This window comes from Sus scrofa, chromosome 6 (assembly GCF_000003025.6).
Source record: "Sus scrofa isolate TJ Tabasco breed Duroc chromosome 6, Sscrofa11.1, whole genome shotgun sequence".
Classification (NCBI taxonomy): Eukaryota; Metazoa; Chordata; class Mammalia; order Artiodactyla; family Suidae; genus Sus; species Sus scrofa.
The window spans coordinates 63,061,233-63,112,666 of NC_010448.4; the positions used below are offsets into that span (position 1 = coordinate 63,061,233).

At 59.8% G+C, this 51,434-nt stretch overlaps 6 protein-coding genes across 14 annotated transcripts in view; 2 read left to right on the plus strand and 4 right to left on the minus strand.

Moving 5' to 3' along the window:
- ZNF446 (zinc finger protein 446) overlaps nucleotides 1-4,898 on the plus strand; it is a 16,730-nt gene extending 11,832 nt beyond the window's left edge. The window contains exon 6 of one of the 2 annotated variants that reach the window (XR_002345402.1): nucleotides 4,391-4,890. Coding sequence is in view for 1 of the 2 variants with exons in the window: in XM_021097395.1 (XP_020953054.1) it covers nucleotides 4,391-4,720 (330 nt within the window). In the remaining variant the exon portion in view is untranslated. Of the gene's footprint in view, nucleotides 1-4,390 lie in introns of both variants that reach the window. The other variant, XM_021097395.1, reaches the window with a different exon arrangement.
- SLC27A5 (solute carrier family 27 member 5) lies at nucleotides 7,648-14,014 on the minus strand. 3 transcript variants are annotated; one of them, XM_021097370.1, is made up of 11 exons: nucleotides 13,255-14,014; nucleotides 12,705-12,914; nucleotides 12,232-12,390; nucleotides 10,558-10,682; nucleotides 9,901-10,011; nucleotides 9,572-9,766; nucleotides 9,401-9,491; nucleotides 8,678-8,876; nucleotides 8,375-8,472; nucleotides 8,085-8,215; nucleotides 7,648-7,994 (listed from the first exon to the last, which is right to left on the minus strand). In XM_021097370.1, exons 1-11 carry the CDS (start codon nucleotides 13,940-13,942, stop codon nucleotides 7,818-7,820), a joined length of 2,184 nt encoding a protein of 727 aa, XP_020953029.1. In that variant the 5' UTR covers nucleotides 13,943-14,014; the 3' UTR covers nucleotides 7,648-7,817. The 3 variants fall into 3 exon arrangements, with proteins under 3 accessions (XP_020953029.1, XP_020953030.1, XP_020953031.1); XM_021097371.1 differs by having other exon boundaries at nucleotides 9,952-10,011; nucleotides 13,255-14,013; XM_021097372.1 differs by lacking the exon at nucleotides 9,901-10,011 and having other exon boundaries at nucleotides 13,255-14,011.
- ZBTB45 (zinc finger and BTB domain containing 45) lies at nucleotides 15,314-21,717 on the minus strand. Of its 3 annotated transcripts, none has more exons than XM_021097384.1 (3): nucleotides 20,278-21,717; nucleotides 16,728-18,012; nucleotides 15,314-16,129 (listed from the first exon to the last, which is right to left on the minus strand). In XM_021097384.1, exons 2-3 carry the CDS (start codon nucleotides 18,010-18,012, stop codon nucleotides 15,873-15,875), a joined length of 1,542 nt encoding a protein of 513 aa, XP_020953043.1. In that variant the 5' UTR covers nucleotides 20,278-21,717; the 3' UTR covers nucleotides 15,314-15,872. The 3 variants fall into 3 exon arrangements, with proteins under 3 accessions (XP_020953043.1, XP_020953045.1, XP_020953044.1); XM_021097386.1 differs by lacking the exon at nucleotides 20,278-21,717 and adding an exon at nucleotides 20,105-20,271; XM_021097385.1 differs by lacking the exon at nucleotides 20,278-21,717 and adding an exon at nucleotides 20,054-20,271.
- TRIM28 (tripartite motif containing 28) lies at nucleotides 33,150-40,300 on the plus strand. Of its 3 annotated transcripts, none has more exons than XM_021097345.1 (17): nucleotides 33,150-33,776; nucleotides 34,101-34,213; nucleotides 34,434-34,566; nucleotides 37,055-37,190; nucleotides 37,267-37,383; nucleotides 37,467-37,581; nucleotides 37,713-37,859; nucleotides 37,949-38,063; nucleotides 38,158-38,264; nucleotides 38,351-38,387; nucleotides 38,465-38,513; nucleotides 38,595-38,847; nucleotides 38,937-39,256; nucleotides 39,335-39,458; nucleotides 39,542-39,628; nucleotides 39,711-39,848; nucleotides 39,948-40,300. In XM_021097345.1, the coding sequence occupies exons 1-17, from the start codon at nucleotides 33,434-33,436 to the stop codon at nucleotides 40,122-40,124; spliced, it is 2,511 nt and encodes an 836-aa protein (XP_020953004.1). In that variant the 5' UTR covers nucleotides 33,150-33,433; the 3' UTR covers nucleotides 40,125-40,300. The 3 variants fall into 3 exon arrangements, with proteins under 3 accessions (XP_020953004.1, XP_020953005.1, XP_020953003.1); XM_021097346.1 differs by having other exon boundaries at nucleotides 38,468-38,513; XM_021097344.1 differs by having other exon boundaries at nucleotides 38,468-38,513; nucleotides 38,937-39,458.
- On the minus strand, nucleotides 40,923-43,800 carry CHMP2A (charged multivesicular body protein 2A). 2 transcript variants are annotated; one of them, XM_021097415.1, is made up of 6 exons: nucleotides 43,533-43,800; nucleotides 42,610-42,816; nucleotides 41,609-41,788; nucleotides 41,404-41,534; nucleotides 41,257-41,318; nucleotides 40,923-41,133 (listed from the first exon to the last, which is right to left on the minus strand). In XM_021097415.1, exons 2-6 carry the CDS (start codon nucleotides 42,775-42,777, stop codon nucleotides 41,006-41,008), a joined length of 669 nt encoding a protein of 222 aa, XP_020953074.1. In that variant the 5' UTR covers nucleotides 42,778-42,816; nucleotides 43,533-43,800; the 3' UTR covers nucleotides 40,923-41,005. The 2 variants fall into 2 exon arrangements, with proteins under 2 accessions (XP_020953074.1, XP_020953075.1); XM_021097416.1 differs by having other exon boundaries at nucleotides 42,610-42,859; nucleotides 43,533-43,669.
- Nucleotides 44,300-47,383, minus strand: UBE2M (ubiquitin conjugating enzyme E2 M). The gene is made up of 6 exons (XM_021097419.1): nucleotides 46,839-47,383; nucleotides 45,622-45,716; nucleotides 45,475-45,513; nucleotides 45,259-45,362; nucleotides 44,902-44,965; nucleotides 44,300-44,817 (listed from the first exon to the last, which is right to left on the minus strand). Exons 1-6 carry the CDS (start codon nucleotides 46,945-46,947, stop codon nucleotides 44,677-44,679), a joined length of 552 nt encoding a protein of 183 aa, XP_020953078.1. The 5' UTR covers nucleotides 46,948-47,383; the 3' UTR covers nucleotides 44,300-44,676.

Below are 51,434 nucleotides of genomic sequence, written 5' to 3' on the forward strand. Positions count from 1 at the left end.
TATAGGCCAGCAGTTGCAGCTCTGATTGGACCACTAGCCTGGGAACCTCTGTATGCCACAGACATGGCCCTAAAAAGCAAAAACAAACAAACAAACAACCAAACAGATGCAAACTGAAACAATATGATGAATTGCTCAATCTGCAAAACAGCTGTCACTTTAAAAAAAAATGCACAACCTGAAGGTTGAGAGTTAAGTTTTATTTGGGGCAAAATTAGGACTTAAGCCTGGAAGACAGCATCTCAGTAGCCCTGAGAAACTGCGCCGAGGAAGGGAGAGGGGAGCTGGCGACAGAGGCAGAGACAAAAGTTTACAGAAAACTGATGCTGGAAAGATGTCACCGGAATCTGGGTTCTCGTTCACGGCAGTCGAAGAATCAACTCTGCGAACACACAGGCCAGAAGCACGGGAAGAATCAACCCCTCTCTCCACTGTCCGTAGGGGCTTTGATCCCGTAAAGATGTGGGAGTTCCAATGTGGGGTCCAGAAAGATGTGGGTTTCTCCCACTGGCCTTACGCAGTTACCTGCATCAGTCCTTGGCCAGTATGGGTTTAGGGGTGGAAACGTCCAGAAGTTTCATGTTTCCTCTGTCCTCCTCTTCCCCTGGGTCGTCCCCCTTCCTCTCGTTCCTTTTCCGTCAGTTGAGGAGGGGGCGGGAGGCGCGTCTCCCACAGGAAGCGAGGCCTGTGCAGAGTGGCTCTCTGGGGCCCTCAAGGCGCACGTGTTCCCCCAGTGGCCATCACTGAGAGGGCGTCGCAGCCCAGGCGCCCCCGACTACCTGAGTGTCAGAACCCGGTATCTCAAGTCAAAGAATTCAGCGTGTCGCTCTGGGAAGAGGCAGAGGTCTGGGCGCATGAGACTCACTCCTTTGACCGGCAGCGCAGCCGGGGGCCTGTCTCCTCGGTTCCCTCCTGAGTTCCCTCAGGGCTTCCCAGCTCACCCTTGGGACCGGCTGTTCTCACAGGTGACCGTGACATCTTTTTTGCTTCTTTTTAAAAGAACAGCCCAGGTAGGATCCATGAGGATGTGGGTTCGATCCCTGGCCTCACTCAGTGGGTTAAGGATCTGGCATTGCCATGAGCTATGGTGTAGGTCGCAGACACAGCTTGGATCTGGTGTGGCTGTGGCTCTGGTGTAGGCCGGCAGCTGTAGCTCCGATTAGACCCCTAGCCTGGGAGCCTCCATGTGCCGTGGGTGCGGCCCTAAGAAGAGCTCCCCCTGTTCTGAATCGCGTGCACTCCTGCAGAGCACCGTGCGCCTCTGCCTCTGGGTTGGCCACTGCAGGGCAAACCCACCAGCAGCAAAGCGGACACACAAACCGAGGAGGGGGGTGCCGTGCAGCTCTGAGTGCACAGCAAGGGACCGCCACGTGCCCCAGCACCGCGGAATCTCAGTGCCCACGCCGTGTTCACGTGAAGGTCACATGGTCAGAGTCATGTTTCCCTGTGGGGGTGCTGGGGGGGGCAGGGCACCTGGTCGAGGGCTGGGAGTGGGCTCTGTGCAGTTCAGGGCTGGGACCAGGGCGATGAGGTGGGGCTGCTGGGACGGGTGATGGCAGGAGGCGGCTGCTGGGATGGGAGGTATTGGGGGTGTGGACAGCCGTTGGGGAGACACCATCCTGGCCCAAAGGGAGGGCAGACTCTGAGTCTGAGTTTGCTTCCATCTCTGTCTCTTTCTTTTTGTCTTTTTGCCTTTTTGCCATTTCTTGGGCCGCTCCCTTGGCACATGGAAGTTCCCAGGCTAGGGGTTGAATCAGAGCTGTAGCCGCCGGCCTACACCACAGCCACAGCAACGCAGGATCCGAGCTGCGTCTGCAACCTACACCACAGCTCATGGCAACGCCAGATCCCCTACCCCTATCCCCTACCCAGGATTCGAACCCGCAACCTCACGGTTCCTAGTCGGATTCATTAACTCTTGCACCACAACGGGAACTCCCTCCATCTCTGCCTCTTGATTGCGCTTGGAACAGGCGAGCCTGCCCTTTGTACGTTTATTTCTGGTAAACTAGACCCGATCCGCCCGGGGTCAGTGTACCGTGAGCCCCAGGCACGCGGCCCACACACGTGCTGGTTTTCTGGTTGTATGGCAGCTCTCTCTACTTTCCCCTCTGCCTTTGCCTTGTGTTGCGCTTCCTACTCTGTGTCTGGATTTCCCCCGTGGTAATCTGGAAGAGTCCCCGGGCTCTCAGATGGGGAGTGGATGCTGAGGTCAGCGGGTCCCCCTGTGCCTCCAAGGCCACGCTCAGGCTGCACGGTTTGCTGGAAGGGGTCACAGGACTCAAAAGCTCTGAGACTCCGAGATAGGGTTTATCACCAACACGAGGCGTACATCGGGTCAGCAGAGGGAGCGGCGTTTGGACGAGCTCTCCCCTCTGAGGGAGTCCTGCCGAGAGCCCTGGGTCCCCCAGCCCTGGAGTATGACGACCACCACGTGCTGCCAGCCGGGGAAGATGCCCGAGCCTGTTCCAGGCTCTGTCGGTGCTTGGAGCCCCACATGGCCGACCCTGGCTACTGGGTTCCAGCTCCTGTGCCCAAGAGGCCAAACCGAGGCAGCCCAAGGCCTCGGGCGCAGAAGCACTCTTAGTGGGTCACCCAGGAGAGTGGTCAGGAGGCAGGTGGGGGGGACAGCACCTGCAAAGGGTCAGAGGCAGGTGGTGGTGCTTCAATCCTGGAGCCTGGGGCGCGTGCCCCAGGGTGGCCAGGTCAGTGTAGCACTTCTGTCCTTCATCCTGGGCACCCAGGAGCCCACAGAGCCCCCTGACCTGCAGGGCCAGCTGCTCAGGCCCCTCCTGGTTGGGAGATCAGGGAACAGGTGGCCTCTGCACCATCGGGTACAGAGTCTCCCCGAAGGCCTGTCAGGGAGAGGCCGCACGGACACTCACAGGAGCGGATGCTTGACCCGAGCCAGAGGCGGCCCTGCAGCCCCTGAGGGGGCAGGGACTTTCCACCACGAAAGGGGTCCCCCACACACAACTGGGACTCCAGCCTCATGCCACCACCCTGCAGATCTGGCGGCAAAGGCAAAGCGAGGCGGCCCTTGTGTGGAGCCCGGGGCACTGCCTGCCTTCATGAATTCAGAAAAGGAGTTTTCCTGAACAGATGGGACATGAAGCAAAAAGGGAAGGCCGACTCGAGGTAGGATCCGTCCATCAGCTTTTCTGCAAAGAGCGGGGAGAAGAGGCCAGCGCCCAGCACCCAAAATAAACTGTAATTTCTACCAACCACAAGTAAAGCAGGCCCTTGAAGGAACACTCGCAGTCACTAAAGTGAGCAGACACACACCTCGTGTGGTTGCACAGCAAACTCAACAAATGAGGCTGAACAAACAGGGAAGGTGGAGAACAAAGCGCAGTGTTTATGCAAAGTTCAGAAAGAAGTAGACATGACCTACGTGATTTCTATTGCATTTCTTTCTTTTTTTTGTCTTTTTGCCTTTTCTGGGGCTGCTTCCCGTGGCACATGGAGGGTCCCAGGCTAGGGGTCGAATTGGACTATAGCTGCTGGCCTATACCACAGCTACAGCAGCACGGGATCCGAGCCGCGTCTGCAACCTACACTACAGCTCACGGCAATGCTGGATCCTCAACCCACTGAGCGAGGCCAGGGATTGAACCAGCAACCTCATGGTTCCTAGTCGGACTCATTAACCACTGCGCCGCAGCAGGAACTCCAAGGAGAATATCACTTCTGTGTGTCTGTGAGGGTGTCTCAGATGGGAGTAGTGTTTGAACTGGTGGTGTCAGCTGTGGAGCAAACTGGTGCGAGTGGCGCCATCCAGTCCATGAGGCCAAATAGAACACGTCCTGGCGGGGAAGCAGTGCCTTTTTCTTCCTGCCTCACTGCTGGAGCTGGCACGCCTCACTTCTTGGCCTTGGACCTGACTGCCACGGATGGCTCCCCTGGTTGTCAGGCTTTCAGGCTGGGACTGAGTTGAGCCCTTGGCGTCCAGGGCCTCCAGCTGGCCGACGGGAGGCAGGGGCACTTGTCCGCCTCCACGGTCTCATGAGCAGATCGCTCAGCATAATCTCCCTTTGTACGTCCCCTGGCCGCACTGGGAAACATCACAAGGACCTGCCGGCGCGATTCATTCCTGAGGCCAACCCCAGGCGTCATCGGTGGGGCCGCGGGTCCCCCGCAAGGAGCATCCCCACTCTCTGCCAGGATCCCTGCCCCAGCCACCTGCCCCGCAGGGACAGCGCAGGCACGCCTCCTCCTGACCCCCTGACACACCGCTAGAGCTTTGGTCTCAATGGTCGTGCCCCACCCCCACTCACATCCCCTGTGTGGTGTCTGGCGATGGGCCTTTGGGAGGCCACTAGGTCTGAGGGCCTCCCGGTGAGACCGGTGGTCTTGGCGGAGGCCTGAGAGCGCCCTTTGTCTTCTCTAGCCCCCAGGGAAGGACCCAGTGCGAAGACGGCCGGCCGCCTGTGAGCCTGGACGTGGGCTGTCCCTGGACAGCACATCGGCCCGCACCTCCGTCTTGGAATCCACAGGCTCCAGAGCGGTGAGAAATAGGTTTCTGTCATTCATAAGCCACCCGGTGGATGGTACTGGGTTAGAGGAGCCCGAACAGAAGCCAGGTGAGGATGTTTTGAAACACAAGAGGAGGAATTCTTTATCAGATATTAAAACTTATTATGGGGCAGTGCTCATTAGAGGAGTGGAGAACAAGAAAAAGCAGAAAGATCAACTGCATGAAATAAGACAATACCTGTGATGTATTGAATAAATAATAATTCACCTAATTTCTAGTCCGGGGGATAATAAAAGTAAACAATTATGGTTTTGGTAGTTCCCTCTGTGGTGGCATCTTGGGGCACTGGGGCGCAGGTTCGGTCCCTGGCCCGGGCCAGTGGGTTGAGGATCCGGCCTCGCAGCTGCAGCTCAGATCTGATACCTGGGCTGGGGACTCCATGTGCCTCTGGGCAGCCAAAAAAAAAAATACCCCAAAACAATGTGGGTTGTTTTTTTTTTTTTTTGGCCATTGACCTGTGGCATGTGGGGTTCCCAGTCCAGGGATCAGATCTGAGCTGCAGCTTTGGCAATGCTGGATCCTTAACCTGCCAAGCAAGGGATTGAACCCTCATCCTCATGGATACTGGTCAGATTCTTTTTTTTTTTTTGCTTTTTTAGGGCCAACACCTGTAGCATATGGAGGTTCCCAGGCTAGGGGTCAAATTGGAGCTACAGCTGCCTGCCTATACCACAGCCACAGCAACTTGGTATCTGAGCCGCGTCTGTGAACTATACCACAGCTCATGGCAACACTGGATCCCAGACCCACTGAGTGAGACCAGGGATCGAACCTGCAACCCCATGGTTCCTAGTCGGATTCGTTTCCACTGTGCCACGACAGGAACACCCCTAGTCAGATTCTTAACCTGCTGAGCCATGATGGGAACTCCTAAACAATTGTTTTAATCCTCACAAAATTATTATTTTTTGTCTTCTGTCTTTTTAGAGCCACACCCGAGGCATAGGGAGGTTCCCAGGCTGGGGGTCTAATCAGAGCTGCAGCTGCCGGCCTACACCCCAGCCACAGCAACACCAGATCCGAGCCGCGTCTGCAACCTACACCACAGCTCATGGCAACACTGGATCCCAGACCCACTGAGTGAGGCCAGGGACTGAACCTGCAACCCCATGGTTCCTAGTCGGATTCATTTCTGCTGCACCACGCCGGGAACTCCAAATCCTCACAAGATTATAGCCAAGTGTGTGCCTGCCCGAAGCCGGCTGGGGCTTGGGGCAGGTGGAGGTGAAAACCTTTGGAGCCGCAGCGAGGTCTTTCTTCATAACATCCCCGCAGTGAGGATGCACTTGCCACCCGCGCCGACGGGGCTGGTTGAATAGCTGGGGGTCGGCACACCCCTCTCAGCCGGGCTCCTCGACTGTGAAGGGGAAACATTCCTGCCCACGCTGTGCCGGGAGTGGGGGTGAGAGACTCCAGTGAGACACGCTGGCATCGCCAGGGCTTCCGGGGAGCCCTCGAGGGTCCTGAGGTAGCGTTTCATTCCTGCCGTTGCTCACCCCGGTCCCTCCCGATGCCCCTGCTGGTGACAGCCGAGCCAGGATGCCAGCCTCAGGGACAGCAGGTCCCTGCGCTTTCACCCTTTTGAACGCCCACAAACGTCTTCCAGGGTCATCATCGTCTCCGCGGTCATCAGTCCCATTTTACAATGAAGGGAACCGGTGTGCGGGGAGCATGTGGTTCTCGGGTTGCCTGGCCACACAGCCTGCACGTGGCCTGCGCTGGGACCCACAGACCCTGGCTCGTGTCCAGCGTGTGTCCCTGGGGCCCTCTCTCCGTGCCTCCCCGCACTCGATACTGTGTTGGTCGAGCGCATCTCCTTGCCTGCAGCCCGGCTGGCAGCCCTTCCTGTTAAGGAAAGTGCAGCGACACAGCCTCACAGGTCGGGGCCCCCTGAGCTGGGCGCAGAAATGCAGTGTTCCTGGTCAGGGGGATGGCACCGCCTGAGCCCCCACCACATGGTTCACAGAGAAGTGGCTATATTGGCTACAGCTGGCACCAGGCACTGTGCAGCTTGGCACAGGAGCCCAGGGAAGCCTGGAGAGCGGGGCCTGCAGGTCTTAAGGTCTGGTCACAAGACATGGCAGGATCACTGGGTCCTAGTGGCTGTCTGTCCATATACCCCAGGCTCCCTTCCAGGCAGTTTCTGGTCCCAGAGAACACACAGGCCTTGGAGTAATGGGGCAGGAGGATGGGCCTCAAGGGGTCCCAGCCCAGCCTCTGCTACTGGGTCCCAGCTGTCAAATGGTACTAGACGTCCTTTGGGCACCAGGACGAAGTAGGCCTGGGACAAAGCAGGGGCAGCCAGCCTGGGCCTCTCCTGCTATGTTCACACAGTGCCAGCTTCCTTCCTACCCAGGTAGTCCCTGGAGGGACCAGGCCTGAAAAATGAACCTGACAACCTACTGTGCAGGGAGGCAGGCTGCACCTGAGTCCAGCTGTGGGCACCAGTGCCTGGAGGGGCTCTGTTTCTGTGGGGGGCACATGGGGTTTCCTCGGCCCCAAAGGGCAGAGAAAACAGTCCATGCCAGTGGGCACAGCCACATCCTGGAAGATAGCCACAGCGCCTGCCTGCTGCGCTCAGGCTGCACACAGGGCCTGGCCGCCACCACCAAAGAGAAGATTCTCTTAGTGGACCCCCCCCGGAATCCCCAGGGAGCATGGGCCGTGATACTGCCACACCTGCTGCTCACACCTCCCTGTCTACTGCTCCCACAATGCCCTGGAGGTCATTTCTGGCCCCTAGGACACTGAGGACACCACCGTCCAGAAGCTTCTGCATCTGCTCCCCCAGACCCACTCCTCTCGCAGTCATGCTCACCCTTCTTGCCTCCGTCCAGCGCCCCCTGGCCCTTGGCCGACTGCCCACCATGGCGCTTCTCCCCACATCCTGCAGAGCACACTCGCATCCGTGGGCTGGGCCTGGCCCCCACCCCACGAGAGGCCACAGATGACCCCCATATAGAATCAGCGGTCATCTGTCCTGCAGTGGCTGCAGGGTTGCCAGCTTCGCCCCCACCCCGGCCTTGGCCAGTCAGCACCATTCCTCAAAGTAAGGTGTCTGCAGCAGACTGGCTCTGCCCTCCTTGCTTGTGTCCCCATCCATGCGAACATCCGTGTGCACATCCGAGTTTATTCTCCATCTGCCAAGGGCTCAGGGTTGGCTCACACTGAGCAGCTGGGGATAAGGCCAGGCCGGGGCTCCTGGGGACCATACACGTGGGGGATGGTCCTGCCGCCTTGGGCCCAGCGCCTCTGGATGTCCTGCGGGCTGACTAGACTGTCAGAGTCGCCAGGTGCCCTCACACACCGCCTGGTATATGTCTGGTGTCAGGGGCTGGAAGGCGCGGGCCTGGTGGTCCAGCACGAACAGGGGGTCGGCAACAACGCCCACGTTGAAGCCTTCGCGCACCAGCCGGGACTTCACCAGTTTGAACGTGCTTGTGGTCTCCAAGGTGTCCTGCAGGGACAGTGACCATAGCCCCGACTGTGACTGCCCCCCCGAGGTCGCCCACCTACCCACCCACTACTGCAGCAATCCTGGGCTCACCTGGATACGAATGAAATGGGGGGCAGCATAGGCAGGGAGCCAGTTGCGCACGTGCTCGTATAGCCTCCGCCCGTCGAAGGTCTGGCCGGGGGCCAGCTGCACGGCAGCCATGCCCACCTTACCCTCACACCCTGCGGGGCAGAGCCATCACTGGGCGACCCCCCCCCCCCACAACGGTGTCCGCGGCTGGCCGTCTCGCGTGAGTCCCAGCAGCTCCCTCACCGGTAAGGAAGCTCCGCCACCTCCCACAGCGCTGCTGCTGGCGGTTTAGAATGAAGCGAACCCCGCACCTGGCACAGCCACACCGTAGACGTTCACCTCCTGCAGGAAGTCCACGAGTGACAGCACGCCCTCCACCTCTCGCGTGGACACGTTCTCTCCCTTCCACCTGCGGGGTGGGAGGCGGTGCTGGGACCCCCACGGGGGAAAGGACCCCCGCCCACCCCGCCCCAGCCCTTGACCAAGCCCCGCCTCCTGCCACAAGCCTCGCCCATCGCATCCAAGCCACGCCCCGGAGGGCAGAGGCCCCGCCTCCCGCCCAGCAAGCCCCGCCCGGATGTCCCCAAATCCTGCCCCGAGACACCCCGCGGGACCGGAAGGTGTCGCCCAGGCGGTCGCGGAAGTAGAGGAAGCCTTCGCGGTCCATGGCCAGCACGTCCCCGGTGTTGTAGTAAACGTCGTTTGGGCGCCGCACGTTGTACACCAACTTCTTTTCCGTCTGCTCGCGGGGCCCGCGGTAGCCCACGAAAGGCTGGCGGGCCAGCACCTGGGTCAGCAGGAGCCCCGGCTCCCCTGGGGGTAGAAGGGGGCCTTAGCCGTGGATAGAACCTCCGGGACTCTCGAGAGAAGAGCCAGACACGGATCCAGAGACAGACAAAAAAGGAGAGGCCAGAGAGAGCAGGTGGCACCAGGGAGCCCACCAGAGATAGGAAGAGGCTGACAAGGATGGCGGAGGTAGAGACAGACAGTGGTGGGGAGAGAGAGATTCGGCCGGAACCTTGCAACGCCCCAGGAGAGAAGACCCGAGAAGTTCAGGACAAGAGAGTGAGGCTCAGGAGGATGGGACTTCCACCGAAAGCACGAGCGAGCAACTCAGACGGACACCCAGAGGCCCAGCCAAAGAGCTGGACGGAGCTGAGGGGCAGAGGGTCCCAGACTGTGGTCAGACAGGCCTGGGAATCGGGGCCTGGGGAAGGGCTGCAGACACCAGCCCCTGGGCACCAACCTCGAGGCTTTGGGTGGCTTGTTCCAGCCATGGAGGAGGCAGAGGGTCTCCAGCCTCCCCACACCCGGGAAAGGTTCCCCCACCTCCATACCTGGCCCCACAGGGATGCAGAAGCCCTGCTTGTCCCTCACAGGCTCCTCCGTCTCCATGCTGAACTGCACGAGCTCGAAGGGGGACATCATCTGAGGAGAGGACGGGAGGTGTCGGCAGAGGTCCTGAGAGCTCAGCCTCAGTCAGGGCCACCGTGACCCGAAGCACTCACTCGGAGGAAGCAGTTCGACTTGCCCTGGGCCCCACAGCGCCCTGGGTAGTTGACAAAGCCGACATTGCCTTCTGTGGCGCCGTAGGCTTCCCAGATCTGAATGGGGCCGAAGCGCTGCTGGAAGGTCTCCCACACTTCTGCCCGGAGCCCACTTCCAATAGCCAGGCGGACTGAATGTGACCGGTCCTCAGGCCGCTGCAGGGACATCCCGTGAAGGGGAGGGGGAGGTGCGGTGAGCATGCCCAGAAACCCTTCCCTGGGAGGGATCTTGCACCCTTTCCTGAGGAGCTGCCTGGGGGTCTCCCGAGTGCTTCCTTTAGAGTCCTTACCGGGAGTTTGTACCCGGAGAGGTACTTGTAAGGGTTGCCTGCAGAGGTTACCTGGGACCTGTCCCTGAAGCGACACGGAGGGGTGGCTGGAGGCCTCATCTGGCGACTTACCTAAGGAAAGACCTGGGGTCTTACATAGGGGTAGTTACCTGAAACGTACCTGGAACGGGGTGGTTACCTGGAGGCCTCAGCAGGACGAGTTACTTGGGGGCCTTTACCTGAAGGTAACTTGGGACAGTTATCCGGGGCCTTGCTTCAGGGTAGTGACCTGGAGACTCCTTGGGAGGATGTCTGGGGACTTTGGCTCAGAGGCACTTGCCTGAGGTCCGTACCTCACTGATCCTCAAGGCTGAGGCTGCCTCGCGCTTCTGAGATGCCCCTGAGCCAACTCTGTGCCAGGCACTTTACATGTTGACGTCTCACGTACCCCCTTAAGGTGTTATCCCCATTTTCCAAGGGAGGACACTGAGGCTGAGGGACCGGAGGTCATGGGCCCAAGACAACACAGCTGATCAGCAGAGGAGCCAGGCCTGGCAATCTCGTGTGTGACTCATGACCACAGCTCTTGCCTGGGGGGTTTACCTGGGGGACCGTGCTTGAGTCCTCTACCTGGGACAACTGCGGGTTCACCTTGGAGCCCCAATCTTAGCACCTCACCTGGGGAGTGTTGCACAGGTACCGCAGGACCTCGCCCACGTACTGGATCACAGTCACGCCATGCTGCCGGCAGTCGTCCCAGAAGCGGGAGGCAGAGAACTTGGGGGCCAGGACACAGGTCACGCCTGGGAGGGCGGAGAGGAAGCGGTTCTGGGTGGTGCTGCCCAGCCACTGGGAGAAACCGCCTTCATCAGCGGACCATGGCCCGGAGGCCCAGCACGACATCAGCCTCATCTCGGATAGCTGGCCGGGCCAGGACTGCTCCCACGAGAGGAGCACAGCCAGGCCTGGCTTCGAATCTCGCCTGCAGCGTGTGTGGAAAGCCAGATGCCCGGTACAAGATGGACCCTGCCAAGTAAGGCAGCGAGCGGGAACCACGCGATTGGGACTAAGGCCTTAGGCGTGTCTGGTGGGGAGATGTCTCCGTGGGGGGTGAGGCGGCGGAAGGATGGGTGGCGACGGATGGGTGGGTTGGTGGATGGACACGGGACGTTTGAAGGGAGGACCCATGGGTCAGCCCCTTTCAGGGGCCACTGCCTTCACGCCAGGAAACGACGCCCCCCTTTTCTGATAACCTCCGCAGCCGCCTCTGGTCGGCGCTCTCCCAACCTCAGCCTCGATCCCCCACAAACCCTGCAAGCGAAACATCGAAGGCCAAGGGACCACTGCCCTGTGCTTGTGGAGGTGGCGGGCGTGTGTCATCTTTTTTTTTTTTAAAGGCTGCAGGTGGAGCAGAAACGAATCCGACTAAGAACCATGAGGTTTTGGGTTCGATCCCTGGCCTCGCTCAGTGGGTTAAGGATCCGGTGTTGTGTTGAGCTGAGGTGTAGGTCGCAGATGTGGCTCGGATCTGGTGTGGCTGTGGTGTAGGCGGGCAGCTGCAGCTCTGATTTGACCCCAGCCTGCGCACTTCCATATGCCACAGGTGCGACTCTAAAAAGCAAAAATAAATGAATAAATAAAATGTGAGCGTAAAGAAGAGGGTGGGTAATGGGAAAGTGATAAACAGAACACAGACGACAAGCTACCGATGGTGGCTGAGGCTGGGTGCTGAGTACCTGAGCATTCACACAGAAAATTTAGTTTTTGTTGTTTTTGTTCATTTCTTTTTTTGGTCACCCTATGGCAGATGGAGTTTCCAGACCAGGGATCAGATTCAAGCTGCACTTGTGACTTGCACTAAAGCGACAGCAGCACCAGATCCTTTAACCCACTGTGCCAGGCCGGGGATCGAACCCACATCCTGGTGCCGCAGCGATGCTGCTGATCCCATTGAGCCACAGCGCAATCTCCCAAAAAGTTTAGTTTTTATATTTCACTATTTTCCATGTTAAAATTTTAGGGGAGAAAACAGACAAGAGAGATCCCAATCTGAATTCATGGTCAGGTGTCCAGGGAGACAAGCCGATGCATGGCTCTGGGTGGGTTTCCCCACTGGCTTCGCCTGGGATGAGAGCTGCTATATACACTCAGCTCTTGTCACCTGATGCCCACAGCACAGCCATTAGGGACTACGGGGTGTCCACACCTCCATCCAGGGAGCCCTGGCGCTCCCTGCTCTGCGTTCCTCGTCAAAGGTAAGAACCTGAGGTGCTGGGTAACCTGTGGGGCCTTGTCGCCCTGACCTCCAGGCTGGCAGTCCTGTGGATGGGGGGTCCTTGGAGAAGGGCTTACCCAGTTCCAAGCAGCTGAGGACCCCAAGGACGAGCCCCATTGTGTGGTACAGAGGCAGGACCGAGTAGACCACGTCATCAGCCGTGACCCCGCACAGGGTCAGCATCCCACTTATCTGCAGCACCCGCTCGTACGTGAGGATGGCTGGCTTCGGGAGCCCTGGGGACAGAGCAGTGGGAAGAGTCGGGAGGTGCCGTGGTGGGGTCTGCACAGCCCGGGCTCTGAGGCTCTCGGAGGCAGCCAAGTTTGGGGCCCGTGGGAGGGGGTGCGGAGGACAAGCTGATTGGGATTCGGAGGCTGAACTCCAAAGCTCAGGGTTTCGGTGGCTGTTTACTGGGCTCGGCGCTCAGGCCAGTGTCACAATCAAAGGGCGAGGCGGGTCTCAGGGGTCAGGTGTGAGGCCCAGGTCAGGCTGGGGGTCGGGTCCGCAGCAGAGTTCAGAGGTTGGGGTTAGGACTGCTGGGCGCCCTCACCCGTGGTCCCTGAGGTGTAGATGAACAGGGCGGGGCTCCGCAGCTTGATCTCAGCACGCAGGTCAGCGGGCACGGGGTCTGAGGGCGCAGCATCCAGGGCGGCTCCCAGAGCCCCCACCCCCGGGGTGGGGGAGGAGTGGCCCAGGTAGAAGCAGCGGATGTTCTCTGCCTGCAGCTTGGGAAGGATCTCCTCCAGGTTCTCCCGGAGGCCTGCAGGGATGGGGCAGAGGCGGAGGTCACGGGAGGCCCACCTTGGAGGTGGGGGAGGGAGCCCCCCACCAGCCACAGAGGAAGCCTCGGCAGAGAAGGGTGTCTGCCTCATCCGTAGAGAACCCTGCCATTAGCATTTGGGGCGAAAGATTGAAATAGCCATGGTGAAGAAAAAACAACACGCACCCCTGGAGCCCTCAGAATTGCTTTCTGGCAACTGAGTTCTGGCTCTAATTGCCCACAAGGGTGAGTAGGGTGCATGAGGCTCTTGCCCAGCCCCTACCAGGACCCTGCCCCTGTCCCCACCCGCTCCAGCCTCACTGGACTCTGAGGTCCTCACCTGGGTCCACCACCAGCACCCGAGCCCCCGAGCTCAGCACCGCGTGCACCAGGGGTGCCCCCCGGCCGTGCGGATTGATCCAGGCAACCGGACAGCCCAGCTTGGCCAGCCCCAGCCACAGGCCCAGGGCAGGAACGGTCTGCGAGGGCAGCATCAGCAGGGCAGTGGGCTCCCTCTCGTGCGGGCCCAGGGCGTCTCCCAGCTCGGCCTTCATGACCCAAGCTGCCCGGCAGGCCCTGGCGTCCAGCTCCCCGAAGGTGACCGTCTGGCTCCCCGGCCCGGTCCACACCAAGATCTGGCGCCCCGGCTGCGCTCGTGCTCGCCGCTCAAAGGAATCGATGAAGGTGTCAGGCGGCCGGCGCCTCAAGCGTGCCTGGATGTTCAGGCCCAGGCGCAGGGTCCCGAAGAGGTAGCCCAGGTCAGCGGGCAGCCAGCGCAGCCCTGGGGGTGGCCGCGCAGGCAGCAGAGCCAGCGTGAGGGCCGCAGCTGCCAAACTCAGCCAGTGGGGCATCCAGGGGCCCAGCCAAGGCCACGCCAGCACAGCCAGGCCCAGCAGCACACAGCAGGCGGAGTCTCCCAGGAGCCAGCGCAGTGCCAGGGCCACTGCCGCAGGCCACGCGGGCCACCCCAGGCCTCGCAGCAGCAACAGCAGCAGCACCAAAAAGGCCAGTCGCCCCTGGATGCCCATGGCACCTGCTCCTGCCTCAGCGAAGTGTCCAGGAGCGCGCTCCTCTGCCCCGGCTGAGAGCCCGTCAGCCCCACCCCCTGGCGGCCACCCAGGCACTGTTGACCAGGGTGCTGGCTTCAGGACTCTGCCCCCAGGCCTTCTTAACCCCACCTGTTTGCTTCCTTCTGCCAGGTCTTCTGCTTGGCTCCAGACCCCCTGCCTGGGGTAAGAGGCAGGAAAATCCCTGCTCTCAGGGAACTAAACCTCCAGTCCGGCCAAATGCAGAATCGGCAGGACAGCAAGGCAACTCTGGCTGCACACACTGCCTATCCACCCGCAAACCTCACCGAGAGTGTCTCCTGTGGCACCAACTTAATCTGAATCCGTGGGGAGAAGGGACCGGGCCTGGATGAGCCCCCAGCCTCTTGCCAGGTACCCAGCAGGTGCTCAGTAAGCACTTGAACAAGCCCAGCTCTGATCTCCAAACCATGTGCTCCACTCTCTGCCACATCCTCGGCATCAGCGGGGACCATGCTCAGGGGTCAGGAGGCTGAACTCTGCCTGTAATGTGGGTCTGGTGGTCTGTGCACGGCTGGACCAGGAAAGCCGTAGCCCCTCAGCTCTGGGAGGAAGTCACTGGGGTAGCACAGAGAAATGTTACTGTTGGCCCCGGCACAGCAAGCTGGGCAAGGCGCTGCGGCAGCCGCCCCCTCACCGGCTCCAAATACCAGAGGGCCGGGGCCACAGGTGGACTCTGTGATGGAAGCAGGAAAGAGAGCCTGAAACTGACATCGCCTGGCCATCTTCAGCAGCCCAGTGGGCAACCCGAGGGCCCTGGCTGCCGCTTTCTGCCCAGCCTCCCAGCCCCAGCCATGCCTGCCATTCCAGAACTTTCCAGCTAGGGCAGGTATCCTGGAACTGAGATTCCCTAATGGCAACCTGACCGCAGAGACCCTCTGGACACCCCCCCCCGCCCTACTCCAAAGGGAGGCGCTCAACCCTCACGCCCGTCAGGATGGGGACAGAAAGTCCGAAGGCCAGAGGTCTGGTTGCCATATCTGGGGGACGGGGCCTCCCACCCCGCATCTTGGGCGGCAGCAGCTGGGACCGAGGGCAGGGACTTCCCACAGTGGCCTCCCTCTCGGAGACCCACCTCAGGCAGGTCGGCCTGTACCCCTCCCACAGGACCCAGGGCTCTGGGAGTCAAAGGCGAGTTATATGTGTGCCCCACTCCCGCTCAGAGAACAGCGGCCCGAGATGACACAGCCCACTGTCCTGGCCCAGCCCACAGGGGCGCAGGGAGTCGCAGGGGTGCTGTCCAGGGACAGGGAAATGCCCCGCAGCAACGCCACAGACAGCCTGTGAGGGCAAGGAACACGCGGGTCCGAGAGCTCACGCTTCCGGGTTTGGGCCCCACGGCCCCCCGTTCTTTATTACCAAGCAGGGCTCCCAAGACCAGGCCTCCCAAGACCAGGCCTCCGTCCATGATGCGCGTCTAGACGCCCTAGACGCCAGAGCAGGGAGGGGTAGCTCGGGTGGGGGCCGGGGCTCCTCGGGCAGCCTGACACGGGGGCAGAGGAGCGGCCCTAGACCCCACCCCACTCAAGGGGGGGCAGGGGCGTGAACGGGAGACGGAGCCGGGGGTCCTGGGCCCCACACCAAGGGTGAGCCCAGGTCAGGCTGGATGGAGATGATCCAGTTCTCAGAGGTGGTCGGGGCCACACTCATCCCCAGCCCGCCGCCACCTGGAGGGCCGGGTATGTGGGAGGAGGGGACGAAAGCGGCTGGAGAAAAGGGTGGAGACGGGAGGAGGGCCTTTGCTCCGGAAAGAGCGTCGTCTGGAGGCGGGAACTGGGCGAAGGCGACGCTGCAGCAGTGACCTTGGAGCCGGCTGGGGCGGGAGGGAGCCAGAGCACGGCCACCACGGGCGTGGCCAGGCCCCAGGCCCGGCTCAGGGCGCAGGGTGCGCGGCCAGGTGGCGCTCCAGCAGCGCGCGGTGCGAGAAGACCTTGCCGCAGGCCGGGCAGGGCGCGCGCTCGGGCCGGTGGGTGCGCATGTGCACATTGAGCGAGCTCTTCTGCGTGAAGCGCTTGGCGCAGACGGCGCACTGGAAGGCGCGCACGCCCGTGTGCGTGACCATGTGCTTGAGCAGGTAGTCGCGCAGCGAGAAAGAGCGCCAGCACACGGCGCACTGGTGGGGCTTCTCCCCTGCGGGCGACAGGGAGGGCAGCACACGCAAGTCAGCTGAGAAGCCGCCCCGCGGCGCCCTTGCCGGGCAGGGACACTCCGCCCCACCTGGAGCAACCCTCAACCCGGAACCCCCCAGCCCGGCCCGGACGCCGCTCGCCCAGACCCTGAGGGTCATACCGCGATGTCGCTGCCTGTCAGCACCCACAACCCCGACAGGCAGCCTCCCAGCAGGGAATCCCGCAGGTCAGACTCCAGTTGCCCAAGGATAGACAAACCCCTCACTTGCAGGGCCCTCCTTGCCCCCAAGCCGCACCGCGCCTGGCACAGGGCCGGGCTTCCCCTCCCCCCCCGCCACGCCCCTAGAGCATTCCGGGCCCTGGTCGCGGGCCACGGCTCTGGGGGCTGTCTGGCAAGGCCCAGCACCTTCAGTCCAGGAGAGACCCAGGCATACCTGCCCCCTCCCTCCTGGCTGCTCTCATGCACTGGGGTGACAGAGTAGGCTGCCCCCTCGCCCTGAATCAGAGAAGGGAAAGCAAGCCGTGTAGACCTCCAGAATCCTAAGTTCTAACACTCCATCTCCAAGGATCGGGGGACTCCGAGACCAACCCCGGCTCACCCGAGTGGATGAACATGTGCTTGGTGTAGTTTTTCCGAGAGCTGAACGTCTTGTGGCAGTGACTGCACTCGTAGGCCGGCGGGTCGGCCCCCGGGGCGCGCGCAGGAGTGGTCGAGGAGGCTGCTGTGGGAGCGGCCGGTGGGGCCGGGGCCTCCCCTAGAGGCGCGCTAGGCGCTGCATCGGGCGGGAGCCCAGGGTAGAAGGCGGGCGGGGGCGCAGGGGCGGGCCCGGAGGGAGCAGGAGGGGGTTGCGCCGGCGGCCCCGGGGCGCCTAGATGAAAGGGAAAGAGCGCGACCGGTGGCCCCGGGGTCTTCACGCCAGGTGGGCGGGGTCCGGGCAGGACGCAGTCGGGCGGGGCGGCGGTCTCGGCGGGACAGCCTTCGGGGGCAGAGTGATCTCCGTCTTGCCAAGCGGAGACGTAGCTGTCGGGGAACACGTCCTCTGCGGCCGAGGTCCCCCGGAGGAAGTCCCTCCCGGCGCCGCCGTAATCAGAGAGGCCGGCGGGCGCAGGCGGCTCCTCGCGCGCGCTATCGGCGGCCGCGGGGAGGAAGCCGGCGGCGCAGTCGGGGAAAGAAGGGGGCGCCTGGCCCTCGCCCGGGCCGCCGCCTTCTCCATCCTCGCCGTCGGTCTCGTCGTCGGTCTCGTCGTCGTCGTCGTCACCGCCGTCGTCTGGGGCCGCGGTCAGGGCCGGGTCGGCATCCGACCCCTCCGCCTTGGCCGGCGCGGGGGGCGCCGGCAGCTGCAGGCGCGCGGGCTGGCGCTGCTTGCGGCTGTGCGCCGCACCGGGGTGGCTCGGGGGGCGCGCGGCCAGCAAGTGGCGCAGGCGGTGGCGCAGCTGCGCGGGCGCGAGCGGCGGGGGCACGGGCGTGGGCAGGGGCGCGGGCGCGGGGGTGCCCGGGGCAGGCGCGCGCGCGCGGGCGATGATCTGTGTGCACTCGTCTATGACCGTCTGGATGCGCAGCACGGACGCGGCTGTGAGCACCTGCAGCGCTTCGCCCTGCGCCACCACCAGCGAGCCGCTGTAGAGGAACTCGACCAGCTGGCGCACCGTTTGCGCGGGCACCACGGGGGGCACGCGGATCTCCGAGTGGCCGAGCAGCAACTTGTCCTGGAAGAAGGGCGAGCCGGCGGCCAACACGCAGCGGTGTGCGCGCAGTGAAGCCTCGCGGATGCGCACAGTCACGTCACAGAAGTGCCCACCCAGCCGCTGCCCGTTGAGGGTCTCAAGCAGAGAGCGGGAGAAGTTCTGCAGGTGAATGTGGTGCACTGCCTCCGCCGCCGCCATCTGCACCAGACGAGGGGGCGTGAGTGAGGGAAAGTCAGCTCGCGGACCCACCCACCCGCAGCGTGCCCATCCCTTCAGGGGGACAGGGCCCAAGGGTGAACCAAACTGCTAGGCTTTATGAACCCTCTCCAACGCCTCTGTCCCTCCAAGACCTGGTGCGCAACATACACAACACAGTAGGACTACCTGCCCCTGCTCGAGGACTCCTGAAGCCCCCAGCACACGGATGGCAGAGGGTTGGGGACACCAAAATTTTGCCCCCCTCCTGGCTTGCTTACTGCCAGGGTGGGGAGGTCCAGGGCTTGCTTCCCCTACCTTGCCCCACCCACCCTTCCTAACTCCAATATCCAAAACAATTCCCCTCCTAAGGGGCAGTGCTGTGGAAGAGTCCGGGAACCCCTGTCTAGAGCAGGCTGCTCAGTCTCACCTATGCCCCACCTTGCTGGCTGTGGCTTCCCGCACTAGCAGCTTCTTTTGGATTTCCCCTTGCCACGGCTCCCACCCTCAGAGCATCAACGGTGCTGCGCTGCCTCAGAACTGGTGACACTGACTAGTGTATACAGAGGCCTTCGCAGGGGGCGACTGGCATGCCTGCCTCTGGGACTAGGCGATTTAGGGTGTGCACAGGGTGTGCATAGAGTAGGTTGGGCATTAGCCTGACAGGCGCCCTACTGGAGGAAACGACGTGGTCTCTGGCAGACTTCAGCACAGCGGCAGGAGATGCCTCCTGTAGCATGCATAAGTTCCCAGGCCGAGGATCGAACCCTCATGACAGAGGCGACTGAGCCATTGCAGTGACAATGCTGGATCCTTAACCCAAGGAACCACATGCGAACTTCACTTCCTGGAATCTTGCTGGGGTTTGTGGACTGCACAGGGGTGTGTAATTGGTTGGGTGCAAGTGGAGCAGCAGAGGCCTCAAGATCAACATGGCTGAGCAATTTTTTTGTGTGTGGCTTTTTAGGGCTGCACCCTTGGCATATGGAAGTTCCCAGCTAGGGGTCGAATCAGAGCTGTAACTGCTGCTCTACACCATGGCTCATGGCAACGCCGGATCCTTAACCCACTGAGCAAGGCCAGGGATGGAACCCAAATCCTTGTGGATATTAGTTGGGTTCGTTACCACTGAGCTACAACAGGAACTCCTGGCAGAGCAATTTGGATACTTCTTGTCAAACTGTGGCCTCAAAATCCCAGCATTACCCACCCTCAGGCACTGCAAGAGGAGGGGACCCCCCCCCCCGATAATTCTGGGAATCCGAGAACCTCTGCTACTTCACCATGCTTTCTTGGCCTCAGTTTCTCCTGTCACACTAGGATGAGATACTTGGCTTACCCGAATCCAGGCCACACACACTTCCAGTCTAGGGGAGACGGGTCAGTGGGACACAGGATACACCCTGGGACCCGCCCACTCTGCGCCAGCCTGGCCCCAGAGTCAGGCCTCTCGTCACCCTCCGGGTCTACCAGGGTCTCGAACTCATCCCTTCTGGTTCTTTGTGCCCAAACAGCTTTCCTCTGCTGGGGGCATGCATGCTCCACAGTGACCCCTCAGACCAGCCTGCACACCTCCATTGCCCCAGTAACTGCCTTACGACCCCCCACTCCAGGTCTATTCCCCACACCACAGCCAGAGGGAACCTGTTCGGACCTAACAGGTCAGGACCCTCCTTAGCTCAGAGCTTTCCATGGCAATTCCTTAAACAAGCCTATCTTTGCCCAGGCCTCTGCCACAAGCACCCTTCACCGTCTTTATTCACCTGGCATCTAAAGACTTCAAATTTGTGCCTGGACGAGGGGGTCAGAAACCTGTGCCTCAGTCCGAAGGGACTGGACCCTTCCTCTTTCGACCCACCCCTGCCCTTCTCTTTGGAAGGGTCCGATTACAGTGCAGGTGCAGCAGAATCTTTTGGGCGCCTCGGAACAAAGGCCCACCTTGACGCGCCGCACCCAGGCATCCTGGCCACCATGCCTTGACCCATGCCATGCACTTTGCTCCGAGCACCCTGTCCTGTTCTCTGCGCCACTGCTCGCGCCTCACCCTGAGCCCAGCATCCCATCTCTGATCTGCTCTGGCTGCACCCGCTCCAACCTGGGCGGACCCGGGTTTCCCGCCTCCGCGCTCCTGCCGGCCCGGTGCCCCCGTCCTGCAGCGCCCCCTCACGTTTGCGAGGCGATCTTCAAGCTTAACGCGGGCGCCCCTCCCCTGACACGCCCCGACCTCCCCGCCGGCCCTGCGGCAGGGGGATGCCCGCCTGACCCCACCTCCGGCTCCTCCTCAGGCACCAGGCCGGGCGGTGGCCGCCTCAAGCTCAGCACCTCCAAGGCCGCACTTCCGGGCCGCAACGCCGGCGGAACCAAAGTCCGCAGCCGCTGCGGCGCGTGGAGACGCTAGGTCACAGCACGTTTCCGGCGTTTCCATGGAGATCAGCCGCCGCCGCCAGGACGCACTTCCGGCCCTCCTCCGAGTCGGAACCGACGTCGCGGGAGCTGGGGCAACCGGGCAACGTCGCCTCAGAAACGGGATGGGGGCGGAGCCATCAATCTGCGAGCCACGCCCCTGCACGTGTGCTGCGGGGTCGGAGCGAGGGTGGGTGAGTGGTCTGCCCCAAGTTTCGGGCAGGTCCAGGCAGGCTTGAAGCCCAGTGCACCCCGGCTCTGTACCCATGGCAGCAGCAGTAGGACTCGTCTCTGGTGTCAATCTCCAGCCTCTCGTGGGCCGTGGAGGCTGCGAGTGGGATTTGGGCGCTGACGCCACGCCCATTTGGCCCAGAGCCTGGGTCCCGGGTAGAAGGTGAAGGTGCCCTGCACACCAGGTCCACTTGCCCCTGGGCGAGTAGGGAACAAGTCAATGTTCACCGGATGCTTTCTGCATGCCACACTCTGGGCCGCGACTCAGAAAAGAAAGGGAGTGCGGGGATGAGATGAGTGGTACCTCTGCCAGGAGCGTGTGGAGCAGCCAGACTCCCCAAACCGTAAGGGAACAAAACTTTAGGGAACAAAATCTGGGAAGAGCTCCCTGGGCAGAGGAACGGCCTGGGTGCCAGGGCCTTGAGATGGGGTGGCTGTCCAAGACAACCAAGAACCAGCCCCGTTAGACGGTGAGGTTGCACGGGTGGGTTGACTGGGTCTTATGCCCTGCTCATGGGGACTAAAGCGGGGGCAGCACGGAACCTCAGCGGACCCTATTTTTTGTGCAGCAGGGGCGGAATCCAGCGTCGAGCCAGTATAGGGACAAGGTCACAGTGCCTGTGTCTCGCGTCAGGCAGCTGCTGAACAGCTGTATTGTAGATGTGCTGAAGGGAGGGGACATGCCAGGAGGGAAAACACTGTCCCCAGCAGCACCCTTGCCCTGAGGTACCTCATTAAAATCTGGGTCTCATGGCCTCGTTGTCCTTGTACAGAAAGCAACTCCCTCGGGATGGCCTACCCAGGTCATTGTTTCTCCTCCATCCACCTCTCCTGCTCATTCCTCTCTGGCTTCACAGACTCCTTGCTGTGCCCACCTCCGCTGTGAGGCCAGAGGTTCATCTGTGTCCTTCACCTTAACAGACAGCTGCTGCCAGTATAACCCACACAGGTGTATAGGTTCCAAAGCTGCTTTACTCTGCCCTGGGCCCAATTCTCTATGATTGTGGGCATTAAGTGACAGTCCTAAAAATGGCCCAAGATTCCGTGTCCAGCTCCCCAGAACCTGAATAGTATATATATACATATGCGTGTGTGTGTGTGTGTGTGTGTGTGTGTATTTTAAGGCCCGCAGGTGCAGCATTCGGAAGTTCCCAGGCTAGGGGTCGAATCGAATCAAATCGGCGCTACGGCTGCCGGCCTGCACCACAGCCACAGTAACACCGGATCCAAACCGTGCCTGTGACCTACACCACAGTTTACGGAAACACTGGATCCTTAACCCACTGAGAGAGGCCAGGGATCGAACCTACCTCCTCATGGATGCGGGTTGGGTTCCTTACCACTGAGCCACAATGGGAACTCCCATAGTAGACATAATTAAGGTTATTACTAATCAACTGAGTTTAAATAAGGAGAAGGCCCTGGATTGTGTGGATGGGCCCAAGGGAATCACTAGGGTCCTTAAAGGCAGAAGCAGAAAAGGACTTGAAGTAGGAGAAGGGACTCCAGGGCTTGGAAGGTGGGGGGGCCACGTGACAAGGAATATGGGGCTGGTGGTGGGGTCTAGGGTCTGAGAAGAGCCGTGGAGCTAGCCAGCAAGAAAATAAGGACCTCAGTCCTACAAGTGCATGGCACTGGGTTCTGCTAACAGACTAACTGAGCTGGGAGGAGACACTTCCCCAGAGCTCCCAGATAGGAGCCCAGCCCTGCCCACGGCTTGATGGTGGCCTTTGTGAGACCCAAGCAGAGGATGCTACCTGGGCTTCTAATCTACAGAACAGTGAGCTAATGAATGATGTTTTAAGCCACTGGGTTTGTAGTAATATGTTAAGCAACAGCAACGCAAATACAACTGCCAGAGACTCAGGGCCTCCACACGGGGAGTGTCTGATAAACACCACTGTCTTTCCATCTAATGAAGACTTTCCCATTGCCTGTCTCTTGCTAAATATTTTATTTCTGCCTTACCAGCGTTTATTAGGTAGGTCTCATCCACCCATCCCACCAGCAGAGGGACTTGGTGGGCAGGGAGGGGTGAGAGGGGGAACCAACCACCCAGACACATGACGGGAACAACACTAGGGCAGGTGGAAGGGCATGTGTGAGGTCTCTGAGGAGGGAGGGTGGCCCTCCCTTGGGTGAGGTGGGTGAGACCCACTGTCGGGGGTGGGGGTAGGGGAGAGGGAGGACCACACTCCCATCTGCCTGTCTAAAGGACCCTGGGGAGGACAGTGGACTAGAGGGGCAGCAGACACTGCCAGGAGGAGACAGATTTAGAAAGGAGAGGACAAGGGTGGCTTCAGGAAAGCTCTTAGCAGATGAGGGTGAGATGACGACCTGGCCAGAAGGAACGCGGAAGGCAGGAGGAGAAACCACACTCCACCCCTCGGGTGGCCAAGGAGGTAGGAGCTGTGGCCTCCTGCGACACAGCCTGGAGAAAATATCTATTTTGCTTTTCTCTCCAAAGACTCTCCAGAGGTTGTGGGGGCATCTCGAGGAATAAATAGCATGACTGAGGACCCAGGTTGGATAAGCCAGGGAGGGCCCTCCACCCTGGCTGACCGTCAGGGGAAGGGGCCGAGCCCACAGCGACCACAGGCACATGAAAGGGGCAGGAGGAACTGAGCCAAGGCAGGGAAGGCCCCCAACACACACAGCTTCTGGCAGGAGTCAGACTCAGCCCTCACACCCAGCTCAACCAGGGTCCCTGGCCTCCCTCCAGCCTCCTCTGTGGCAGGCACTGTGTGAGGGTGAAGCCTGGCGCTGTCCTAGTGGGTCTGGGCTGTGCCAGGTGTGGGATGCAGGTCCCAGGCCTCAGGCACACACCTCAGTCTGCTGGGAGCGTCCCCCGGCCCGGGGGATAGACATTAAACGTATGCCCAGAAGAATGCCTTCCGGGCCCGGCCGACACGGTGGGACGGAGGGAGGTCCCTGGCAAGGCAGAGACCAGCATGGAGGGGTCAGTGCTCCAGATGGTTCTGAGAGGAAGTGGGGAGCCCTTTGAGGTGGGGGAGGGGTAATGGCAGGACCTCTAATACCCAGAAAGGCCCCGGAGGGAGGGGGCTGGGGGGGAGCCGGGACCCAGGCCCCGCTGGAGTTCAGGGAGGCAGCAGGGACAACGAGTGGGACCAAGCAAGGTGCCTTCGGGACTTACCTGGACAGAAACATCCAGACAAGCTTCAAAGACGGTCATTGAGGGGGTTGGGGTGGCACGAGGAATAATTGCGATTTTGAGTTGCTTTCGCATATAAAAGACAAAGAACCTCCTGCCAGCCTTGCTGGAGGAAACTGTGGGGAGGAGGAGGGACCTGAAGTTAACGAATCATCCTAACGATACAACTGCCTCTGCCTCGGCTCCGGGGTCCCTGCATTAATTTGCAAAACTTAAAAAACTTAAAAAACCGGAGTTCCCGTCGTGGCGCAGTGGTTAACGAATCCGACTAGGAACCATGAGGTTGCGGGTTCAGTCCCTGCCCTTGCTCAGTGGGTTAAGGATCCGGCGTTGCCGTGAGCTGTGGTGTAGGTTGCAGACGCAGCTCGGATCCCGCATTGCTGTGGCTCTGGCATAGGCCGGTGGCTACAGCTCCGATTGGACCCCTGGCCTGGGAACCTCCATATGCCGTGGGAGCGGCCCAAAAAAATAGCAAAAAGACAAAAAAAAAAAAAAAAAAAAAAAAAAAAAACTTAAAAAACCCAAGAAACACTGAAGACAGTATAGCATACACTGAAGCACTCACATTCCCAAGCAGCAAATATTCTTTTTTGGGGGTCCTGTTTTTAGTACACTTAAAAAATTATGGGGGAAAAAACTGTAACTGCAATGTATACATCTAAGGATGACCTGACCCCCTTGCTATACAGTGGGAAAATAATAAAAAAAAAAAAAATTAAGGGAGTTCCTGGCATGCTCAGTGGGTTCAGACCCCGACTAGGATCCATGAGGATGTGAGTTGGATCCCTGACCTCGCTCAGTGGGGTAAGGATCCGGCGTTGCCTTGAGCTATGGTACAGATCGCGGATGCGGCTTGGATCTGGCGTGGCTGTGGCTGTGGTGTCGGCTGAGAGCTGTAGCTCTGATTCGACCCCTAGGCCAGGAACTTCCATATGCCACACGTGCAGCCCTCAAAAGCCCCCCAAAAAGGTAAAGCTTGTAGGTGAAGGGGAGAGCCCTTGGGGTGGCACGCCGGGCAGTTCTGTCCTTACAGCCTCTTCTTCCCTCCCCACCTTGATGCGCTGGAGCCAGATTAACCTGTGTTTTCATCCAAGGTCCTCAATCCTTTGCTCCTGGGTGCCTCGGGGCAGGTGTTCCTGGCACCCTGGTGCAGGGCCCACTGCAGCCTTCCCTCCCTCTGACCGCCAGCTCTCTCCTGGAATTCTCTAGCTCAAGGGCACATGTGAGCCAATCATTTGTAGTGAGTTAACCATTTAGGGCCACACCCGAACCTGCGGCCTATGGAAGTTCCCAGGCTACACCACAGTTCATGGCAATGACGAATCCTTAACCCTTTGACTGGGGCCGGGGATTGAACTGTGTCCTCATGGATACTAGTGGGGTTTGTAACCTGGCAAGCCACACCGGGAACTCCAAGGCCAACGTCTTCAAACCTCTCTTTGTTCCAGTGGGATCAGCGGTTCCTCACAGCCACTGGGACTCAGGTTCGATCCCTGGCCTGGCACAGTGGGTTATAGATCCAGTGTTGCCACAGCTATGGGTGGCATAGGTCCCAACTCTGGCTGGGATTTGATCCCTGGTCCTGGACCTCCACATGCTGAGGGGTGGCCAAAAAAGGGAAAAAGAAACCCCTCTCACCAGCCAAAAACAAGTCTTTGGAAGCTTCCTTACTCCCTAGCGTGTCTATTTCACATCCCCAAGTCCCAGCTGTCCACAGACAGGCCCTGCTGGCTGGTTTGTGTGCCCCGGTTTCACTCAGGATTGCTCAGGGCCTTTGCTTCCAGTTGATCACTTCTCCTTTTAATTCAGGTGATTCAAATAATACATAAATCAACCATTTTAGGAGTTCCCTGGAGGCCTGGCAGTTAAGGATCCAGCGTTGTCACTGCAGTGGCTCAGGTTTGATCCCTGGCCTGGGAACTTCTGTAGACCTCGGGCAAGGCAAAAAAAAAAGGGGAGTTCCCATCATGGTGAGGCCGACTAGGAACCATGAGGTTGTAGGTTCGATCTCTGGCCTCGATCAGTGGGTTAAGGATCTGGCGTTGCCATGAGCTGTGGTGTAGGTTACAGACGTGGCTCGGATCCCGAGTTGCTGTGGCTGTGGTGTAGGTCGGCAGCCGTAGCTCCGATTGGACCCCCCAACCCGGGAACCTCCGTATGCCGTGGGTGCGGCCCTAAAAAGAAAAAACGGAATAAGGAAAAATTAACCATTTTAAAATGAACAATTCAGGGGACATTAGTATGGTCGCAATGTTGTGAAACCACCACCTTTATTTAGTCCCAAAACCTTTTCCTCACTCCCGTAACTCATCTTCCCCTCCCTGCAGCCCCTAGCGACAGCTAATCTCTATGTCTTTCTGAATTTGCATATTCAATATTTCATATAAGTGGAATGATACAATATCTGGTCTTTTTGTATCTGATTTTTTTCACTTGCATAATTTTGTGGGTTTTTTTGGTCTTTTTGTCTTTCTTATGGCCACACCTGAGGCACATGGAGGTTCCCAGGCTAGGGGCTGAATCCAAGCTGCAGCTGCTGGCCTACACCAGAGCCACAGCATCGCGGAATATGTGCCTGCTGAGTCTGTGACCTACACCACAGGTCATGGCAATGCTGGATCCTTAACCCACTGAGCAAGGCCAGGGATTGAACCCGAGTCCTCGTGGATGCTAGTTGGGTTCGCCAACCGCGGAGCCAAGAATTCTGACTTGCATACTGTTTTTAAGATTCATGTATGTGATAGCAAATACTAGTGGTTTGTTCCTTTTTATGGCTAAGACTGAACTGTATGGAAATATCACATGGTTTTAGCCATTCATCGATTGGTGGACATTTGGGTTGTTTCTGCCTTTGGCTGTTGTGAATAGTGTTGCTGCGAACAGTCCCGTACAAGGATCTGGCTGAACACCTTTTTTGGTTCTTTTCAGTATACACCCAGGAGTGAATTGCTGGATCAAAGAGTTAAATCTATGTTCAGCCATTTGAGCAGCTGCCAAGCTTTTTTCCCGAGTGGCTGCACTGGTTTCCATTCTCACCAGCAATGTAGGAGGTTCCCATGTCTCTGTGTCCCTGCCAACACTTCTTATTCTCATTTTTAAAAAAAGCCGTCCTAGGTGTTCCCGCTGTGATGCAGCAGGTTGGCTCCAACATGGTCTCTGGGTTCAGTCCCCTGCCATCACAGCGGTGGCTCCAATTCGATCCCTGGCCCAGGAACTTCCATATGCCATGGGTGCCGTCAGAAAAAAAAAAAAAAAAAAAAAAAAAAAAAAAAAAAAAAAAAAGCCGTCCTGGGCAGATGTGAAGCAGTATTTCGCAGTGGCTTGGTTCTCGTTTCCCTAGTGACTGACAACGCGGGCTGTCTGTTGATGTGCTTGTTGTCCATTCGTTTGCCTTCGTCAGCCCGCTCCTCCTCTTCCAACAGTTAAATTGCACTATAATGAGCAGTATAATGCATTTTCCTTTTTTTTTTTCAACGGCCCCCTCAGTGAGGCCTGGTGGAGGACAGGGGCCCTGGTTTCTAGCAGGACGTGCCCGCTCCAGATGGACACATGCCGGCTGCTTCTCTCCTTCCCTCCAATGCCCCTTGAGTTCTCATGGGTGGAGAATTCCTTCTAAAGACTTGTGCTTCAGGCCCGATCTCGTCGGCTTGAAGCCCTCACAGGGGGTGTTCGGCACCATTGCCTCCCATGCAGGACCTCCCAGGGGGGCAGGGACTGCCTGGCTCTGCCCACTCCCAGGTGGCTCCTCTGATCCCCCGTCCATCACTGCAGAGTGTGTACAACAGAATCCTGACCTGCTCAGGAATCTTAGGACAGCTTGGGAAATGTTTTCCGAACTCCAGCATTTAATTATCTCAGCAAAGACCGGGACCATGTGTTCCCCTGAAACACGGTTCCCTTTGGGAAGGCAGACTCAGTGCTGCGGTCTCTGGGTGAGGGGCTGCCTGAAAAGCGGCATCATATGGTGACAGATGGGCTTATTTTTCGGATTCTGTTCTTTTTTGAGAACACAGCTCATGGACAGGGTGGATTCACTGCGTGTCAGTCAGTGACAATCACTGTGTTTTCTGATGTACCATTGGGTTTGGCTTCTGCATCCTGTTAACACTTTTTCGGTCAGGCTTTGGGTCCTGACTCTGGGCGGAAGCAGGTGTTCCAGGCTCACCTGGGGCTTTTCCTACGTGGTTCTGGAATCCTTTCTCCTGAGACCCTTGGTTCCCATCTGCAGGGCAAGGGATGAAAATCTGGACTCTGGATGTTTCCTGGCCTTTCCCTCCCTGCCTTTCCTGGGGGCCAGAGATCGCGTTGGGAAGGCAGATGGAGGGTGTGAGGGTACCCCCAGCCCAGGACTGGGTTGAACTCTCTAGGGAGTAGAGAGCTTGTTACCTGTGAAATGAGGAGTGCAGTAGGCAGACAGATGGCCCCGAAGTGACAGACATCCTAACCCTGGGGACCTGGGCAAGGGGCTCTTACCCTTTCCTGATCTCTTCAGAGAAGAGGATCCTTGCAATTGTGAGTAAGGACCTGGAAACGGGGAAATTGTTCCGTGTTATCTGAGCAGGCTCTAAATGTCAGTTCTCATGGAGCTTTACAGGACTGAGGCAGAGGGAAACGTGTCAACTGTCTTAGTTGGCTCTGGTTGCCCACACCGAAACTCAAGAGCCTGGGTGGCTCAAAGGGCCAAAATTCACTTCTTCCAGGTTTGGGGGCTGGCAAGTCCAAGATTGAGATGGCTGCCAGGTCGGTTTCATTCCGAGGCCCCTCCTCTTGGCTTCTAGGAGCTGCCAAGGTGCTGTGTGCTCCTGCGGCCTCTTCTTTGTGATCACAGAAATCTCTCTGGTGTCTTTTTTTTCTGTGGCTGCTCCCGTTCCTGGGCCATAGGACTGACAAAGTGGAATCCTTAACCGCTAAGCCACCAGGGAACTTTTTAATAAGACAGTCATTGCATTCTGAGAGCCCCTGCCTCACGACCCTAATTACCTCTCAAAGGCTCCATTACCGAATACTATCACATTGGCAGAGCTTCAATACAGGTATTATGAGATGGACAAAATTCAGCCTATATAGCAAGGCGCCCAGAGGAAAAGGCAATTCAAAGGTGAGAGGTTTGAAGGTGATGGCCTTGGCGTTCTCGTTGTGGTTCAGTGGTAACAAACCTGACTAGTATCCATGAGGATGTGGGTTCGGTCCCTGCCTTGCTCAGTGAATTAAAGGATCCGGCACTGCCATGAGCCGTTGTGTAGGTCGCAGACGCAGGTCAGATCTGTTGTTGCTGCGGCTGTGGTGTAGGGAGGCAGCTGCAGCTGCAGCTGCAGCTCCGATTCAACCCCTACCCTGGGAACTTCCATATGCTGCAAGTGCAGCCCTAAAAAGCAGGGGGAAAAAAAAAAAAAAAAAAAAAAAAAAAAAGGACATGCTGCAGCCACAAGGCTAGGAAGCCCTGGAGCCACCGGCAGCTGGAAGAGGCAAGGAAGGACTCACCCCCAGAGGCTTCAAAGGGAATGAAGCCCTGTCCACAGTGTGGTTTTTTGTATTGTTTTGGTTTTTTTGCCATGCCCACAGCCTGTGGGAGTTCCTGGTCATGGGACAGAACCCTCAGCACAGCAGGACCTGAGCTGCTGTAACAATAATGTTGCACCCTTAACCTGCTGTGCCACAAGGAAACTCCCCTGCCAATATTTAGATTTCAGAATTTCGGCTTTCAGAACTGTGAACTACATTTTTGTTTTAAGCTGTCAAGTTTATGGTAACGTGTTACAGTAGGCACAGGAAACTAATGGAGGAACCATGGTTATTTTATTTTCTGTCTTTTTGCCTTTTCCAGGGCCGCTCCCGCGGCATATGGAGGTTCCCAGGCTAGGGGTCTAATCGGAGCCGTAGCCGCTGGCCTACACCAGAGCCACAGCAACGCGGGATCCAAGCCGCGTCTGCAGCCTACACCACAGCTCAGGGCAACGCCAGATCCTTAACCACTGAAGAAGGCCAGGGATCGAAACTGAAACCTCATGGTTCCTAGTTGGATTCATTTCTGCTGCACCATGACGGGAACTCCAACGCTGTGAATTTTACCACAACTAAAAAAAGGCTTAAAAAGTAATAGAACCCAGACCTCAGCTTGTTTTCTACATATACCTGTCAGAGTATTTATTTTCATGTCCTTTTACACGCTGCGTGCCCACTGTGGAGCAGGCCCTGGGCAAGGCATGGCAGGTGCAGCCGTGACCATAAACACTCTGGAGGTCCTATCCTTGTGAGTCTCTGTAGCTGAAATGTGAGTGTAGAGAAGGAGCCCGGCTGAAAGAGAGGCAGGGAAGAACGTTCTGGGCAGAGGGAACAGCCAGTGCAAAGGCTGTGAGGTGGGAACAGGTTGGCCTGTGTGGTAGAAGCTGAGTGGTAAGGTCAGAGATCAAAAGGGACAGACTCATCAAAATGTGATTTTTCTGTGTGTGGTAAAATACACATAAAATTGCCATTTCAGCTCTTTTCAAGTATACAATTAAGTGGCATTAGGTACATTCCTGAGGCTGTGCAGCTATCACAGTGGCCTTGTTCCCAAATGAAATCCGTGAAGATGGAGAGGTTGAAGTGATGCAGCCACAAGACTTCCCCAAGAAATGGCTTTGGGGGTGTTGCCTGAAGGTTGGGGGTAGAGTCTGCGCAAGGGTGGAGTTTGGGAAATGAAGAGAGCGTGAGAATGGCTGTCCGCAGGTGGCCGCCCAAAAGGGGCAGTGGACTGGCTGGCCCCTCCGACGTATTGTTTCACTCCTTGAGTCCTGTCTGCACAACAGTGGCCGGTGGTCCAGGACTGGAAAGGGGCGACGCTGGAAAGGGTGGACAGGGAGCGCAGGGTGGGAGTACAAAGTGACACTGGGGGCGGAGCCAGACGTACCCATGTCCTTCCATGCACCTCTGGGCAGGCTGGCTCCCCAGAGAGGCCCTGTTGGGGGAGGGTTCTGGCCTGGCTTGGCCAGTCCTAGGGTGCCCCCTTGTGTTTCTCTGAGTTTGCCTGAGCCTGGTTTCCAGGTGATGCTCTGGAACAGTGGCCAGAGTCGAGTGACGTGACCATACCAGGGAATAGGTGTCCAGCAACCTCTAGGCACCTCCCACGCCTCCTCCTGTCCGCCTCAGGGCCTCTGCCCTTGTTTCTGCAGGAACTGCTTTCCCCCAGGTGTTTGGGGGCCGCCTCTAGGGAAATGCACTCCTATACCTTATCCACGGCCGCGTATTTTAACTGTCTGGCCCCTGACCGCCGCGTGGCGGCCTGCTAGGTGGGGCCAGGGGGTGGGAAGAGGACAGGATGGGTACGGCTCCTCCGCGGCCACCCAACCCGGGCATGTGGGGCCCAGCTCAGAGGGCAGGTGGGGTCGTGGAAAGTGCTCAGCAAGTACTGCTGGAGCCCTCCACGCCTCAACCTGCGCGCGGCCAGCCACCAACTTTGTTCCCCAGCTCCCGGCGGAAGGAAGCCGAGGTCTGCGGCCCCGGCGGCCCCGGCGGCCCGGGCGGCCGCGGGGGGCGTGGTTGCGGGGGGCGGGCCGGCGGGCGGGGCGGGCCTTGGGGGGCGGGCTGCGGCCGCGACAAAGGAGGGAGCCAGACAAAGCCCCCAGGCCCCGCCGCGAACAAAAGCCGCCCCAGGCCCGGCTGCGCTGGACGCACTTCTACAGCCGCCGCCGCCAGTGGGCGCCTGGGGAGCGGGGTGCGCGAGGCTGCCCCGCGCTCCTCCTGCAGCTTTCGCGAGATCCAGCCCCGAGAGGGGCACAGTGGGGTCTCTGGGCTGGCGGTGCGGGCCCTGGGGGGTCTTTGCATCCTCTCCAAGCTGCCACCGCTGCCTCCTGGACTTGGAGCCCTCAGGACAGAGGAGCCCAGCCCAGGGGCGAAGGCCCGACCCTGGGAGCAGCTCCAAGGTCTCAAGGTGTCTCCGGGCCAGTGACACCAGACAGGATCGCCTCCCACGGGCCTGATCCCACCTCAGACAGGATCCCCTCCCACTGACCTCGCTCCCTCCTGAGACAGGATCCCCTCCCACGGGCCCTCACTTCCACCAAGATCGCCTCCCACAGACCCCACGGCCCACTTGCACACAATCCCATCCCTCTGACCTTGTTGTTCTGACTTCAGACAAGATGTCTTCCCCCTGCTCTTGCTTCCCTCACAGTCAGGACTCCTCCCTCAGCTCCGGCTTTCCCTACCTCCCAACTCAGGCAGGACTTCTCTCTCCCCCGCAGACCCTGCCCCACCCCCAGCATTCTCACAGATCCTGTTTCTCCTGCAAGTGGGATTCCCACCAAAGGCCATGTTTCAAAGAGCATTCCTCCTCCAGGCCTAGCTTCTCCCATCTGACAGGATTCTCCCCAAACACGGTACTTCCTATCTCAGATCCTGCTCCCTACTGAGGCAGGCTTCCCTTTCCTGCAGATCCTGCCTCTGCCTTCACATGGAATTGCCACAGACCCCCGCTTCCCTCCTCAGTAGTCTGCTGTTGAAGTTCACCCACTTTTTTTGGGCGGGGCCCGCAGGTGTGGCATATGGAAGTTTTCAGGCTAGGGGTCCAACCAGAGCTACAGCTGTCGGCCTACTCCACAGCCCCAGCAACTCAGGATCCAAGCCGTGTCTGTGACCTGCAGCCCATGGCAACCCGGGATGCTTAACCTGCTGAGCGGGGCCAGGAATCCAACCGTATCCTCATGGATACTAGTCGGGTACAACAGCAATTCCCAGTGGCCCGCTTGCAGAGCGGAGTGAGCACATTGGCTGGCTGAAAGATGACAAGGGCCACCTGGGGCACCAGGCGGGATTTTAGGCTCCCTGCTCGGAGCTCCATGGGACCTATTCGATATACTCAGGTCTCCGTGTTTCTCATGTTAGACAATAAAAAGTGTAAAACCCCCAAAGTCAGCCTCCCGGCTCAGAAACGCACTTCCTCCTTGGTCCCGGGAACCCTAGCCCCTCTCCCTTGGGCTCAGCATCTCGCCTCCGCCTCGGCCCCGCCCCCTCTCTCACGCTAGAGGACTCTCCGGGGCAAAGGGGCGGGGATTGAGGTGGAGGACCCGGCTGTCCATGCGCGTGCGCAGTAAGCGGGCTGGCCTCAGGGCGCCCAGCTGGCGGACCTGGCTGCGGGGGGGGGGGGGGGAACGAAGCAAATGCCCCGCCCCTGCCGCAGGAGCGGCGCGGCGGAGTGGGAGGAGGGGATGGGAGGGGCCAGCTGAGGCGCTTGCGTACTCGCGGCCTCGCCCGCGGCCCTTCGCCCGGGCCCCGCCCCCGGGCGAGGACGCCCAGCGCGCGTGCGCGACGGCGTCGGCGCCAGTTATTTCTGTCCCGCCCCTCGGCCGCGGCTCTTTCTGCGAGCGGGCGCGCGGGCGAGCGGTTGTGTGCGTGCCGCGTGGCGCTGGTCTTGGCCACCGCTAAGCAGGAGGCGTGGGCTTCGGCGTCCGCAGCCGACCGGGCAGCGGCCGGCCGGGCCTCGGCAGCGCCCCGCGCGCAGCGGGCGGCGGCCCAGGCGGCGCGTGGCGGCGCTCGGCCTCGCGGCGGCGGCGGCCCAGCCGTTGGCGGCGAGCGCGTCTGCGCCTGCGCGGCGGGCCCCGCGCCCCTCCTCCCCCCCTGGGCGCCCCCGGCGGCGTGTGAATGGCGGCTTCGGCGGCGGCAGCCTCGGCCGCGGCGGCGGCCGCCTCCGGCAGCCCGAGCCCGGGCGAGGGCTCGGCAGGCGCCGAGAAGCGCGCCGCCGCCTCCTCGGCCGCGGCCTCGGCGTCTGCCTCGGCGTCGGCGTCAGCATCGTCGCCCGCGGGGGGCGGCGGCGAGGCGCTGGAGCTGCTGGAGCACTGCGGCGTGTGCCGGGAGCGCCTGCGGCCCGAGAGGGAACCGCGTCTGCTACCCTGCCTGCACTCTGCCTGCAGCGCCTGCCTCGGGCCCGCGGCGCCAGCCGCCGCCAACAGTTCTGGGGACGGAGGCGCGGCGGGCGACGGTGCTGGTGAGTGCGGTCGGGCCGGGGGCGGCCCCTCCCCCACCCTGCAGCCTTTGATCCGGACCCGGCTCGGAGACTGGGGGTCGGTTCCCAGCGTGACGGTGGCGGGCCTCGCCTGGGCGAGAGGATCGGGTCCCGAACGGTGTTTGGCCAGACGGGTGCGGGCGGTGCGCTGAGATGGGGCGTCTGATTCAAGTCAGAGGGTTTGGTTCGTGCTCCCAGAGGAGAAACTCGGCCTGGCATGCAATGGAGGTTGGGGCCCGGCGGGGGGATGGCGTCGCAGTTCGGATGGGAACGTGCAATAGCTTGGTTTTTTTCTGTTTTTCGCAGTGGTGGACTGTCCAGTGTGTAAGCAACAATGTTTCTCCAAAGACATTGTGGAGAATTATTTTATGCGCGACAGTGGCAGCAAGGCTGCCACCGACTCCCAGGATGCTAATCAGGTATATCCTGCCCCAGCAGCCCCCTGGAGGCCTCTGGCCATGGGTAGGGATCAGCATCCCAGAGGTTGGTACTAATTCTAGGTTTTACTTTCCCCACGTTTTAAGCCTTTGACTAGCTGTTAAGGCTAAGGAAGGGCACCACTACAGGTTGTGTCTCTTGCTTGTAAATGCAGATCTCTCTGGTGGTTCTGCTTCTTCTGACTCTGCCTTTGCCCAGCAGTGCTGCACTAGCTGTGAGGATAATGCCCCAGCCACCAGTTACTGTGTGGAGTGCTCTGAGCCGTTATGTGAGACGTGCGTGGAGGCGCACCAGCGGGTGAAGTACACCAAGGACCACACCGTGCGCTCCACTGGTACGAGACATGGAGGAGGCTGCGGGGCTGCTCTCCTGTGTGTCTTCAGCTGCTTATGATGCTGATTGCGTTAGGGCGGAAGGGTTTGAGAGTTTCTGAGGGGCACCAACTGAAGGGCCTGAGGGCAGAACTGGAAAAGGGAATAGTTGGTGCTCCAGTGAGCAGTCTCTGCAGGTGCAGGTGCAGGGAGAGCTGTGCCAGGCAAGGAGGGAGGGGCGTGCACAGGGAACTTCGTTATGCCACAGGGGTTGTGTACAGAGGATTTGAGGAAGCTCATCCAGGAATCCCCAGGCAGGGGGTATGCCCTCATTGGTGGAGATGAGGAGATACAGGGTGTTTGGGGACTTTTGTGAGGGGTTTCCTGATGTTCCTTGGTACCTGGTTTATGCCTGCAGAGGAAAGTGAGGAGTGAGGCTTCTGGGTCACAGTGTTTAAGAAGCTGTGAGGAGTTCCCGTCGTGGCGCAGTGGTTAACGAATCCGAGTAGGAATCATGAGGTGACAGGTTCGGTCCCTGCCCTTGCTCAGTGGGTTAACGATCTGGCATTGCCCGGAGCTGTGGTGTCGGTTGCAGACGCAGCTTGGATCCCACGTTGCTGTGGCTCTGGCGTAGGCCAGCGGCTACAGCTCCGATTTGACCCCTAGCCTGGGAACCTCCACATGCCGTGAGAGTGGCCCAAGAAATGGCAAAAAGACAAAAAAAAAAAAAAAAAAAGCTGTGAGGGCCTCCAGACTGTCACTCACCAGTGAGTGCTGGGAGTGTTTCTAATCGTGGGCCATGGCTGAGTTAGGTATTTCCAGTTTTCTCTGGATGTGCTTGCAGTGGTATGAAGAGGGGCTTGGGCTTGGGCTTGGTTTTTGGTCCAGACTCCCCACACATGGCCTTTTGGTAGTTGGGCCCTATGTCTTCCAGCCCAGAGGTCAGTTTTGATGGGAAAACAAGGCTGGAGGTGGTTGTTCTGGGGCGTGAGGATCCAGGCGAAAATGGCAGGGACCCCAGGGGGTCCTGGGTTCCAGGCAAAGGTCAAGGTGCAGGAGAGGGTGGCGTTGGAGGACCTTAGCCGTGGATGATGGATGTTCTTTATGTCTCAGGCTGGGTCGGTGTGATTGGGACCCAGGAGGAGAGAGGATTGGATGTTCTTAAGTAGTTTTCTAATGGCAACAGGCTTTGTTGGGGGGGGGGTGCTATCACTGTGGTATATTGGTCTTTTTTCTTTTTTTTGCTCTTTTTTGGGTGCTGTTTCTGCATATAGAATCACTAAGCCAGGGATGAGATCTGAGCCCTAGTCTTGATCTATGCTATGTCAACACCCCATCTTTTTTAACCCCCTGTGCTGGCCAGGGCTCAAACCTGAGTCCTCGTGCTGCATAGATGCACAGCAGGAACTCCTGGTGTATTAGGTACTCTGAGTACTAGGACCTTTTTCTAGGGAGGGGGCCTGACACTTTCCAGAGTCTTGGTCTGACATCTCATCACTTTAGCCTGAGAAGGCGTTGTTAGGCATCTTGTGGGTTGATAAGAGGGTTCCTTTTGCCAGAAAAGAGACGGGTGGTCACCAAGCATGGCTTCCAAGGAAAATGTACTTGACAGTGTCTTTAGGCCCTGATTTGCTTTTTGACTGTGCCAGAAAACAAGTATTCTGTGTGTTGCGATGCCACAATAGCCAGAATCCCCTCCCGTGCTTGACAGAACCTTGTGAGCAGAGGAGAAAAGAACCCGGTGTGAGAGGGGCTCAGAGGTGGAGGAACTCCGCCTGGAGTCAACCGGGCTGCTGCTGTAGCGGGAACAGTGGGAGGTCTCTAGTCAAGCCCATCAACCTTACGCTTTTTTTTTTTTTTTTAGCTTTTTTTAGGGCAGCACCCGCAATATATGGAAGTCCCCAGGCTAGGGGTCGAATCAGAGCTGTAGCCTGCCTACGCCACAGCCACGGCAACATGGGATCTGAGCTGCGTCTGCGACCTACACCACAGCTCACGGCAACACCGGATCCTTGACCCGTGGAGCGAGGCCAGGGATTGCATCTGCATGCTCTCGGGTACTAGTCGGGTTCATCACCACTGAGCCACAACGGGAACACTCCCACTTTTTTTTTGTTCTTATTGGCCACACCTGAGGCATGTGGAAGTTCCCAGGCCAGGGATCAAACCCAGGCCATGGTAGTGCCACAGCGTCATTCCAGGTTGCAGCAGTGACAACATTGGTTCCTTGATCCATTGAGCCACAGAGAATCTGTCATCCTTACACTTAAAGTCAGTACTTGCAGAGGCTGCAAGGAGGAGGGTGCAGTTCGCTCTGTCAGGCTTAGGCCGGTGGGTTTTGAGAGAGAAGATCTGGGTGGGTTTTCTGTCCACTGCCGCAGGCCCTCTGGGTTTTCCCACCTGCTGGTCCAGGCTTGCAGGACAGGCAGGAGGTGGGGCCTTTAGCTCCACCTACTGCTGGGGTTGGAGGTGGCTGAGGATGAGCTCCAGCTTGATGGTTCCCTCCCCCAGGACCAGCCAAGTCGAGGGACGGTGAGCGCACGGTATACTGCAGCGTGCACAAGCACGAGCCCCTCGTGCTGTTCTGCGAGAGCTGCGACACCCTCACCTGCCGGGACTGCCAGCTCAACGCCCACAAGGACCACCAGTGAGTCCTGAGGCGTGGTGAGGGGGTGCTGCCTGTTTCTGTGCTGGGCGCCCGGCCCACCTTTGTCTGCCCTTAGGTACCAGTTCCTGGAGGATGCAGTGAGGAACCAGCGAAAGCTCCTGGCCTCACTGGTGAAGCGCCTCGGGGACAAGCATGCGACGTTGCAGAAGAACACCAAGGAGGTTCGCAGCTCGTAAGTGTGGATGCCAGGGCTGTGGGGCGGTCCCTGGGTGAGCACCGGCCGCACTGGGCCTGACTGACCCGCTCGGCCCCCAGGATCCGCCAGGTGTCTGATGTGCAGAAGCGCGTGCAGGTGGATGTCAAGATGGCCATCCTGCAGATCATGAAGGAGCTGAACAAGCGGGGCCGCGTGCTGGTCAACGACGCCCAGGTACAGCCTGGGCGGTCCTCCTCTGCCGCCTGCTCCCCCCGCCTGTGGTGGGAGGCTGCCACTGCCAGTCGGTGGCGGGTGGAAGTTGTGCTCTGCTCCTTCCCCGACCCCCATTCCGCCTCCACCTGCAGAAGGTGACTGAGGGCCAGCAGGAGCGCCTGGAGCGCCAGCACTGGACCATGACTAAGATCCAGAAACACCAGGAACACATTCTGCGCTTTGCCTCCTGGGCTCTGGAGAGTGACAACAACACAGCCCTGCTCCTCTCCAAAAAGCTGGTGTGTGCTGGTGTTGGGTTCCAGGTGGGGGCCTCCCAGGACCGCGGGGCCCTCTTGACTGCCCGTGTGCTCGTGTGCCCCCACCCCAGATCTACTTCCAGCTGCACCGGGCCCTCAAGATGATTGTGGACCCTGTGGAGCCACATGGCGAGATGAAGTTCCAGTGGGATCTCAATGCCTGGACCAAGAGTGCAGAGGCCTTCGGTGAGAGGTTTTGTTTTGCCCTTGCTGCTCTTGGTCATCCCAGCCAGCGGTGTCGTGGTGTCGTCTTAGGCTTGTTGTATCTCCGTAACTGCAGGCAAGATCGTGGCAGAACGTCCTGGCACCAACTCCACTGGCCCTGCACCCATGGCCCCTCCTCGGGCTCCAGGACCTTTGAGCAAGCAGACCTCTGGCAGCAGCCAGGTGAGCAGGGGAAGGGATCGGGAGAGGAGAGGGGCGTGGGGTCCTGTGTGGCGCCTTCCCACTGAGGTTCCCTGCTTTGCCCACAGCCCATGGAGGTGCAGGAAGGCTATGGCTTTGGATCAGGTGAGTGGGTCTGTGCCCGGTGGGAGGGTGAGCTCCGCTGTTCTGTGTCCACCCCACCTTCTCCTTTTGTGTCCAAGCAGACGACCCCTACTCGAGTGCCGAGCCCCACGTGTCCGGGGTAAAGCGGTGAGTGTGGCCATCCTTTGGTGACCAGAGGGATGGAAGGGTCACAAGCACACGTGTACTCACGCCAAGCCCCACCCACAGGTCCCGCTCAGGTGACGGCGAGGTGAGCGGCCTCATGCGCAAGGTGCCACGGGTGAGCCTCGAACGCCTGGACTTGGATCTCACCGCTGACAGCCAGCCGCCAGTCTTCAAGGTCTTCCCAGGCAGCACCACGGAGGACTACAACCTCATTGTCATCGAGCGAGGCGCTGCAGCTGCTGCTGCTGGACAACCTGGGACTGCAGCCCCTGGGGCTCCTGGGGCCCCGCCCCTGCCTGGCATGGCCATCGTCAAGGTGAGCCTGCCCTCCGTATTCTTGGCTGGGGAAGGGATGCCATCAGCTGCCCAGGCTGGCACGTCGCTGAACATCCCGCATCCTTGCAGGAGGAAGAAACAGAGGCTGCCATTGGCGCTCCGCCTGCTGCCACTGAGGGCCAGGAGACCAAGCCTGTGCTGATGGCCCTGGCGGAGGGCCCTGGTGCCGAGGGCCCCCGCCTGGCCTCACCCAGTGGCAGCACCAGCTCAGGCTTGGAGGTGGTGGCTCCAGAGGGCACCTCAGCCCCAGCGGGTGGCCCAGGTGCCCTGGATGACAGTGCCACCATCTGCCGTGTCTGCCAGAAACCAGGTGACCTGGTCATGTGCAACCAGTGCGAGTTCTGCTTCCACCTGGATTGCCACCTGCCTGCCCTGCAGGATGTGCCAGGGTGCGAGGCTACGTGGGGTCTGCAGGGTGGAGGGCTGGGCTGGGTCCTTTGCAGCCCCTCATTCTCTGTTCCCCCCAGGGAGGAGTGGAGCTGCTCGCTCTGCCATGTGCTCCCTGACCTGAAGGAGGAGGATGGCAGCCTGAACCTTGACGGTGGAGACAGCACTGGCGTGGTGGCCAAGCTCTCGCCAGCCAACCAACAGGTGAGGGTGGGGGCCCACTCCCTTGGTTTGGCCAGCAGCCCCCACTCCCCCTTGATGTTCTGGTGTCCATGTAACATCCACAGAAGTGTGAGCGCGTCCTCCTGGCCCTCTTCTGCCATGAGCCCTGTAGGCCCCTGCACCAACTGGCTACCGACTCCACATTCTCTCTGGTGAGTTTGGGACTTCGGAGGATGAGAGGGAGGCGCGGGGGCTGCTTGGCCTCACCTTCCCCCCCGGGGCTTCTCCCTGCAGGATCAGCCTGGCGGCACCCTGGACTTGACCCTGATCCGAGCCCGTCTCCAGGAGAAGTTGTCACCTCCCTACAGCTCCCCCCAGGAGTTTGCCCAGGACGTGGGCCGCATGTTCAAGCAGTTCAACAAGCTGACGGAGGTGAGCCGTTGGGGCGGGGGCGCGTGTTGGGGAGAGGGGGCCGATGGCAGGGCGGCGGGAGGACGAGGACCCATCCGTCCACTGTCGTCTGCCTGGCAGGATAAGGCCGACGTGCAGTCCATCATTGGCCTGCAGCGCTTCTTTGAGACTCGCATGAACGAGGCCTTTGGTGACACCAAGTTCTCTGCTGTGCTGGTGGAGCCTCCGCCACTGAGCCTGCCGGGTGCTGGCCTGAGTGCCCAGGACCTATCCAGTGGCCCCGGTGATGGCCCCTGAGGCTGGGCAGCCCCCAAGCTGGCCCAGCCTGGTTCTGTTCTCTGTCCTGTCACCCCTCTTCCCGCTCCTGTTCCTCTTCCCTCCGGTGGCCTGGTTCCACTCCTTGGTGGCCCATACCCCAGCCCTTCACAATATGGTTTTTACTTCTGTGGATTTAATAAAAACTTCACCAGTTACTTAGGTTTTGTTTGGTGGGGCAGTGGTCCTGGGGGCCTGGTCTCTATATATCCTTTCTCCCAAAGCCCTGACAAGCCAGTTAGGGGTGGGGTTCTCGTTGCCAGCCATGCCACCCCTTCTGTCTAAGAGGTGGGGAAAAACCCCCTTTCCTCCTGGGCCCTTCCTAGTGTGGGGGCTGCCTTGGTGGAGAGGATGGTCCCGGGGCAGGTAGGCAGACCCAGGCTGGCCTGTGGCCCTTGCCAGTGCTTCCTTTCTCTGTCAGTGACCTGGGCAGGCTGAGACTGCTGCTGGGCTAAGCTGAGCCAGACACTATACCTGGGGTCCAGCCAGGCTTGGGTCTTAGGGTTGTGTCAGGGTATCTGCAGCGCCTCCCACCTCAGGGTGCTAGTGTTAGGCCTTTGGAGACAGAAGGGGTGCCGGGCCATTATTCACAGCTGACCTTTACCTCGCAAGCCTTGAAAACCTGAGAGGACTTGGCCTGTGCAGCTCCGCCCAGACCAGCGGAGAACCCAGCCCACCCCGTCCCTACCCTTGGTTGCTCTGGTGCACGTGACGACGTGCCTGCCGCCGAGGGCTCCCGCTGTGGAGGCCCACATCAGGACAGTCACAAAGGCCCAGACCTAGAGCTCAATCTCTTTTATTACAGAAGGTACAGTGAAAATGCTGGGCCATCTGCTGGTTCCCTGGGGTGGCACAGGGAGCAATCAGTCCCTTCGAAGGTTCTTGAGCCGCTCCTCCAGATCTGCGTCTGCATCAACTAGGGCCGAGGCTGCGGCCTCGGCCTTCTTCCCACTGGCAGCCACACTGAGGGAACCTCCGGTGGAGGGGAGGTCTGCAGAGAGTGGGGATTAGGAAAAGAGCCCCTGCAACGGGGCGATGCTGGCAGGCGGGTGGGCAGAGCGGCACCTGTGGCTGGGCAGCGGGGAGGGTGGGACCCAAGGTTTTGAACACTCACTTGACAGCTCATCTGTCAGGCTCAACCCCAGCTCATCCAGGACCTGAGCCACGACGGCATCGCTAGGTAGGAAAAGAGCACCCTGTGAGGGCCAGGCACCTGGAGAGCCAGGCGTCCCTCCCCACCTCGCACCCGGGGGCTCCGAACCTCTCCTCCTCGTCCTCCTCGTCCCCCATGGCGTCGTCGATGGCATCGTTCATCATCTCCTCCTTCATGTCCATGATCTCCGCCTGCCGCTCAAACTCCATCATGATCTTCTGGATCTGGGGCAGCTTGAGCTGGAAGTGGGAGGAGAGTGAGTCTGGCCCCGGGGGTCAGTGGGGGCAGGGAGTGGGGGTTGGGAGAGCCGCACCTGTCTGTTCATGGTGCCCATGGCCTTGGTGACGCCCTTCATGGCTTGTGCCATGGAGTTGTTAGACTTGAGCGTCTGGATCTTGAGGGACACGGCCTGGATGTTGGCCCGCATCAACACGAACTTGCGCACGTACCGCCGGGTGCGCACCAGGTCTTTTGCCATGATGCGCACCGCATCCTGAGCAGTGGAGAAAGGCGGCAGGCAGCGAGCCTCAGGAACACACCACCTCCCACTCCACCGTCCTCCTGCGCCCTCATGCAGGGGTCTCTACTGCCCCGCAGGCTCCTCTGTATGTAAGCTTTCCACCTTCTTGATCCAGAGAGGTGGGAAGAAGGTAGGGCCTGCTCTTGAGGGCTCCTTTCCCCTGTGTGTCTGCAGTCAACCCCCCACCCCTGAACTTCCCTTCTGGTCAAAGGACGTTTCTCCCTCCGCCTCACAAACGCCCTCAGCTCTGGTATTAGCACGCCCAAAGCTCAGCTGGTAACTTCCTCCCCACCCTCCTGGCTTTGCCCATTCTGGATAATGGCACCTCCTCAACCCAGCGGCTCAGGCCAACAGTCTTTGCTCCCTAGTGGTTTGGGCTGCATCTGTCTCGCCAGTGTACCTCAAGTCACTTCTCTCTCGAAGTGAATCCTTCAACTCAGTAAATCCTTAGCGCACAGCTCCCACTGTGGTCCACAACTGCAGGTGGTCTGGCCCACACCCACTCCCGGGCTGGCCTGTGCGCCCTCTGACACCTGCAGCTCAGACACACTTGATGCATAGGTCGTCATAGGCGCACTCTCTTCATTACTTGAAGTGCAGCTCCAACACCATCTCCTCAAAGACGGTGTTTCTGGACCCTGAAACTAGGAAGGCCCCCCTCACCCCTTCACCCCCGTTTTCCTAGAAACACCCGCCTGTGGGTGTTCTGTCCGTTCCCCTTTGCTATAGTACCAGTGTGTGACCAGGGGATAGCACCTAGCTCTGTGTCCCAGCCTGTGCCCGACCGAGCTTACCATCTGGCCCTGCTTGGCCATCTTCTTGATGTCTGCAATGATCTTCTTCTCCTGGGTCTCTAGCTTCTGTCGCTCACGGTCCAGCTCTCGCATCGCACGATTCAGGGCGCGCTGGTTCTGGCGCAGCAGCTCCTCTGGCGTCTTCCGGCGCCCAAACAACAGGTCCATGGCCGCAGGAGCCCACCGGTGGGCCTGGGGCAAGTCTCGCTGCAAGGTGGCGTGGGGCCCAGAAAGGGGGCGAGGGGCAGAGCTGGGTTCACATGGTGTTCGGGTGGGGACAGATGGCGGGGGGTGGGTACGCAAAATGGAAAGAAGTGAGCAGGGTGAACAGCGTGACTGGAAGGCAGAGTGGAGGAGCCGCAGGGACTTGGGTTAGGTCACCACAATGTGCCTACCGCAGCCCCTCCATCACAGTGCCCCCAGGGAGGCGCAAGACTTGTCTCCTCCAGACCCTGGGATGAGGTTCTGGAGTGTCCGATGGACTGAGACTGGAGATGATAGAATGAGAACGCACAGGGGGTGGGGTGGCGAGGGGGCCACTGGGTCGCGGGGCTCAGGGACTGGACAGGAGACAGCCGCCGACGGGAGCGGGCAGAAGAGGTGGAGGCCGCGAGGGAAGCTGACGGCGTCAGGATGGAGTTGGGACAGGGGTTCTGAGTGCCCAGGGACTCCTGGTGTGGAGAACACAGCTGGGGGACGCCGGGGACTCCCACACAGAGGATGAGAAACTGGGTGTGGGGGTGCCCTGTTCGCTCAAAAAAGTGGGGGGGGTCGGGAGGACCGAAGGCAGGAGGGCACAGGCGACCCAGGGATGGGGCAGGGGCCCGGGGAGGGGCGAGGCTCTCCACACCTCGGCCAAGGCGCCCTCGTACGCCGCCGCCCACGCGCCCACCCAGCACCGGAGCCCCGGCGGGGCCACTCACCGGAGCTGGGACGGGGGTTCGCTTCCACTTCCGGGTCACGCTCCTCTGGCTCGGCTCCCTGGAGCGCCCACCAACCACAGCCCCTTGGTTCTGTCGCCTCTGCCGTCGCCGCCGTTTCCGGATTAAACCACTTGACGTCACACGCTCCGCCGGCACCCGGAATGCTGGGAGGGGACAACAGCGCGCGTGCGCACGTACTGGGGAACGGCCGCCGCCGCCCCCCCTCCCGGCGCATGCGCACCACCTTCCGCGTCTCCGCAGCAGGTCAGGAGTCTCAGGTTCAAATCTGGCTTGAGGGAGCCGAGCCACGGTCGGAGTCCTGGTCCCCGCGGGGTTGGTGCACCTTCGGGCGCCTTCCGCCCAGCGACCCGGAAGTCTTGCATCCCACCCTGTCATCATAGGGCCCAGCTCATCTGAGGGACCCCGAATTCTGTTTCTGAAACTCAGGCACCTGCAACGCCAGGCGGGGTTCTCCTCCACCGGCCCGGCCCACCCACGGCACGGCAGGACTTAACAGAGGTGCGGACTTTCCCCTCTGCTGGCTTACTAGATTCTGACCCTCTCTTATCCCCGAGTGGGATTTATCCTACTCAGCCGGAGGCGGGGGTCTCGGTCCCCCCACCACTCCCAGGGCTGCCTCGCATACAGGGCAACCTGCTGAGGTGCTCCAATGTCACCTGTGACCACAACTCCCACCATTCTTGCTGCAGAAGCCCTGGTGGTATCACCTGACCCTCCCAGCCCACAAAAGGAAGAGGCAGAGGCCATGCAGTAACATTCCCCTTTAATAGCCTGGTGGGACCTCCAGTGGTGGAGGGGTGGGGTGCCGGGTTCCCGGCCATCCAGTCCCCTTGGCTACCCACCCCAGAGCCCAGTATAGTGGGGCTGGACAGCACCCAGCAGGGGGCTAGACAAGCCAATTCATTTCCCATCGCTGAGCTGGTCGGGGGAGGCAGTGCCGACCTTAATCACATGGTGGTTTAAAAAAAAACAAACTAGGAGCGGGTGGCAGGGAGGGGTGGCAGGCCAGGGCATGGGATTCCCCCACCGGCTCTCCCATGCCCCCCCCACCTGTGGCCCCCAATAAATATCTGCAGGGGATGCCCGGGCTAGTGACCCCGGCAGGGGTGGGTAGGCGCCAACCCTATTTCAGGCAGCGCTCGAAGTAGGTGGAGCCGATATAGCCACCCCGCATGGAGCGCTGCACGTTCTGCTCAAACAGCCTCCGGTTGTTCTGCAGGACCTCGGCGGCCTCCTTGTTCAGTGGGTCTTCAGGGTTGGGCTCCTGTGGCCAGCAGCGGTGGGGGGTCAACAAGCCCAAGGAGCAGAGGGCCAACCTTCCCCAGCCCCAGCCCCCAACTCTACTCACCAAGAAGAGATACTGCAGGCCATAAATTATGGAGTTTATCGTAAGGACTGGCTTCCAGTCCTCTCTGTGGGCAGACAGCATCATGGTCAAGGGCTGGTGAGTGGGCAGCTGCCACAGACCCTGCTGGGACTGGACAGGTCAAGCCCAGGGCATGGGACAGTGTGAATGTGAGAAGCTAGTGGGAGGGTGCAGAGGACAGGCCAGGGAGAAAGCCAAGGTCAAGCCATGAGGAGGAGATGAAGAGACAGGGACAGAGACCACAAGGGGGAGTGAAGGGGCAGAGACAGGTGCAGTGCAAGGCCATGAAGGGGGCCTGGCGGGCAGGGCTGGAGAGCAGCGGAGGGCTAGTGCCCTCACCTGAGGATGTTGAGGCAGACGTTGCCCTCGAGGTCAATGTTGGGGTGATAAACCATCGTCTCACACTTCACCTTGGGGGGGTCATGCGGGTAACCCTGGCCCACCTGGCTCCAGGAAGAGAGAGGGGAGGTGGATAATGCCCCAGCAGTGTCTGGCTGGAGCCTCCGCTGCTGCCTTCTCAGCCCAAGGAGCCACCCCTGTCCACCTGGGACTCACCTTAAAACTGAACACAAACTTCCCGCTCTTGTAGAAGCCCTGTGAGGGAAGAGAAGAGGAAGTAGGACCCCATCACCCCATCCTGCAGGGCCTGGCAGGTGAACCAGGTATTCCCACCTGAGGAAACGCAGTGAAGGGTGCCCTCACCTCATCAGGACAGATAACCAGCTTGAAGTTGAGGAGGTCGTCTGGATCTGAAAAACTGATGTCACACGTCTTGGGCAGATTCAGCTCGTTTATGTCTGGGTTTACACAGCAGAGAAAGGAAATAGAAAGGAAGGTGCTCAGAAAAGGGGCTGGCGTCAGCAGAGCTCCCACCGCCTCCGCCAGGGCTCGAAGGGGCCTCTCCTGGGCGGTGGGCCACATCCCCAACCCCCTCCCTGCTCTTTCTGCTCCCCAATCCCCAGGTAGGGTCTTGTGGATCTACAGAACACACTGCAAACTTGCATGTTTAATCGTGGCTGTACCTGAGCTTCTTGCCTAGGGTAAGCTCCAGTGTTTCTGAATCCACAGCCCTAAGTCCCAGGTCCCAGCACCTGGGTCCCTCCAACCCAACTCCCAAATGCCCCATCAAGCCCCTGACTACCCCACACCCAGGATCCCTGGCCATAACCTCCACTTTCTAAAGGAGTCCCCACTCAAGGAACTTATTCCTCCCCACCCCCTAAATCACTCCCTCCACCAATCCCCAGCCCCACCGTTCATCTACATCTCTGCTTGTCATCCCAAACCCAAGTACCCACCTGACCCTCAGATCTATGGGTCCCCAGCCCTCCTACCCACACCACTCTGACTATAAGATTACCTGCATCTCCAGCGTGATCGTTTAAACTCAACCTTTCTCTTTCTCTAATCTCTGGCACACACTATCCCTCTCCTCCTCGTGTCACCCCAAAGCCAAACTGCCATGTGACTGCCCCCTGACCCAGGAATGCCAGGACTCTAACCTACTTCACCACGTCTGACTCTTGATTCCTAATGGCTCCAGCATAAAACACTGTCTCTCACTCCATTCCTCAATCCCGGCCCCCGCTATCTGTATCTCCTCTGCCTGTCATCCAGGTTCCCGTCTGATCCCCAGACTCTCGAATCCCTGGTCCTCCCCCTCCACTGCGTGACCCTCAGATTCCCGGTTCCTAGTATCAAACGCCTGGCATTCGGAATTCCCTAAACGCCCCATCCTAGGCCTCCCATCTCTGACCCCTCCAATGACTGTATTACCCCCAACCCCCACCCCCAGGGCCCCGATCTCCAATCCCCACATCCGCAACCCCATTTCCGACATCTCTGACCCCCCTGGCGACCACATCACCCTCACCCAGGCTCTGACCTCCGACCTCCACCCTCATCCCCCGACCTCCTACCCTTCTGGATCCGCAACTGCGCCGCCGACGCCTTCTTGCTGCTGCCCTTGGTGCCGCCCGCCGACTCCTCCTCCTTCTTCTGCTGCTTCAGCGAGAACAGCTTGATCATCCTGCCGCCGCCGCCGCTGCCGCCGCTGCGGGGCCCGGGACCCCGGCCACCCGGCCCCCCGCCGCCGCCCGCGCCGCCTCCGCCACTCGGACCCGCCGCCGCGGCCTTCTTGGCTGCTGCCGCCACCCGCCCGGCCTGCCGCGCCGCTCCGCGCCCACCGCGCGGCCCGCGTCGGCTCCCGTAGTCGGCTCCGGCCTGGCCCGGCGCCTCGGGCTCGCTCGGCAGCGCTCGGGCCCGCTCGGCTGTCCTCGGGCCCGCTCGGCCCCGCCCCACCCGCCGCTCCCTCCTCCCCTTCGCCCACTTCGGTGTCCTGAGGGCCAGCTGCTGCGGGGACGCCGGCTTCTCTGGCTACGCCGCTGGCGCGCTCCCTCGCTCCCTGCGCGAGGGGCGTCTGCGGCTAGAGGTGGAAGGGGGGAGGCGAGGGCCTCGGGGGAGGCGGCCGCGTACGGAAGGAGTGTCGGCTTCCGCGGCAGCGGCGGCTTCGGCGCGGAGGTCTGCAACGGCCTCGGGCGCCCCACCGCTTCGGATATTTCCGCCGCCTGCCCGCCTCGGCTCTTCCCGCCCGAACTGCTCTGTGCGCCTGCGCAGCAGCCGTCGCCGCCGCCGCCCCTCTGCCTTGCCTCTCGGTGGGACTGGGGATCGGGCTGCTTCGGCTAGGCTCGGGCATTTCCGTCCGTGCAGACCGTCCCGTGGTCACTTCCGGGGACGCCCGCGGAGCCAGGGAGGGGGCGGTGCTGCGGCCGTCTTTAAGTGGGGCAGATGCGGGCCGCTTCATTTGTGGTCCAGCCATTCCCATCTGCAGTCGTGCGGACGGCAGCGAAGGTGGGTCAAACAAGGTGCTTGCCCCTGCGGGTCATAGGCTGAGGCAGGGTCAGGGCCAGAGCCTGAGCAAGGCCTAGAGGGTGCAGGGTCCAGCACCTTCCGTGTCCCCTTGCAAACCGAAGAACCCGCTCGCAGAGACTCCGGTTTAGGTAAACTAACGAATAAAACATGTACTGTGGCAGAGAATAGCAAGCACTGCGAAAATTTACACGGGAGACGGAACATGGGGCACGGCCTCCCAGCGCGTGTCCCCTGTTTGGCAGAGGCGCCCTACGCCCTTTCGAGGTGTGCGTGCTGTGGGCGGGGCTAGCCTCCCCTCCAATCACAGTTCAACGTGCCTCGGTGGGCGGGGCGGGAGGAAGCGCCGAAGGATTCACCGACTTCCGGATGTTACCACGGGTGCTGTCAGGCTGTGAGCGCCGTAGAAAGGGCTGGTCCGGGCGGGCGACCCGGCTCGTGGGCCGGCCGGGGCTCTGCGCTTCAGCCTTCTCACGTCCGAATGCGGCTCCCGTCGCCTGTTCCATTCCGTCACTGCGGCCACGTGCCGCCATTACCGAGGCATTTTGTGGGAAGTAGTCCCGGCGCGGCGCTGGGGGCCGGCAGGCACGATCCTTGGCCTCTTGCCGGGCGATCGGGCTCCGTCCTCACCCCAGGAAGTCGCTTCCATCCCTTTGGGTCTTGGTCTGGCCTCCATCCCGGGCCCAGCCTCCTCGGAGGCCCTGCCCAGGCACCCTCGGCGTTCTTGGGCTCCGTGGACTGGATCCCAGTGTTGTCTGCGCAGCCGCTTTCCCTTTCGGTCCTTCCATTCGCCTTCCACCATCCCAGAAGCTTCTTTCAGCTTTCTAGCCCTAGCCTCACAGTCCCAGTATGGTTGACTCCCTTGAGAGCTGAGTGTTGGAGAGGCGCCAGGGTGAGGACGAGGGACCAGAAGCCTCAAACAGCTCAGGTTTTGGGGGGTTGACAAGCTTGCAATCATCCTAGCTTCAGGCTTCGGACATGGCTGGCCCTGGGACCCGGAGGCCCCCTCTGGACTCAGTTTCCATCCTCCTCTATCCCTTCCTCCGTTCTTTTCATCCACTGTGCTCTTAACTGATTGTTTTTGTACAGGACATGAGGGTTGATGACTGTCTCGCGGTTTACCAAGTCTCGGCGTAGTTTCAATTGTCCAGGTTACTTCATGTGTCCACTAGTCAGGCCAGTTGCTGGGGCCCTTCAGCTCAGGTCCCATCTGGTGATGGGGTATTGGTTCCCTGGAGAGGTGACACTGGACTAGTCAAAGCTATGATCTTGGTCTTGTGGCTTCCCACCAAACAGTAGCTAAGACTTAACCATGGAGCAAAATGCTGGGCAAAGGGGACTGTGGTGTCTGGACCAGGGAGGAGGGGATGGCCTAACTGTGGCGGGGCACTGGGTTGGAAGTGATGGAGCTAAGCTGTATGTTCCTTGTCGCCCTTGTGGCAGAGGGACACAGGTGGTTTGGGTAGCACATGTGCATGTATCCCGTGGGCCTGCAGCCTCTCAGACAGCACAAAGCTTCACCCAGGCAGGTCAGGGCCAGTGCCCTGGAGTGACTGTGCAGAATGTGGCTAGTGAGTTGTGAGGGTGGACGTGCACCCGGGTTGTTATCATGGTTTTGAGACCCGGGAAGAAAGGGTCTGTTTTGGGAATGAGGGAGCAGGAGCAGTCAGGAAAAGGGGGCTGAAGGGCTGTGGGCCTCCAGCCTAGACATGGATGGCTACGATCAGAACGGTGATGGGAGATGGAGAGAAGTGGATAGATTCAGGAGGCTGGGGTTTGGGTGAGAATGGATGGATGTGGCATGGAGAGGCTGGGCTTGGGAGTGAACAGTGTGGGCACAGGTACAGTCAGTCCAGGACAGGCTGGGCACTGTTGTGGGTTTCTTAGATGACCAGGGCTTGGGTATCCCTCTTCTGGGTTCCTCCTATGGTTCTGGCCCAGTGGGGCCAAGGGGTCATTCTTTCCCTACCCTCAGCCCTTGGATTCTCAACCCGCAGCCACATGATTGGATTAGTGTCCCACCAACTGCAGAAATGGCTTTTCATGGACGGTTCTTACAAAGCCGTTTGTGTTTATTTCTTAGGGCTGGTTCGGCAGGTGGGTCTTTGGACTTCTCAGGGCTTTAGGTGTGGGGCCCTGACTGAATGGCTCCATACTTTTCATGGTCATCGTAATTTTTCCTCTGTGGAATTTCTTTTTTTTTTGTCTTTCTGTCTTTTTAAAGCTGCACCCGTGGCATATGGAGGTTCCCAGGCTAGGGGTCTAATCGGAGCTGTTGCTGCAGGCCTACGCCAGAGCCACAGCAACACCAGATCCAAGCTGTGTCTGCGACCTACACCACAGCTCACGGCAACACTGGATCCTTAACCCACTGAGCAAGGCCAGGGATTGAACCTGCAACCTCATGGTTCCTAGTCAGATTCATTTCTGCTGCGCCAAGACGGGAACTCCAATTTCATGTTTTTATGTAGTTGTATCGGGACAGATTTCCCTTCGTGATCAACAGGAAGATGACCAAAGATGAGAGCTTTCTTGTTCTCGTTGTGTCTGATTATAAAAGTCACATAAGCTTGTAAAAAAAAAAAAAATCCACGTTACCGGGTTTAGAAAGTTCCGGGAGCATCTCTCCAACCTGAGACCGCTAGCTCCCTCAGTGTTCGCTCCTGTGCCCTCCCTGCTCTGATTCTCTCAGCCGCTTCACACCTTCCTCTCCCCTCTGATTCTGCAGATCCCAGACCAGGCTTCTCAGAAGTCCCCTTTGTGGTCAGAACAGTGGGTGCCGTCAAAGGGCTCAGGGGCTGCCCCCCACCCCAACGCCCACCCATGACCATGCTACACAGGAGTGCTCCTGCGTCGGGGAACTGCTGACTTTGCCAGATACGGTGGATGCCAGAGTGACTGATCTGGCTGGGCCTGAGTAGTGGGGAGTGGGGAAAGGAGAGGTTTAGGGGAGGAGAGGAAGCGGGGCTGAGGCAGGGAGCAAGCGTTCTCTAGCATTTCCTTAGGAAGCTCTGGCCCAGGCTGCCTTGTCTTTCCTGATACAGGGCCCAAATTTTGTGGGAGTCAGAGTGACCCAGAGTGGCAGGGGAAGGTCCAGATGCACTTCTGGAAGAAGCCTGGACTCAAGCGCCTAGAGATGCTGTTTCTGGAACTGCCTCGGTCGAGGGTAGGCTGGCAGCTGCCTAGAGTGCGGTTTAGGTCCCAAGCCAGATCCTGCCTCACGAAGACCCCCCTCTTTGGAACTGCCTTTCACCCCCTTGTCTCTGGCACCCACGGGTGGGTTGGGGGGCTATGTCAAGGCCCGAGCAATGGGAGCCGTAGAAGGGGAGGACAGGGCAGAAGAAGCCATGGCCCAGGAGGAGGCAGGAGGGTTCCAGAGATATCCGCCCTCAGCTCTCAGGACACGGGACTGAACTGGCAGTGTCTGTCCTCGTGTAAGCTGCTGCCAGCTGTGTCTCCTTACCTAACACAGGCCTGGTGGAGGCCTCCCAGTTTTGGGGGAGCACTGGGGAGGTTGTGCACAGGGCCTGAGAGGACTGAGGAACTGGCCCCAGGGCCTGCAGGCAACTTGTTAACCAGACCGGCAGGGGTCCTGTCTCAAGAGGACCCACCCTCTGTACCTGCCGGTGGTAAATATGCAAAAACCA

Excerpts from the sequence above, each read along its gene's own strand:
- UBE2M (XM_021097419.1), bottom strand. The coding sequence starts at position 46,947 with ATGATCAAGCTGTTCTCGCTGAAGCAGCAGAAGAAGGAGGAGGAGTCG. Across the intron at positions 45,514-45,621 it reads TGGTTATCTGTCCTGATGAG|GGCTTCTACAAGAGCGGGAA; the intron begins GTGAGGGCACCC and ends CTTCCCTCACAG. Across the intron at positions 44,818-44,901 it reads GCCTGCAGTATCTCTTCTTG|GAGCCCAACCCTGAAGACCC; the intron begins GTGAGTAGAGTT and ends TGCTGGCCACAG.
- ZBTB45 (XM_021097384.1), bottom strand. The coding sequence starts at position 18,012 with ATGGCGGCGGCGGAGGCAGTGCACCACATTCACCTGCAGAACTTCTCC. Across the intron at positions 16,130-16,727 it reads GCACATGTTCATCCACTCGG|GGGAGAAGCCCCACCAGTGC; the intron begins GTGAGCCGGGGT and ends TGTCGCCCGCAG.
- TRIM28 (XM_021097344.1), top strand. The coding sequence starts at position 33,434 with ATGGCGGCTTCGGCGGCGGCAGCCTCGGCCGCGGCGGCGGCCGCCTCC. Across the intron at positions 37,191-37,266 it reads AACGCCCACAAGGACCACCA|GTACCAGTTCCTGGAGGATG; the intron begins GTGAGTCCTGAG and ends GTCTGCCCTTAG. Across the intron at positions 38,265-38,350 it reads AGACCTCTGGCAGCAGCCAG|CCCATGGAGGTGCAGGAAGG; the intron begins GTGAGCAGGGGA and ends CTTTGCCCACAG.
- SLC27A5 (XM_021097370.1), bottom strand. The coding sequence starts at position 13,942 with ATGGGCATCCAGGGGCGACTGGCCTTTTTGGTGCTGCTGCTGTTGCTG. Across the intron at positions 10,683-12,231 it reads CCTCAGCTGCTTGGAACTGG|GCGTGACCTGTGTCCTGGCC; the intron begins GTAAGCCCTTCT and ends CCGCCCTCCCAG. Across the intron at positions 8,877-9,400 it reads CTGCATCCCTGTGGGGCCAG|GGGAGCCGGGGCTCCTGCTG; the intron begins GTATGGAGGTGG and ends TTCTACCCCCAG.
- CHMP2A (XM_021097415.1), bottom strand. The coding sequence starts at position 42,777 with ATGGACCTGTTGTTTGGGCGCCGGAAGACGCCAGAGGAGCTGCTGCGC. Across the intron at positions 41,535-41,608 it reads TGGGCACCATGAACAGACAG|CTCAAGCTGCCCCAGATCCA; the intron begins GTGCGGCTCTCC and ends TCCCACTTCCAG. Across the intron at positions 41,319-41,403 it reads GAGGAGGACGAGGAGGAGAG|CGATGCCGTCGTGGCTCAGG; the intron begins GTTCGGAGCCCC and ends TTTCCTACCTAG.